Source organism: Papio anubis, chromosome 6 (genome assembly GCF_008728515.1).
Source record: "Papio anubis isolate 15944 chromosome 6, Panubis1.0, whole genome shotgun sequence".
In the NCBI taxonomy this organism is placed as follows: Eukaryota; Metazoa; Chordata; class Mammalia; order Primates; family Cercopithecidae; genus Papio; species Papio anubis.
This window is the reverse complement of record NC_044981.1, coordinates 48,268,393-48,340,481: the sequence shown is the minus strand read 5'-3', so window position 1 is coordinate 48,340,481 and position 72,089 is coordinate 48,268,393. Positions and strand designations below refer to the sequence as shown.

Here is a 72,089-nt window from a genome sequence, read left to right as displayed (position 1 = left end):
TTAACTTCAAATTTAATTTATTTAATAGACTTTGGGTTGTTGCAGTTTACCTGTTTTTTTTTTGTTGTTGTTGTTTGTTTTTTTTGAATGAGCTTCGGTAGTTTATATTTTTTTCAAAAAATAAGTCCGTTTCTTTTAAATATTTAAATTTATTATAAAGATATTCATAATATTTCTCATTATTTTTTCACTATTTGTAGAATCTGTAATGATGAAGCCTCTTATATTCTTAATATCGAGAATTTGGAATAGTTTTCTCTTTTGTGCCTGACTATTCTGGATAGAGGTTTATTGGATTTGTTAATCTTCTTAATGACTCTGTTTTATTTATTTTTCTCTATTTTGATTTTGTTTTATTGATTTCACCCATGTTATGTATAATTTCCTTTCTTCTGCTAAATTTGGTTTTTATTTGCGTTTCTTTCACTAATTTCTTGAAATGGAAGCTGACATTTATTTATGACTTTTTTTTTCTAATTAAGGCATTTAATGGCATATAATTTTCTCTAAGTACTGTTTAGCTGCATTACACATTTTTATATGCTGTATTTCATTTTTATTCATTTTCAAATGTTTTCTAATTTCCTTTTCATCTTTATTGACTCATGAGTTATTTATCAATGCACCATTTAGCTTTCAAGTATTTGAATTTTTCCACCCAGGTATGCACATTTTAAATATTTCTTTTCTTGATATTTATTGAATTCCATTATTATCAGAGAACACACTGACAGTTTTTTAAATTTATTAAGACATATTTTATTGTCCAAAATATGGTTTATCTAGGTAAATATTTTCTATTCTCTTGTGAATGTATTCTGCCTCTACTGGTTGGGACTATTTCAAAATTCAACGTAGGTTAACTTGTTGAGGGTTTTTAAGGTAAAACTGCTATGCGTTTCGTTAATTATTGATAATGCTATATTGAAATCACTAATTATAACTGAAATTTTTTATTTCTCTCTTTAGTCCTATTATTATTTGCTTCATGTATTTTGAGTCTCTGTGATAAGATGCATAAGTGTCTTGGACTTTTATTTCTTGTTAATGAATTGACTTTGTCACTATGAAATGACTTTTTTTATTCCCAGTGATATTCTTTGCTTGAAAATATACTTTGTCTCACATTAACATAGAGATTCTAACTTTAAAGCTGTTTTTCTCTATTTATTTTCTTTTTTTAGAGACAGGGTCTCGCCATATTGCCCAGGTTGGCCTCAAACTCCTGGTCTCAAATGATTGTCTTGCTTCAGCCTCCAAAGTAGCTGGGACTACAGGAGCATGCCATTATGTCCAGGTTTTTCTAACTTTCTTTTGATTACTGTTAGTATAGTATGACTTTTTCCATCATTTTGCTTATATTCTATTTTTATTTTGGTATCTAGTATTTATTTCTTACAGGTAGCATGTAGTTGGGAGTTTAGACCATGAACATTTAAAGTGATTTTTGACATTTTTTAAATATCTATTATTCTAGCAACTGGTTTTCTATTTACGCCTCCTGTTATTTGTTTCTATTGATCTGTTTTACTATGTTTTAATTATTTGTACACTTTTAGGTGAAATCATTAATGCTTTATGAAAGTTTATGGGGACAATATCCCAAAGAAATCAGCAGTTTACAAATGGATAAATCAGTGGTTATAAGAAGGGATGAGACAAAGTTAAGGATGAAATCTTCAGTAGGAGACTATCCACATTAATTTACAAGGAAAAAAATTTATTACGTCTGTGCCCTTATTGAAGAGGACCAATGATTAATAGCACAAATAGTAGTCAACACCGTAAACATCTAATTGTTTTAATATACACAATTCAGACTAAAAAATTACTGTTGAGTGAACTTTCCTCTCAATTTGTGTCAAAGCTGTTGCATCCAGCCAGGCAGGGTGGCTCATGCCTGTCATCCCAGCACTTTGGGAGGCTGAGGCAGATGGATCACTTGAGGCTAGAAATTTGAGACCAGTCAGGCCAACATGGCAATATCCTGTCTCTACTGAAAATACAAAAATTAGCTGGGTGTGATGGCTCGCACATATAATCTCAGCTACTTGGAAGGCCGAGGCACAAGAATTACTTGAACCTGGGAGACAGAAGTTGCAGTGAGTCGACATTGCACCTCTGTACTCCAGCCTGGGTGACAGAGTGAGACTCTGTCTCCAAACAAAAACAAAAAAACAACAACAAAAAAGATGTTTCATCAGAGTAGCTGCAGTCAAGAGCAGAATTTTCAATAGAAATTTTAAGAAAGTAGGATCAAGATTCCAGTAAATTTTTTGACAAGTTATAACATGAGGTTATTTTTACCTGTTTTACCAGTACAAGCAAAGAAATGACTGCCCAGAGGTGGAAATGGCCTAGTCAATGCAAAAGTGAACTGGTCAGAAGCAAAAGTCATGGCAACAGTTCCTTGGGGTGCTCAAGGCATTTTGGTTATTGCCTTTCTGGAGAATCAATGACAATAACATGCTTATTATATGAGTATTTTGAGAAACTTAGCCAAAGAAAAATGCCTGGGAAAACTTCACCAGAGAGTTCTTCTGCACCATGACAATGCTCCTGCTCATTCCTCTCATTAAGCAAGAGCAATTTAGAGAGTTTTAATGAGGAATGAGTAGGGATCCACCTATTGTACTGATTTTCATCCTTCCCCTTTTGGGGGGTTTGTTTGTTTCCAAATCGTAGAAAATCCTTAAAGGCACTCATTTTTCTTCAGTCAACAATATGAAAAAGACTGCTTTGATATGGTTAATTTCCCAGAATTCTTAGTTCTTTAGGGATGGACTAAATGGCTAGTATCAGTGCTTACAAAAGTGGCTTGCACTTGATGGAGCTTTTGTTGATAAATAAAGTTAATATTTTGTATTTTTATCTTTTAATTTCATTGTTCCATACAGTTTTTGACTCCTAATATTACTCATTCATAGTTAAGAAATGGCATGACTTATTTTGCAACACATATCTGTTGACCTAGAGTACATGCCCTTTGTACAATGGCTTGCTTTGTAATGGAAAACTTGTTCACTCTTTCAAAAAATAACTTAAATAATTAATTACAAATTAAACATAAAATACATTCATTCATTTTCCATTTCCATTTCCACTTTTGGTAAAGTAATATATCATCGATATTTTTCTTTTTTGAATCTGAGTTATCTAAAACAAAGTTTTGGCATATTGAGGAAAATTACACATTCCTTTTTGTCTTTTAAAGAACCTCACCACATAAAATAACACTAAATTTTAAATACACAAATTGAATTTATCTACGTTTTGCACTTTAACCAAATGTATCACTTAGGCATTATCTTATTTGTAACGAAAATAAATACACTAGCTCAAATACCTAAAACAATAGATTTAGAGAATGTTAAAAACAAACCTTGGTAGCATTGTGTAAACTTCTTTTACAAATGAGGAACCTTAGGCTCAGAAAATGTAATGAAATTTTCTAATGTTAAAAAATTTCTGAGCCTTGGTTAGGACAGGAACACATTCACTTAGTGGTTCCCAAATTATTATCCATTGACCAGCAACATCAGCATCCCCTGAGAACTTAAAAATGTACAGTCTCAGACTTCACCCCAGATATATAGAATAAGAAACTGTACAGGTAGGACACAGCACTCTGTGTTTTAATAAATCCTTCAAGTATTTCTTTTTTTTTTTTTTTTTTTTTTTTTTTTGAGACGGAGTCTCGCGCTGTGTCACCCAGGCTGGAGTGCAGTGGCGCGATCTCGGCTCACTGCAAGCTCCGCCTCCCAGGTTCAGGCCATTCTCCTGCCTCAGCCTCCGAGTAGCTGGGACTACAGGCGCCCGCCACCACGCCCGGCTAGTTTTTCGTATTTTTAGTAGAGACGGGGTTTCACCATGTTAGCCAGGATGGTCTCGATCTCCTGACCTCGTGATCCGCCCGCCTCGGCCTCCCAAAGTGCTGGGATTACAGGCTTGAGCCACCGCGCCCGGCAAGTATTTCTGATGTATGCTGATATATGGGAACGACTGCTGAAACTCAAATATGCTTTCCTTACATCATGTTGCCTCATGCAGCCTGAGAGCTCACAAGTAATGTGAAGGCCTTGGGCCTACAGTTAGTAATTTAAAAAAGCAATAAGAAACATACGTCCCCTCATAGAAGTGCTTGGACAACTTCTAAGTAGTTTAAGAAGTTTAGTTCATAAAATCATGAAATGAGATTGAATGACATTTCTATCATTTTTCATCTCAATTGCTAAATTTACTACATCCTATGGAAAAAAAAACCAATTTACTCATTTAGAGATTTTCAATTTAGAATATTTCTTTTTTTGATGAAAAATTCTGCAACACTGAGTAAAGGAGCTCAGTGAAGTTTGCAGCAAGGGAATCACAGGCATTTTGGCATTTTATTTAACCTTAGATTTTGAAGTCATGATTCCTGTATAAAGCTTCCTTCATGCCCGTCATTTAAGATACCCCAAACTAAGTGTTGAATCCTTTGCAAGATATAAAAATAAATTAAAAACAGTCCCTAATTTTATGCATTCCTTCCATTGTAAAATTTGCCTGAAGCCACTGACCTCAGTCATTTCCCATGGTACTTTCATTTCTCAGATGTATTTATTATGCAAGTATCCATTTAACTGAGAGAACAGAAAGATACAAAATGAAAATACAGTACAGAGATGGAACTCTGAAGCTAGAATTATTCTTTATATTTAAGAATATAAATATATTCTTTACATTTCCATTGCACCTCTAACAATTAAGGACTTCTCCTTTGACTTAATCTACATTCTGGTTCTCTCTGCCTACAAACAAATAATATGAAAATAAAGGAATGGATAGGAAATTATGTAACGTAATGCAATGGGCAAGCTGCATATTTTACATAAAAGTTAAACTTTCCCTTTTCCTGCAAAAGGAAAGTTTCTCACATATGGGAAGGTGAATGAGTATCATTTTTGCTTCTGTTCCGTTACATGAAAAATGAAGAGAAAGATTCCTTTTTACTAGAGTTAGACACAAATTTAATTGCCCACTATACGTATAAAAAGTTATCTAGTGCTATGTCCATGGTATACTTCTTCCTTTGGGAAATTTATCTTCTTATTCTAGCTTCAGGATTTAATTAGGGGACAACATTGTCTTAGAATTCTTGTTCTCTGACAACAAAAATGTTAAAAGTTGAACCCTTGGCCAGGCGCAGTGGCTCATGCCTGTAATCCCAGCACTTTGGGAGGCCGAGGTGGCCAGATCACCTGAGGTCAGGAGTTCGAGACCAGCTTGGCCAATATGGTGAAACCCCGTCTCCACTAAAAATACAAAATTAGCAGGGTGACATGGCGTGCGCCTATAATCCCAACTACACAGGAGACTGAGATAGGAGAATCACTTGAACCCAGGAAATGGGGGTTCATTTGTCTCAAGAAATTTTTCGATTTTCTCCTTAATTTTTTCATTGACCCACTGGTAATTCAGGAGTATATCATTTAATTTCCATGTATTTTTATGGTTTCTAAAATTCCCGTTCTTAATTTCTTGTTTTATTCTACTGTGGTCAGAGAAAATGCTTGATAGTATTTTGATTTTTAAGACTTGTTTTGTGACCTAATATGTAGTCTATCCTTGAGAATGATTCATGTGCTTATGAAAAGAAAGTGTATTCTGCCTCCACTGGATAAAATGTTCTGTTAATATCTATTATAACCACTTGGTCTATAGCGCAGATTGAGTCTGATGTTTCTTTGTTGATTTTCTATCTGGGATGATCTGTCCAATGCTGGAAGTGAAGTGTTGAAGTCTCCAGCTATTATTGTATCGAGACCTGTCTCTCTCTTTAGCTCTAATAACATTTCTTTATATATCTACGTGCTCCAGTTTGGGGTGCACAGGTATTTAAAATTGTTATGCTCCCTTGCAGAATTGACACTATTATTATTGTATAGTGACCTTGATTGTCTCTTCTTACAGTTTTTTTCTTGAAATCTACTCTGTCTCGTATAAGTATAGCTACTCCCATTCTTGTTTGGCTTCCATTGTCATGGAATATATTTTTCCATTCCTTTATTTTTAGTCTAAATGTGTATTTATAGCTGATGAGTGTTTCTTGTAAGCAGGAGATTAATGGGTCGTGTGTTTTCTTCCATTCTATCCAGTCTATGTCTTCGGATTGGAGAGTTTATTTCACTTATATTCAATGTTATTGACAAGTAAGGATTTACTCCTGTAATATTGTTTTCTGATAGTTTTGTGGTCTTCTTGTCCTTTTCTTTCCTTCCTGTCTTCCTTCAGAGAAGGTAATTTTCTCTGGTAACGTGATTAAGTTCCTGATTTTAATTTTTTTGTGCTTCCATTGTATGTTTTTTGACTTGAGATTAGCATGAGGCTTGCAAATATTATCTTATAACCCATTATTTTAACCTGATAACAATAGTGTTTGCATAAACAGACAAGCCAAAAAACAAAAACTAATAAAAACTCTGTCCCCTGCTTTTTAACTGTTTGCTGTTTCTATTTATGTCTTATTTTACTGTCTGTGTCTTAAAAAGTACAATTGGAGTTATTCTTTTTGATTGGTTCATCATTTAGTCTTTCTACTTAGGTTGAAGAGCTTAAACACAACAGTTACAGTGTTATAATATTCTGTGTTTTCCTGTGTATTTACTGTTACCTGTGAGTTTTATACCTTCAGGCGATTACTTATTGCTCATTAATATCTTTTTCTTTCTGATGAAGTGTTCTCTTTAGCGTTTCTTGTATGACAAGTCTGGTGTTTATGAAATCTCACAGTTTTGTTTATCTGGGAAAGACTTTAATTCTCCTTCATGTTTGAAAGATATTGTTGCCAGATATACTATTATAGAATAAACATTTTTTTCCTTAAGTACTTTAAATATACCATGCCACTCTCTCTTGACCTGTAAGGTTTCAACTGCAAAGTTTGCTACAAGATGTATTGACACTCTGTTGTATGTTTTTTGTTTGTTTTCTCTTGCTGCTTTTAAAATCCTTTATCCTTGATCTTTGGGAGTTTGATTTTTAAGTAGTTTGGGGCAGTCTTCTTTTGGTTAAATCTGCTTATTGTTCTGTTACATTCTTCTGCTTGGATATTGACACCTTTCTCTAGGTTTGGGAAGTTCTCTGTTATCCCTTTGAATAAACTTTCTACCCCTATCTATTTTGCTGCTTCCTTTGTAAGACAAATCACTCTTAGATTTAACTTTTACTTTATCTTCTAAATACTGTAGGCATGTGCTTCATTGTTTTTTATCTTTCTTTTCTGTTTCTTTTTTTTCTTTTTTTTTTTTTTTTTTTTTGAGACGGAGTTTCACTCTTGTTGCCCAGGCTGGAGTGCAATGGCACGATCTCCGCTCACCGCAACCTCTGCCTCCCAGGTTCAAGTGATTCTCCTGCCTCAGCCTCCCTAGTAGCTGGGATGATAGGCATGTGCCACCACGCTTGGCCAATTTTATATTTTTACTAAAGAGAGAGTTTGTCCATGTTGGTCAGGCTGGTCTTAAATTCCTGACCTCAGGTGATCAGCCCGCCTCCGCCTCCCAAAGTGCTGGGATTACAGGCGTGAGCCGCTGCGCCTGGCCTAAATTTTTTATCTTTTTTTTTTTTTTTTTTTTTTTTGTCTCCTCTGACACTGTATTTTCAAATAGCCTGTCTTCAAGCTCACTGATTTTTTTTTCTTCTGCTTGATTAATTCTTCTATTAAAGGACTCTGTTGTATTCTTCAGTATGCCAATTGCATTTTTTCACCTCCAGAATTTCTGCCTGATACTTTTCAATTATTTCAGTCTCTTTGTTAAATTTATCTAATAGAATTCTGAATTCCTTCTCTGTGTTATCTTGAATTTATTTGTTTCGTCAACACAGCTATTTTGAATGCTCTATCTGAAAGGTCACATATCTCTGTTTCTCTAAAAATGGTCCCTGGTGCCTTATTTAGTTCAATTGGTGAGGTCATGTTTTCCTGGATGGTGTTGATGGTAGCACTTATTCTTCATTATCTGAGTATGGAAGACTTAGGTATTTATTGTAGCCTTCACTGTCTGGTCTTATTTGTACCCATCCTTCCTGGAAAGGCTGTCCAGATATTTGAAAGGGCTTGGGTGTTGTGATTTAAGATTTTTTTTTATGGGGTCACTCCAAGCCCAGTAATGCTGTGGTTTTTGTAGACTCATAGAGATACCGCCTTGATGGTCTTGGACAAGATCCTTGAGAATTCTCTGGATTATCAAGCAGAGACTCTTACACTCTTGTTTTACTTTCTCCCAAAAAAAACACCAGCCTCGGTCAGGCATGGTGGCTCACGCCTGTAATACAAGCACTTTGGGAGGCCGAGGTAAATGGATCACCTGAGGTCAGGAGTTCTAGACCAGCCTGACCAACATGGTGAAGCCCCATCTCTACTAAAAATACAAAAATCAGCCGGGCATAGTGGCTGTAATCCCATCTACTTGGGAGGCTGAAGCAGGAGAATCACTTGATCCTGGGGGCCAGAGGTTGCAGTGAGCTGAGATCGTGCCATTGCACTCCAGCTTGGGTGACAGAGTGAGACTCCATCTCAAAAACAAACAAACAAACGAAAACAAACAAACAAACAAAAAACAGAGTCTCTCCATCTGTTCTAAGCTACCTAAAGCTGTGAATGGAGTGACACAAGGACCTCTGTGCCCACCACCCACCACTGTGACTGTGCTGGGTCAGACCTAAAGTAGGTACAGCACTAGGTGTAGCCCAAGGCCTGCCATAACCACTCCCTGGCTACTGCTTATGTTTGCTCAAGGCCCTGTGGCTCTAAAATCAGCCAGTGATGAAGCCACCCAGGCCTATGTCCTTCACTTCAGGGTGGCAAGTTTCCCCAGGCCTTAACGTGTCCAAAGGCATCATCCAGGAGCAAAGGACTAGAGTTTAAAACCTTAGAATTTGGGCCGGGCGCGGTGGCTCAAGCCTGTAATCCCAGCACTTTGGGAGGCCGAGACGGGTGGATCACGAGGTCAGGAGATCGAGACCATCCTGGCTAACACGGTGAAACCCCGTCTCTACTAAAAATACAAAAAAATAAGCCGGGCGAGGTGACGGGCGCCTGTAGTCCCAGCTGCTCGGGAGGCTGAGGCAGGAGAATTGCGCGAACCCGGGAGGCGGAGCTTGCAGTGAGCGGAGATCTGGCCACTGCACTCCAGCCTGGGCGACAGAGCGAGACTCCGTCTCAAAAAAAAAAAAAAAAAAAAAAAAAAAAAAAAAAAACCTTAGAATTTGATATGATGTTCTACTGTACTGCAGCTTAGCCAACACTCAAACCACACTATACTGTTCTTCTCACTCTTCCTTCCCCTTTCAAAGGCAAAAGAGCCTCACTTCATAGCCACTGCCAACCCAGGCCATAAGGAGTACTGCCAGACTATCGCTGATGTGCCCTTAAGGCCCAAGGGCTCTTAAGTCAGCTCATTGGGAATGCTACCTGGTCTGGGACTTCAGGGCAATGGATTCCCCTCTAGCCCAGGCCAGGATTAGAAATCCTATTCAAGAGTCAAGTCTGGGAATCAGGGACTCTAAGAGCCTGCTTATTGTTCTACCCCACTGTGGGCATGCTGGTACCTTGCATACTTTGCAAGACAAAGTCTCCTTTACTTTTCCCTCTGCTTTTCTCAAGCAGGAGTTTTGCCCCATAGCCACCACAGATAGTAATAAGCTGAGTCTCACCTGAAGCCTGCAAGTCTCAGAGGCTCATCCAAGGCCCTTGATGTAGAACCTGGGTATCACTGCTGATTACTCAGGGCCCAAGGGCTCTTCAGTTAGCAGTTGATTAATGCTGTCATGACTGGGTCTTTTCCTTCAAGGCAGCAAATTCTCTTCTGGCCCAGGGTATGTTTAGAAATGTCTTCTGGGAACAAGAGCCTAGAATTGGGACTTTATGACTCTGATTGGTGCCCTGTCTTGCTCTGTCTAGGCTGGTATCCAAGATGCAAGAGAAAGTCCTCCCCATTCTTTACTCTCCTATCCTCAAGCAGAAGGAAAGGGTCTCTTTTGGAGCCATGCGCTGTGTAGCCTGAGGGTAAGAAAGGGGTAATGCCAACCCTTCCTTAGCTGCCCTAGCTGGTGTCTCAGTACGTTACACACCCCACCTTCACCGCCTAGTCCACTGTTTCAGGTTCTAGTTCAGCACTAGGACTCACCCAAGATTTGCAGTCTATATAGCCTGCAGTGCCTTTGCATTTCATTTGGAGGCACGTAGCACTGTAGCCCTTGGTGTTAAGGTTTCTGGGAACTCAAGTTCTGACTGCTGGGATCAGCAATTCCTCCCTGGCTAGGGCTGGTTGAAACGCTCCCTCCATGGGTGGTCATCAGCTGAGTTTGGGCTGGTTTTCCTACATGCTCTAACAAGATAGCACTGAGCTCAATGCCTCACAATTGCTGTGTTCTCCCTCCTGCAGTGCCCAGAGTTGCTCTCCACACCATGATGCCACTGCTAGGTGTGGGGAGGTGTGGTGATGGCAATTCAAGACTGTTTTTTAATTTCTTTGGTGCCTCTTCAAGCAATATAAAGTTTAAACTAGGTACTATAAGTGCTCAGTTGATTTTTGGTTTTAATGGTGTTATTTTTTAATGGTTAGATAGTTGTTAAATAGGTATATTTGCTGGGGGAACAATAGATGGAGCCTTTTATTCTGCCATCTTGCTTCATCTCTCTATTGTTAATAATTTAATAATGGTAAATTGGAATTTTTTTAACTTCTCTGGGCTTTAGTTTTCTCATTTTTTAAAATAAAAAAGCTGAAATAAAACACTTTTTATCTGCGACTATAAATTATTTCAAGGAATATTTATTTGCTATTTCATTTCTTAAATATATATGTTATTTTCAGAGCAGTTTTATATTCACAGCAAACTTGATTGGAAAATACAGAGTGTTCCCATATACACCTTTCCCCCATGTAGGCATAAGCTCCTTACCATCAAAATCTCCTGAGAGAAAGGTATATTTGTTGAAATTGATGAACCTATATTGGCACATCATTATCAACCAAAGTTTATAGTTTATATTAGAGTGCAGTTTTGGTGCTGTGCATTCTTTGGATTTGGACAAATGTTTAATGACACGTATCTACCATTAAAGTATCATGCAGAATACTTTCACAGCCCTAAAGTCTCTTGTGCTTAGCCTTTGTCCCTGTCTCCCACAAACCTTTAGCAATCTCTGATCATTTCACTGTATCTCCAGTTTCACCTTTCCAGAATTGCAATTCCATTTTTAAAATCCCTTCTAAGGAAAAACTCTACGAGCTTACTTCTATGTTATCTAGCTCAGAGATTTGAACCTGTTAAAAGAAAAATAATAGAGAAATTAAATTTAGCAGAGTTCATTTGAGCAAAAAAGAATTCATGAATCAGGTAGCACCCTGAACAAGTAGAGGCACAGAAAGCTCTGCCCAGCAGTGTGAGGAGCAAGCTTGTATAGACTGAAACCCAAGCAAAGTAGAGAAATCACCTGACTGGCTACAACTAGGCATCTGCCTCATTTGGGCATGTTGTGATGAGTTAGATGCCTGTGATTGACTTCAGCCTGGCTGGTTGTGATTGGCTATAATCTGACATTTTTTAAAATAATCCTAATCTTACTTTTGGTTTGTTTATATACTGAGGTAGGTTTCAGTTCACTATGTAGGGACTTAAGGTACAGAGGCAGCTTCAGGGTAAATTTCAATGACAATTCTCCCCTTTTATCAGCCTCTCAATTTGGGAAGAATAACCAAAAGTTTGGGCATTGGCACCACTCTCTGTCACCATCAGAATGGACTTGTTTGTTCTCAGTATGAAATTCACAATTAATGACATTGGGGTAGTTGAATGATTCTTTATGTTCTCCTTATGTTTTTCTTATTTTAACCACAGTGAGACCATTTGACACACAACAGATGACTGCATATTAGCACTTATGAATTGTGAGAGAATATGACTTGTCAGGGAGACTGTTACGATGGCTATCAGGAAGAAAATATCAAGAGGTTAAAGTGCACTTCTTCATAGGAGCTCTCATGAACCAAATCAATTAAAATATGTCAAAAAAAATGAGTCAGAAGAGGAGTCTATTTGTTTTAAGCAAGTATCTTGCTTGTTCCTTTCTTACAGTTGAGTTTCTATCATATCAAACATATTTATCCAACTACAGCAAGAAATGTTAACTATCAACATATTTTCTAATGACCTTTATCTACTGTTATAGCATCAGTCTTTCTGTATGGGAAAGCTTCTACATAACCAGAAAACCAGCACTGAAAGTGGAAATAGAATGAAATACATCTGTAAGTGTCCAAATAATCCATCATATGCCAGAAACATACCACTTGATGTTTTTATTGTCTTACCAGAATTACGAGTTTGACAAACCAAACATTGGTTATAAATCATTTTAGTCATTTTAAACAGTAACTTTACCAATTGTTTTAATAATTTGAATAATTTTATCTCTTCCATAATGAGTCAGAGTCTGCAAAAATTTTAATGATATTAAAGAACTTGAGAAGGACCAGGCAGCCATCCAGATTCTCCATGAGTTCATGCTTCACACTGAATTTACTTTCTTTGAAATGACAGGTTTGTTCTCCAATTCAAGTGCAAAACACTGTTTATTGAATAGCTTATCATAAGTAAATTAACTTAGGTTAATCTTACAGAGTTTATTTAACTTGCATATCTTAACAATTTCAGTACCAGCTTACTTGGCATAAAACCGTGGCAAAGCATGTTCTTAGTATTTAATGAATTCTTGTTTTGCTTGAAGTTGAGTTGACAGTTTTATAAATGAATTCATTTTTTCATTAAAGTTCTGGAAATTCTTACCTAGTCCAATTATCAGAAAGTAAGGTTATCAGAAACATATACTTGTTAGAGACTTTTATAGAATCTTCTCAGAGATGAAACACTTTTAGGTTTATAGTTACTTGCAAAAACTTTCGAGAAAGTACCAGAGTAAAATAATTAGCTCTCTGTGAATGACAATATTTAAAATTTCCATGGTTAAAAATCTGATGAGAGTTTGCTAAAACACAATTGACAAGGAAATTCTGTTGTTTCTGTAACATACAATGTTCTAAGATAATAATTATAATTGTCACTGATAGCATTATACCAGAACTTTCAGATTTCTAAGAATTTCATACAATTTATGAAATACATATTAATAACATATCTATACAATTTAACTCAATATAGGTTCAGTATCAATTAGTATTTCACAATGCTTTCCATTCAATTTAACGTGCGAAATAAGCCTAATTAGTTTATCAACTCTCTGAAAGACAGAAGAAACTTTTGTGGTATTCCAGTGGCCCACTGGAACCTCCCAAAGTTATTTCAAGGTCAAAGATGTTAACTAAGTATTTGATTTTGAAAAGTCAAAAATGTCAAAAGATTTAAAGGACTTGGTTAAAATAGAATCACAGTTTACTCTGAAAAATAATCAGTTAACAAGAGTAAGAGTTAAAGACTTCAAAGGCAAATATGAAAATTTACACAGTTGTAGAAAAATAATAGATCTTTTAATAGACAAGACTCAGTCTTCTTAAGTAATCAAAAGCCTGAAAAAGACAACATGAAGTTGCAGCCATAAGAAAGAATGAGTTAATGGCCTTTGTAGGGACATGGATAAAGCTGGAAACCATCATTCTCAGCAAACTGACACAGGAACAGAAAACCAAACATTGCATGTTCTCACTTATAAGTGGGAGTTGAACAATGAGAACACATGGACACAGGGAGGGGAACATCACACACCAGGGTCTGCTGGGGCACAGGGGGCAAGGGGAGGGATAGCATTAGGACAAATACCTAATGCATGCGGGGCTTAAAACCTAGATGACGGGTTGATAGGTGCAGCAAACCACTATGGCACATGTATACCTATATAACAAACCTACACATTCTGCACATGTATCCTGGAACTTAAAGTAAAAGAAAAAGAAAAAAAGATAACATGAAGTATAGCAGATCATCTTGATAAATATTGAATTTTTTTCTGGGCCAATTACCTAAAAATGTAGAAAATATAACCTGCTACAATTTTATATTAAAAGCAGACCAATATTTCAATAAAACTGTGTTTTTTTCATGGAGAGAATCAAATTCTATTTTTATATTAGTGTGCTTTTGATATTAATGCTCAATTTTAGAAAAGGCTTACTAAAGTTCTCTTCTAATCTTAGCTTGTTCACATATAAAATTTATTTTCCAAAATTCCTGTGCTACAAATTTTCTGCAAGTTGCTTATGTCTATTCAGTTTAGTCTCACACTTTCTCTTTTTCACTGGAACAACCAGTTGTACTTTATGATAAACACTACTTTTTTTTTTCCTTAACACAACCAAACACTTTTCCATACCTTATAGCTTTGCTTGCCCAAAGCACATCTTGTCTTTTTCATATACTTGCATATAACGTTGTTTCCCTTTTCATTTCTAACAACATTATTTACATATATTCATTAGAATTCTTAGTCTTTAATGACCTTAATTTCTAGCAAACACTAGGAAGCAAGCAATTGTAAACTATATGTCACACTAGCATCTACAGAGTAGACTTTCAAATCTATGAACTGTAACTTCTAGGAGCATGTGCTTATTTGTAATATAATTTTTCAGTGTGGCACAAACTATGTTTACTAATAGTCCCACCTATCTTGAATTTATCTGTAATAAGAAACTGTATAGGAGGAAAAATTTTATCTGTATCCTCTTAGGTTTTTCAGCAAGAAGTGAGAATTAAATTTTTATTTACGCAGACTTCCCTCAGCCTTGACTTTCCATTCTTCATAATAAGAATATTAAAACCTTCTGGTATAAGAAGCACATCTTTCAAATAGGAATTTTATCTTACATGCATCTATTTAGTTCACTTGTTTTTAGCAATTATACTTGGAATTCTCGGGATGGTGAAATATTGAACAGCTAGCTTGCCATCAGTTGGAGTTGTTTTTTCTTACAGACAAATTTTAAAATGTAGAGGTAATATAAAATGATTTTACTAATAAACCTAGAAAACTGTACATGTGTATTATGTTTAACGCCAACAACTCTGAAGACATTCCTGTTTTAATCCAGCTGGCACACTTTTACTAGTTTTTATTTACCGAAATGTATGCCAGATCACGTGAACCTGAAACACATTATAGGTTACTTTCTATCTTTCTAAGTGTGTAAAAAATATTTTACGTAAGTGTTTCTTTTTTAAAGTCAATTAAATAAACATTTTTAGAATTTAATTTGTACCATGAAGAATATAGGGAATTATCACATACACATAATACAGACATATGTAAATATATAAACTCAAACAGATCCTATAGATTTTGTTTAAATATTTTAGCCATGTGACAAGCATAATAACACAAAGCTCACTAATGCATTAAAGAATATCTAGAGTTGAATTTTTTTTCTGGCCATGCCAATGAAGCAAGATTACTTACCCTGATGGTTAAAGCTTTTGACTACTATTTGTGGAAAATATTTTTAAGATTTTAAAAATTTATATTCTTGGGTGGGTGCAGTGGCTCACACCTGTAATCCCAGCACTTCGGGAGGCCAAAGTGGGCGGATCACAAGGTGAGGAGTTTGGGACCAGCCTGGCCAAAATGGTGAAACGTGTCTGCACTAAAAATAGAAAATTAGCTGGGCATCGTGGTGGGCGCTTGCAGTCCCTGCTACTCTGGTGGGGGCTGAGGCAGGAGAATCGCTTGAACCTGGGAGGCGGAGCTTGTAGATCGTGCCACTGCACTCCAGCCTGGGTGACAGAGTAAGACTCCATCTCAAAAACAAAAACAAACAAACAAGAAACAAACAAACAAAAAACTATATTCTTAAAGAGTCAAACTTTGATTTTTTAAATATTTTTGATACCTTTGAATATCAATTAGAGAATGTATCTCATTGCTTTTTTGACATTTTAGATATTTTTCTAATGTGCCTTACAAATGAATAATTTTTTCTAAAAGTTCCACACTGTGGACACTGTAATCCCAAGTTGTCCTTAGGAAGGTGTTAATCCATTTTTATGACACCACACAGGTTCTGGGTCCATAAATTTTTGTATCTCGAATTAGCTGTTACCCTAGAAAATAAATCCCAGATTCCTGGTATCCTAAACTTAGATTTAAAGAAACTTATTTTCAATTACCTATCTGAGGCCTCCAACTGGATCCATTTCAGCTAGTTATCAGGTCCAATCCAATCTTGGACCCAGTCCATTAAAATAATTGCTCAAATAAACTTCAGTAATTCAAAACACAAATGCATAGAGTTCAAATCTTACAGGGAACTCATTGACAACCTCTAGTTGCTCCAAGAGAACAGTAGGCACAATCGATGCTGGCAATCACCTTTGCTGGTCACTCAGTGCTCCCGGGGTCACCAGAGGTCTTCTTTGAATCCCTCTTTTGATACTAAACCATTAAAAATAAAAACTTTAGTCAAACTAAATATAGTAGAATTTATTTAAGGACATAATAGTTCATGAATTGGGCAGCACCCTGAACCACTGGAGTTGTAGAGAGCTCCACCCCAGCAATGTGAGTATTGAGTTTTAGAGGCCAGACAAAAAAAAATCGAAGTGGAGAAATTACCTATTTGGGCATAGTGTGATAAGGCATCTGCCTTATTTGGGCATAGTGTGATGACTTGGCTGAAACTTGCCTGGTTGTGATTGGCTGAAAAATCAGCTGTTTGTTATACTCAAGGTTGCTTTTGTTTGGCTTACGTACAAAGTTATATTGCAGTTCACTATGTAGGGACTCAACATATGGAGCTGCCTTAGGCCAAATTAAACTAATTTCACATGCCCACCATAAGAAGAGCAACAAGGTAAAGAAGAGAGTAAATTAGGTGCTCTAAATGTTGTAATACCAGCATCACCACAATCCCCCTGCACAAATTATTGCAGACAAAATAATAACATTCCCATTGTCTTAATAAGGGTTTAAGATGATAGAAAGCAGATATTTCTATCCTTTCCCTCATAAGACACACACACACACACACACACACACACACACACCCCACTATAAATATACAAGACTGCCTAGATTCAGGTCATAATTTGGCAAGTGTGAATTTTTGAACCTCTCTGTATTTTTATCTTCACTTTTCCTCTTTCTTTGCTCTGAGAGGCTGCACAGTAATAAAAGTGCTTCATTGCCACAAAGGCAATATGCAGGCCCACACTAAATACTTTAGTAATGCTTTTCCTTTGGTTGCTAAGCTAGAGCTATTGTCATGAAAGTCTGCACATTTATCCCATAGCATTCTTAAAAAGCAATTATTATCTTATGTAATTCCAACTCAGTTTCTGCTTTCCCAAAAAGTCTATCTTCTCAGTATCATAACATGTATCAGATTTAGGAAACTCATTGACAATTTGAGCCTAAATTATTTAATTCAGGGTGCCAATTTCATATCTATAGTAAGTTATATTCTTGGACATATTAATCATTTGTGTTGCTTACAATATATACATTTTCCTTGTAGGTGAATTGCATGGGAAGCCAAGTTACAAACGTTTTCTCAGTGAGAGTAGAGTAAGAAGAGCTGAAGTTAGAAGGGGATTAAATGCTAAATAAAATGAAAATGATGTCCTAATGATTTCATTTCCAAAATAAATTTACTGCTACCAGGTAGGTCTAGCATTTACATAAACATGCATATATTTTTCCTCAGGAAATCGTTTTCACCCATAAATTATCTGCCAGGCATGATTAGTCTTTGTCTCATATGGCTTTTTTTCTCTACAATTTCACCTGTAAGTGTTCACTTTTTGATTAACATTGTCTTGCTTTAGCTGTATTGCTACAGAGAGAAGCAGTGTTTGGAATACGGACATTGATGTCACACTGCATGAAGTCTGATGGCCTGTGGGCTAGTTGGGACCTATTCTTATGAATCATGTAATCTTGAGCAAGTTACTTAACTTGTCTATGTTTTGGTTTCCTATAAGTAAAATGGAAGTAGCAACAGCTAATTTCCAAATTTATAAAACATGCCTGGCACAATTACTTAGTATATGTGAATGGCAATATTTATGTTCATTCTGATTGTATTCACCTATTTGTCACCAGAAATAATTTTTATTTACTTAATACACTTCTGTATATTTTATTTGATTAAAGGTGTGTGATCTGTCTACTTTGTATTTCAAAGGAAAAGGGGATACGGCAATCAGTGTTGAACATGAGTTGAAAGTTGATGTCAATCATGTTCAATGATGTGATGATGGGATGATGTGATGGTGCTATATGTGCACTAAGGATGTAAGGGAATTAGTTGTGAGACTGATGATAATGGAACAGATGAGCCAGCGGAAGAAAGAGCAGACAGGAAAAGAAAGCAACTGAGATGATTCACATGTACACCATTCCAGCTCCCACTTCCCCAGGTCTGCTTGCTGAATTTGCATAATCTGCTTGCTGAATTTGCATCGGACTTGTTTTTAACCCTGAAATAAAATCTTTTTTTTTTTTTTTCTGAGCTATATTGAGTGGTTTTCTCTTACTTGCAAATGATAATTTTAAACAGAACAGAGAAATATTTTTGATGATTTATTTCTCAATGTGTGTGTGTGTGTGTGTGTGTGTGTGTGTATTGGCAGATAGGCTACACATATCAGATGCTATATTCAATTGCCACCTACAATATGATCAATCAACAGAATGCATCATATGCTCAAGAGGTGAAATACACTAGTTCGAAGGGCAAAGCATATAAACTTTCAAATTTTATTTGCAAATTATGGAAAGGATGACTCAGTTATCAAGAAAAAAACAGACTCAGGAAAGAATATTGATTTTATTGCTTGGGCTTCCTGTTGATGTAGTAGGCAGTAGGAAAATTGAGATCTTCTTTCTTTTCTCTTTTAGTATTGTTTTAGATATATGAGATAGATAGATAGATAGATAGATAGATAGATAGATAGATAGATGATAGATAGATAGATAGATAGATTTTAAGTTTCCTTCCAACACCATGCTTGAGACTTTATTTCACTGGGCAAAATTATAGCTCAAAAAAAAAAAAAACTTCAGAGATTTTCAAATCTAATAATATGGCAGAGAGAGGTAAGTTAGAGCTCTTACTGCTACGAATACACAGAAGTTTTAAATAGAATTAATTTTTAAAATAGTTAAAATTATGTAGAATTCTCTCTAGAATGAGACAGCTCTACATATTAGACAAAAGAAGAAAATGAAGCTAGAGTGATATGAGTAAGAAGGGAAGGAGAGAACGTACAACCAACCCCTGCAAGAGCCATAGAGTCACAGTCATGTAGTTCCATGCAAGACTGAGGATTGGAAGGAAACATTGCTTGGGATAGTGACATGAAAGATTATAGCTGTCACACTAAGGATGTGTATAAAAAGAAGAGTATATGTTGGATATGCCATCTGGAGACCATGAAAAATGAGTCATCAAATTGTTCAGGAGAGAGGGGCATAGACTTCAGCTGGAGAAGCAATGACAGCAACAGAAGCACGGAGCAGAAGTGATCCGCATTATGAGGTAACAAGTGCAAAATCATTAAAATAGCAGTGAACCTCAGAGACATGAGCAAACCACAAAGTTGTGAGTGAAGTCACAAGGTGGCGATGACCTACTAGCCACTTCAAAAGAGAATATAATGGCCATCAAGCAGAACACAAAAGCCACAGCAGACTCTGCAGGGGCCGTGGGAGACCTGTGGGCTGGGTGTCCAAAAGTAGAATGTCCATGGGTGGAAGACAAATTGTTCAATAAATTTCACCCACATTGTTTTACTATACTTCTACAAATAACTATGAAAGCTGGGGAGATACTTTAAAAACAGTTAATAAAGTTGTCTGCATAAAAACTAGAGTTTCAGGGTGAACTGCCATGAAATCACTGTGAAACTTAACAGTCTTGAAAAATACCAAGACTTGAATGATGGCATACAGATTCTCTAATTTGTTTAAGCCATGCTAGTGAAATTTTTTCAGCTATACTCCTCCTCGATAAGTGATAGATTCAATTAGCTTCTAAGATTTAGTGAATCAACTACAATTATAAAGAAATAACTCATTCAAACTCTAAAGAGTTTTATATATACAATCTCACAGTTTCCTGTTTTAAGAAAGTCCACCAACCTACCAGGAAATTGGTATTTCTAATGTTTTCCATCTTTTTGGTACACACTTCTTCAAATAAGTGTAACATATTTATCGGAATTTTTCTTGCAAACTATAGAAGGGTATTCTTGAAGTAATTTCCAGATTATTATGTATGATCCAAGTAAACATAGGGCTGGTAAAATAGTACTGACAAAAAGTTAATGATTAATTCAGCAGAACATTACCAAACTTGTGACTGAGAACATCAAGGTTGAAAGGGGTCATAAGGGGTGACTGGTAGCCCTAAGTTTATGGGTAAAATAGTAATTCTTTATTTTTTATATTTTTAACTCTAAACTGAAATCTGAACCTAAATTTAAATCATTCAGTTTTATTTATACTGGCTGTAACTCTTTTCTAACACATATTCTTGTTAAACATTTTAATTTGTATCTTATGGGAGGGAATAGCCTAAGACAGCTGCATCCTTCCCTAATTGATTTTTTTTTCTCTGAACTGCTACTCACTTCACTGATTGAAAGTGAAACTAACTGCAGAATTTCACTTTTTAAAAAACTGCATAACCAAAATGCATGCTTATATTTTTGCTTTCATCCCAACTTCCACCATAACAAAAACATACATTGAAGATGAATGAAAGTGCAACAATGCACTTCTAACATGTTCTAGTCACCACATTCTGGGGGTTTCTTCTCTGTATACGTACTGGTGAGAAGACCAATAGCACAACTGTGATAGTGTAAGTACCTGCTTAAATGATGTGCTCTAGGGCCTCACTACATACTCACTACATAAAGTGTGCTTCACAGACCAGGAGCATTTCTACTAAAAGGTTGCTTGTTAAAAAAAAATAAAAAATAAAAAATAAAAAAAAGGTTATTCTTGCCCTGCCCAAGGCTTATTGAACTGGAATCTGCATTTTAACAAGAACCCAGGTGATTTATGTGCACACCACAGTTCAGGAAACACTATTTTAGTGACATCAAAATTGCATCCTTTCACTAATCAATCTTTCTCTCTTCTTTCCTCCTTATCTTTTCCTCTCTTTTCTTCTCTCTTCTCTCTGTCTTTTTCCTCAAGTGTTTATTCTCATCATTTTACTGTTTAGTATTTACTCATCTCTCAGCTAACCAGAAATATTCGCCACCAGAGTTTCTGTTTCTTCCTCTGTATAAGATGGTAACATAGTTGGGGGATGCAAATGTACCTTAAAGTGCACATTTATTGTGAGATAAAAGAAAAACCCGTAGCTCTAAACTCCCACATAGCTCAGCATATCCTATTATAGAATTGTTCCATTAGAAGGCACAGAGAGTTCAACTCAAGGCCGACTGGAAAATGGGAGGAAACACCAGATACGTATCAATGATTAATGATCAGATAATAGGTCAGAACATTGAAACAGGCACTTCTCAATTGTGGTCAGATGTGAGAGACAAAAGTTTGGACAGCTTCACAGTGAGGAGAACCTAGCAAACCCATGGGGACAGTTAAGAGCAAAGGGAGAAATGGATAATCAGCTCAGATAAACAACCTATCCGAGCTACCATCTTTTCCCTCATAGAACCCTGCAGGAGTCTTCAAAATCACCTCCCTGCCTGACTCTACTTCTACTCCCCTCCTGATGGTTCCAGAATTTGTAAAACTCAAATGGCATCCACCAAACTTATAAAATCCATCACTTCATCATGGAGTGAAATGCCCTGTGGGATTCATTCCCTGACCTCACCCCTACCCCTTGCCCCTTTGCTCACTAAACATTATCTCACTGGCCTGATTTTTCTTCTTCACACACATTATGCTTTCAGAAACATTTAGCTTGATCTCTCTGCATGGAGACACTCTTTGCTGGACACCTTCTTCTTAGGATGGTAGAAATTATCTTTGATCACTTATGATAATGCCTTTCTTGATAATCACTCTCGTTCCTAACACACTGTTGAATTTTGTGCAGAGTAATTAATATCTGAAATAACTAATTTACTTAATTATTGTGTGACTCATGTCACTTGTGGTAAACCCTACAAGGGCTATGACCGTGTCTTTCTCGCTTACTGCTGTATTCTAGAGTGTCAAGTTGTGCCTACATAGAGTAAGAACTCAGTATTTTTTAAAAATTATTAATGACTGCTTTTTTATTAGGTTCATGCATAATCTTATTTAATATGCAATACAATTCAGTAAGTTTGATGTTACAATCACCATTTTATAGATGAGAAATAGAACTTTAAAAAGATCACTTGGGTAGTAAAAACATGCCTGAAATTCAAACCCAGACCTTTCTAATGTCAAAGAAAAGGCTCATTCTATAGTCTAAACAGTTCATTTAATCAAAAGGTACCAGATGAAGGTGACTTATCAAGGGTGTAGATGCTCATAAGTAGGGAATTGTATTAAAGGGTCCCTGGAAATACTTTATAAATCTTGTTCCTTCATTTATGAGAGTCTGTGGACCACTTTCAAAGTGATGCAAGCATGCAATTGAAGGCTCTGTTCTTTAGTTTTAGCTCTTAAAAGTAAGTTCTTACTTACAGGAGCTCATATTAGATGCTATTTTCTCAGATGTCATATGGCTTGTGGTCATTTTTAACAACGTAAGGTCCTCATATTATGGAAAAGTGAAGAAAAATTATGCTTCATATGTGGCATCAGCAAGGGACATATTTCTGTAAGGATTGTGGACAATATAGACAAACATTTTCAGATATTTTTAACTATTTTAGTTGTTTTATTCCTACTCTTTTTTTTTTTTGCGTTTTTTCCAACTGTAAATATAGTATACACTATTGTATACACGCACATGCGTAATTTCTTTCGTAAGTAGTTTTCTGACTCACAAAGCATAAGAAAATATCAAAGGAAGAAAGTTTCTGATAGAACTCTGGCTTAAGGCTCCTGGAGCTATTAGTACAGTCAAATGTAGAGGGTAAGAATTTAAAGGGAAGAAGCATTAGTTTAGGTACCAACTACTTACCTTACAAAATTTACTCTTCATCTCTTCTAGCTGACTAATTTTATTCCCAGTACCCCCAAGAAAGCTAATGCTTAGAAAGGGTATGTACCTTGCCCAATGCACACAGCCAGAGAGGAGTAAAAAGGACACTTTTACTTTTTTTACGTACTCAGGTGGTCTGTCCACAATCACATGCATATTCACGTTCTCTGGAGCTTGGTGGGATGAAGAAAATGCCACAGTCTGCATTCCAGGCATCACTTAATTAGAAGGGAAGTGAAGAGACTTAAGTGGAAGAAATGATGTAGATGAATTTATGCCCAACAAAAATAGAGTGTGACTAAATCTGTGCTGTTAGACTTGGGTAAATATCAGAATGATGGACGTGGTGGCATATATTTTAAAATGTAGTTTTCTAGACCACCCCTCCCAAATAATATAATGATACCATTCAGGGGTGTTGCTCAGGGTGTGTATTTTTTTAATCATTCCAAGTGATTTTAAAAATTGTCAAGTTCAGAGAACCACTGATTTAATTAATCTCTCTGCTATTTCCAGCATGAATTCATCTTTTATTTTTAGTTTCCATCAGTCATCTACCATTTACCAAAGTTTAAATAGCTGTAAGCTTTGCTATAAACAGGTCTATAAAGACATTAGAGAAGCTTCATTATTGCCTTCCAGAAATGTATTCATGCACAAATTCACTGATTATAGTGTGTTTGATAAGAACATGGATTCAAGAATCAGACTGCTTTGGAGTCTAATGTCAACAATGGTCATTACTAGTACAGTGACTTTGACCAAGTAATTAAATGAATGCCTCTAGGTTTCTTTCTTTCTTTTTTGAGACGGAGTCTCCCTCTGTCACCCAGGATGGAGTACAGTGGCATGATCTGGGCACACCGCAACCTCTCTCAGCCTCCAAAAATGTTGGGATTACAGTCTTGAGCCAATGTGCCCGGCTGCCTCTAAGTTTCAATCACACCACTGCAAAATGATGACAGTAAAACTAGTACCTGAATCATAAGGTTGCTATTATGTCTAAGATAATAGTTGTAGAATGTTAAAGCAATAACCAATATTTAGTTAATGCTAATTAAATATTCATCATTCCCTATTGGGAATCTAGCAAGAACCAAGCCTTATGTTAAATAAAAAATACAAAAAGAGAAAAGGTGGTTATAAAGATTGTCCTGTGGCTACAGTTTATATGCTCTTTTAGGATATTTATCTTATCATTCTCCCTTATACAAAACATATTTAAAGTAGTAAGTTACAATTACTTTTTTAAATTTTGGACAGCTGAGCATAAGTTCCCCCTCATTAACTTCTATACACCCCCAAAAAGGGAAAAGAATAGATAACAGCTCCTTATGAATTAGTCTCTGATCCGTTAGGATTAGAAACTGAATTAAATTTTATGAAATCCATTTTCTCTAAAGTATCACTTTCTTTGTTAAAAAACTTTTGTTTTAAGTTCAGAGGGACAGGTGCAGGTTTATCCCCTCTGAAGGAAAGGAAAGATTGCAGTTGAGTGAGATTTAAATAACACGGATTCTATGAGCAAATTAGTCTTCATCTGGGTAAAATTTGAATTGACACACAAAAGTAGATCATATGTAAAACATGTTAAATAAATATCTAATTACTATTGTGAATCTATGATCTATAACTTTAAAGCTAAGAAGTAGGAAGAGGAGGCAAATAGCAATTATTATTATAATAATGTGCACCAGAATAATCAACATTCTATTTTTAAAATTTAAATTTAAATCTACAATGACATTAGTTTCCTTAGTTTGATATTATTTACTGAGTACATGATGCACCAAAATATAATCATATTGTAACAGTTACAGAATGTCATCTTTCCTAAATTACCAACTCAGTGATAGCCTAACAAATGCAGACATTAAGAAGAGGTAATAAGTAATAACATATGAAGTACATTTTTATTAGACAGCATTGTTTAAATTTCTACTAAGCAGTGGTTACTGAAGACAATTTCAAATAAGTATTTTTGAAATCACTGTATAAATAACTAAAACTACAACAGGCTTTGCCTACTTTGCTATAGTTTTCTTTTATATTATCTTTCTCACCGTATATTAATCTGTACACTTAAAACTTCATGTCTTTACCCTTCCTTCCTCTTTCTTACCACCCACCCTTCACTAACACTGCAAATTTAAAGCCCTGAGCTTCAGGATATTTTTGGAATCATGGGAGACAGACATCTTCTTTCACATTGGAATAGATAATTACTGAAATGACATAACTGAAACATATCCACTGTACTAAGCTTTTATTGTTATTATTATTGATAAGGCAGCCAAATTTGATTCTGCAATAACTGTGTTGTATGACTGTGGGAAAATCACTCATGATCAATGCTTTCATGTGTGACTTCTTTTAAAAAAATGATTCAGGTTTAATAACATAATACAAAAAATGCATTTGATAAGCTGTAAAATTTATTCATCAAAATCAGGATGAAACACATAAGCTCACTGAACGATTTTTTTTTCACCAGATCATACGTTACAGTGGTTATTGTTAAAGCTGGTGAAATTCAAGGTTTATGTTATTGCCTTCAATGACCATTTATGGCTTAATATAGAGAAAGAACAACTGTTATACCCAGACCGTTTGTTCCCCAAAGAAGACCACCAGAGTCCAGTCAAAGCCAAGCGGCAAGGATCTTTTACTGCAAGTTCGAACTTGGTCCCTCCATTCTACAGCATACAAGAGGGCCCCAAACAATGCGAGTGCTTGCTTTTTATAGCCCGATGTAAATAAGATACGTAAAGTTACAGAGGAACAAGGGAATTCTTTTGGTTACAGCATTACAATTGGTTTACATTTTAAGTTATACATTTAGCAGTTTTCTATTGGTTCCCGCGCTTTCAGTAAAACCACAAAGGGCTGTGTCCTTATCGGGGACTTTTCCAGGTGGTGTTTGTACTGGGCTCAGGGAATTGAGAGATATATGGTGGGATGTGTTTGTACTGGGCTCAGGAAATTGAGAGAGATATGGTGGGATGTGTTTGTACTGGGCCTGTTTGTGTTGAGCCCGGGGCTGAGGAATGTGCTTTGTGTTGAGCCCGGGGCTGAGGAATGTGCCTGATTTCTTTCACAACCAGTCAGGCTAGAGTTCCACATGAGAAATTGTTTTTACTTGTCCTAAGTGAGAATACAGAACATGCAATAGTTCTTTCCATTACTTGGAGTGTCAGGGAAGACTCAACCCAGATTAGAAAACACTTGTTGGGATAAAAGGGAAGGTGAGGGGCTATTATTCTCCAAGGTTGTTCTAAATTGTCGTAAAAACAGAAACTCCCACCAGTGGTTTCTCTTCAAACTTTCTGCTTTCAGTAGTGTCCTTCAGCTGTAAAAATAAAAGGTGAGGCAATAGAATACCACCCGGCCATGAAAAAAGAATAAAATTTTGTTATTTGCATCAACAAGGATGGAACTAGAGGACATTATGTTAAGTGGAATAAGCCAAGGAAATAAAAACATTGCACTGCACGTCCTCACTCATATGTGAGAACTTAGGAAAAGTTAGACCAGAAGCTGGAAAGGACAGTAAAGAGGTGGGGAATAAAGGGAATGACTAATAAGTACAAAAATGCAGTTACATAGAAGGAATAACAACTAGTGTTTGGTAGCACAATAGACTTACTATAGTTAACAAAATTTATCATATATTTAAAAACAATGAAAAGAGTAGAATTGGAATGTTACTGACACACAAAAAAAGATCAATGGCTGAGGTGACGGATACCCCAGTTACCCTGATTTGATCATCACACATGGTATGTCTGTATAAAGGCAGCACATGTACACCATAAATATGTACAAATGTTATGTATTCATAATAATTGAAAATTAAAAATGAATGGAGAGGACAGATAAATTACAATATTCCTTTTGTCTTGGAATCCACATATTTCCATTATTATATAAGTTTCCTTGGAACTCCATAACAACTATCCCAAGTGATTTAGGTATGTAGTAATAATGGTTAAGCATGTGGGCTCTGAAAATGTAATGTGTTTAATTCCAGTTTCACCACTTACCAGTAAGCTGATTGACTTTGGATAAATAACTTACTCTCTTTGTGTCAGTTTCTTTGTATGTGAAAATGGGGCTAAACATTATACCTATGTCTTAGGGCTCCCATGAGTTTAAACATATTAGCATATGTAAATTGTATAAACTAGTACCTGCAGGCAACAAGCATTTAATAGTTGTTAGCAGCAGAATCAGGCATGACAGAAGTTTAGTCTTTCAGACTCAGGGATTCTGAATATATGAACCCTCCGCACTGGAGCTTACATAAGAGCTTTTGGAGTGGAAGGAAGTAAAAGTTGTGGCAGACGATCCAGCCTCTGGCATCTGCCTATGCCATCTTGTGTTTTCTTAGTAATTCTTATTAGCTTCATCTGTATAATAAATGTTGTATGATTCTTTCAGATTTGAAAACTTATCAAATTGCCAATCAATATCACTGTTATATAGAGTTAGTCACGTAACACATTATTTTACTTTAGTTTTAAAGTTTTGTGGCCCTCTGTTCATTGAAATATACTGTGTTTTGTGTTTGGGGGTGGGGAGGAGTTGGAATAATGCAGTGACTGGTAGTGAAGAGCAAAGAATGGGAACGGCATTATGGTTTTACTCTGCAAAGAGACCACATGTTGTTTTAGGCTGTTATTCCTAAAATGTGAAAGCTGAGACCCAGTGACTGACTGACAAACCAATACTTTATGCAGAAGACTTAAAGAAAGTATCAAAATTTTGATTGGCAACTCTTGTAAGAGAATAGCATTGCATTTGGTACATTCTTCTGATCATCTCTCTTCTCAGCATCATACCCTTTGCTTGTATTCCCAACATCCACCTCTTGGCCTGGAAAAGTTCCCCTCATAGGCATTTCTCAGCCAAACATCCGTAAAACCTAACCACCCTCTCTTTTACAAAGAACTTACCTCTCCAAAAATCCTTATCTGTAGTTCTAAACTATACAATTACTGCCTATGATTAACATCGTAAGAAGAAATATAAAACTTTAAAAAAATCTCAAACTCCTAAATTCTGATTCAATTAAGTAGAAATATGAGGGCTCATCCACCTTACTATTTAGTTCACACACTTCAGGTCAATTCTCTATTCTTAAAAATTTTCTCTGTACCTCCTCTTTTTTCCCTTAATCACAACACCGATCTCATTCTCACCCAACTTTCTTTATTTTTGCCTCTGTCTTTCTCCACTGAAAAAATTACAACCCCTTAATCACAACCTCAATCTCATTCTCACCCAATTTTCTCTGTTTTTGTCTCTTTCTCCCTAAAAAACAAAAAGAAACAAATAAAAATGATTTTGTAAATAGAAATCTAGAATCTGGATTTCTTCCCAATTATACCATAAGATGCCCATTATAATCAATAAACAACTCAATTAACTTGCTTTCTATGCATCTTGTTTGATTCTACTTATGTATCTTCCTGGGAGAAGTGAGACCCTTACCTTTGTTCAGTGTGATTCAGACATAATTTGACACACTTTCACATTTAAACAGATAGGGGAAAATATGCAATTTATGAGTTTAGCTGATGGTCCAGCTCAATGGAAGTGGCTTATTTTATACAGATAAATTGGATATGGTAGCACTCAAGCAAAAATGGGCCCTATTGTCCAAGGTCATTTTCTTATGCACGCTGTCACTATGATACTGCCTGCTTTTTAAAATTTGCCATTGCTATCTTTCTCTGCTTATATTCAATTAGTCTTATTAAATCTCCAACAGTTCAAAGTGTTCTTTTCAGCATTTTATAGGGAGAAAATATTGAGAAAATAGATTTTTTGTGGTCTGGCTATAAATACATAGGTACCTTTTGAGTGAAGAATGAAGTACACAAAAGACAAGAGGACCGGACTGCTGCTTTTAAAACTCAGATTACAGAATATATTTCTAGTTTGTTTCCCTCAATGACAGAGGGAGTTAGAATATAAATTAAGTATAAATATAAATATAAATTATGATCTCATCTAATGATAATATAATATCATTAAGTTGTAAGGATACATCTTTTTGAATTTAAAAACCCAGCTCTAGATTTATGAAAGTGGACCAAATTGTTTAAATTCATCTATCAGTTACTTATTAATTATTTTTTTACATGTTTTCTACTTATCCTTGCTATGAAAATTCGGAATATGATTGGTCCTACCAATCTGGCCATGAAGAAGAGAATCCTAAGGCTTAGATAGATGAATATTTATTCCAAATATACAGATGGTAAACTGAGAACCAGACCCCAAGATTGGTTTTCTCTATCTAAATCTAGTGTTCTTTAGATTCTTAACACACTGCTGTCTACTATTAATAAGGTAATCTCATGACTGAGTCATCATTACATGGCATGTAAATAATGATACTGATTACTCTTATAGTGCAACTATGATAATTGCTCATATAACAGTATTAAAACAGTGATACAGAAATATTTATTTTCTATTTGTCAAAAAATTGAGTCCCAGAAACAGTGTATGGTTCAGGCCATGTGTACAGAGAATACACATGATGGAAACCCATCACACAGTTGAGAGAATGAGGAGGGTGGAGGCTGAGAGAAAGAGCTCTGTCATCATATAACCTGATAATCAATCTCTGTTCCACCAATGACTACATATATAATTTGTGAGCCATTAGATAATCTGCGTCACAGTTTTCTCAATTGGAAATTAAGATGTTCCAATGTTATAGAATTTGTCATGAGAATTAATCCATATAAAGTACTAACAGCCCCAGTACATAATAAATACTCAAAAAAAGCATGTAGTTGAAAATGTAAATGATATTGATTATGTGCTTTTAATTATTTACTGACCAAGAATACTTTAACCCCCTTGTTACAAAGATGAAATGAATTCATGTTTGGCTCACCCAGGTTGTAGCAGCACTAAACTCTCTACTACACTTGTTTGCTATTTCACAATACTTACATGAATATGCACTCAATCAGGAAAGGCAGCATTAATCAGAATTGTAATCATGCCAAGAAGGCTATAAAAACAAGAGCCCACCTTTTTTTATCAAAGACTAGCTCAATTCGGAGACATTTTGAGCTCTGTCCCAACTTCTCTCAAGTGTAACTGCATCAACAATGAAGATGCTTTGTATTTTTCTGACCTTTGTCTTCACTGTGTCTTGTGGTCCATCAGGTAATATTTGTTATTATAGAAAAGATACAAAGGGCAAAATGTTCTTATAAATACTTTACTCTGAAAATAATAGAAACAAATACATTATTCTTAGGAGATTTCATATGACCTCCTTATAAGACAATTTATTTTTTCATGGAGGAAGAAATGAATAGAACTGGTAGTTGAGAAAATAATAAAAAAAAATTTCCCTGAGATGTAGAATTAAATTTATTTATTTTGTTGTTTTGTGTGATGACACTATAATTTTTTAGATACTTCCTACTGCCTTCTGTTTCAAAATCAATTTTACCAAGTGATATTGTAGCTACTGTCAAAATTAAGCTTTTTACAGCCAACCTAATGATTGGTAGGGGGAGAGAGAAAAGGGGTTAGAGGTGGATGATTATTTAGAAAACAAAACATGTAGACTATTTCTTCCATGTCTTTTTCTCTTTACTCTTGAGGAAGCATACAAAAATTAGATATTTAAAAATGTTCTAGTTACAAAATGATAATTTAAAAAGTTGGTGACAAAAGCAATATTGTTGCATAAATAAGTATATTATACCAGCTGATAGAGGGAAAAATTTAATAGAGTTGCTTGGGCATGATTTCAGGAACAAAATGGTTTAACTCTACATTTTAAAGAGTTTACTTTATTCATTTCTGTATCTAAGGATATTAAATCTAGACTTATGTTCATAGCTACTTTTTCTTAGTTCCACAGAAAAAAAACAAGAGAAGTTGCAGAGAGAAAAAGAGAATGTCAATTTGTTCGTGGTGCCTGCAAGTCGGAATGTAACACCTGGGAATATGTACATTATTACTGTGATGTTAAGCCCTGCTGTGTGGTACGGGACTACCAAAAGCCAATCATTAACAAAATCACTACTAAACTCTACCGAAAATAAACTACAATTATAACACACTGTATAACACTACATCATAGTAATATTATTAATACAAATTAATTTTTGCTATCTATCAATGTATATTTAAGTGATTGATCTCTGGCATTCTAGATTACGCAATTATATCATGTCTGGAGAGTTCAGTGTTGACTTAGTACAAGAGAAATAAAGAAAAAAAGAGTGGTAGCATCTTCTTCACTAAATTGGCAGAAGTTTATCTCCACCCACGTGACAGAGGACTTTTGATCTTTTTTGTCTTCATCTCTGACCTATTTATTTGCCTGGTACAGAAACATTTATTTCCATATGATGTTTGAGATACTAAACATAAATTATGGTTTATGTACCTTCTCATAGTTTCCATATAAATGTGTTTGTTTCTTGGACACAGAGTTATATAGATGCTAATCACATAATAACAGAAAATTGATAAAAATAATTTTAATAAAGAGCTAACCAAACTGAAAAGGGAGTAAAATGAAATACGTTAACACCTTACCCATGTAAAAATACATCAAAAAGGAAAAACAGCAGGAGGAAAAACACTAAACCCTAAGAGTAGTTATGTTGGAGAGATGGGTTCATGACTGATTTATTTACTCTTTATAATATTATATTGTTTTACATATACACTTATAATTTCATGATCAGGATAAAAGCAAATTAAAAACATATTAAGAGTTTTTAAAATTTTAAAATAATTTGAAAATTTAGAACAATACAGAAATGTTCAAAGATAACAGAAAAGTCACTTCTAATTCTAACATCCAGAGCTGACTATTATAATCAATCTTAAACATAGGCTACCAATCCAAGGGTCTTCTCTCTTGGTCCTCAAGAATTTTATTTAACTTCTTTCATCTTATACTTCAGTAATTAATGCTTCTGTTTTTGTCCTTGTCTTCAATGAATTCAATGGGTTTCCAAGCTTCCACATTCCATATTAATTTCTTTTATAATATTAAAATGACTTTAATATAAACTTTCTTATGAATTATAAAGCATCAGTAAAACTTGACATTCAGAAATTAAAGTATCCACCGAATGTATTTCTTACTTAAACCTGTAACAACAGTTTGGATGGTATAAAAATTTAGGACAGAGATCTGACTTAGAAGAAATCAAAGAGTTTCAGTGAATTTTAGGTTTAAGACAAACTGATAACTTGCAGTTTTCTTATTTGAAATATTGGCCTAACAATGTGATTACTCATTAGAAAATATAGTCAGAGGAGCAATCTTGGAAAGGAACATTTATGACATATTAAGTTTATACTTTTCTGCTATATTCATGTGTAAAGCTCAAGAAACAAAAATGTGCTTCCAATATAGATTTGTCGAGCCATTAACTAAAGCAATGAGATAAAATCACCCAATGAAAGACGACCGACTGAGGTGGTAAAGTCTGAAATCCCAACGAATAGGATTTAAATAATTCTATGTGAAGAACTGGAACCCACAAAGGAGGATAAGAAGGAGTTAGCCAATATGAAATCACTCCTAGGCTGTGTTTTCTCAGGTGAGTTTTCAGACATAAAGAAAATAAGTAGCCCCATACCCCATTATATCCTATGTTATTTTTTGTCACACACAATTCATGAGCATAATAAAATGTTGTGTTTTTCTTCTACTTTAAGCCAACAAGTTTTAGAGTGGTTTATTGCACAGGAATATAAACCAGAACACAGCTTAACTTTCAAACTACAGAAATTTTTGTTAAGTAGCAATAAGCAATAAATTATGGGTAGGACTTCTGGAAAAATGGAGCAAAAAATTTAGAAAATCTGCTTCTCCATAAAAGTAAGAAAAAGATTGTCACAAAATTGCCGAAATCCACTTTATAAAGAGCTCTGCAAATTAACTAGACTTGCAAAAAATCCAAGGAGCCTTTCTTTATTCGAGAAAAATTACAGAATCTCCACAATTCTTCCCTCATGAGGTTTTTAGTTTTGTTTAAATAAAATCACAATCTAATTGAATAATTAAAATCTTGTGGAGAGAGCTAAGATTTCTGGTATAGAAACTTCTGCCTCTGGAAAAATAGCAAGGTTTCTTCTTCAAGATATAGGGAGTCCTAAGGCATTCTACTTGTAGTAAGGAAGCCCATTCAGCCCACATTCATAGACTTTACCATGAGAATTCCATTGCAGAGAGGAAAAGATATGCATGACAATCAAGGAAATCCTACAATGTATTCAGTTATTCATCCAACATATAAGTAAAATCAGCAGCATGAATGTCTAAGATCACAATGGCAAACAGAATGCTAGACTCTGAGAAAACAGATCAAGGAAAAGAATATAATGTAAAACAAAACAAACAAACTAAACCTCTCTAAAATGTATTTACAGAGGTATTCAAGAAACCTTTACATCTATAATACAGGACTATTATTCTATGACATAAGAATGATCAGAGAACAGAAAAGGGCACTTATATTCCTTTTTTAGAAATGAAAAAAATGTTTGCCTAAAAATTGCAAAAGCTAAATATAAAAAGTAAAAAGTTTATTTAAAATCAAAAAATAACAAATAGACATAAAAGTCAGAGAGAAAATTATAGAGGGATAGCTAAATGTTTGACTTAAAAACAATCCCCAAAAGAGAGAAAATAAACAAACAAATAAGGAGGGAAGAACTTATCAGTAAAAAAAAAATAGAGAAAGAGAAGAAAATTTCCCAGATCCAGGGAAAGATATAAGCTCATCAATACCAGAAAGATAACTTATTCATAGGAAATTTACACCAAGAAATGTGTGAATCATAAAGTTTGGGAGATTGAATCAGAAAACCAATGTCCTAATGACGTCAAAAGAGAAAAAAATAAAAACATTTAAAAGGAGCTATCCCAGCATTAGAGTTTTCATCAGGAAGACTGGATGCCGGATGTTAGTGGAGTAACAGCTTCCAAGTTCTAAAGGAACATGATTTTGAACCTAGATTTAACATTCAAATAACTAAATGTGAGGGCAGAATAAAAATATTTTTTAGAAAGGAAATGAAATTCTGATTTTAAAAAAATCTTTTCTGAAAACAATTCTGGAGGGAGAAAAACAAGAACAACAACAACAAAAGACACGAGATCCAGATCACAGTAAATTTAACTCAGCAGGGCAGGTTTAGAAAATCTTAGAATGCAGCAGTCTCAGGAATCACCTATGCTACTGAGATAAACTTGAAGATAGGGAATGCCTATTATTTATATTTTGTCCATATGCACCAAGAAAATTGCAGGAAGAAATTCTTTTCAATAATGACTTAAATAAATATGAAACAATTAAAAGAAAAACACAAAAACACTTAAGAGAAAGATAGCAGAAAGAAGAAAAGAAAAATATAAATTATTGATAGTAATAATGTTAATAATGATGTCAATTTGACTTTGAAACCAAGAGCATTTCTCTTTGATTAACCTATGTGTTGTGATAATTGGCACATAGAAAAAGGCAAAATACTTGGTAATGCTTATTGTATTACAGTCTAAAAATAAAGCATATGTTTTAATTCTAATTATACACAGAGTACACATATTATCTTACACAACATAAAAGGAAATGTGCAACAAATGAATGGGATGTGAAAAATGGAGAGAATTGCTGGAGTAACGGGCAAGAAGGCAAATATTTTCATTTTAAATGAGTAAGGCTTAATATTGCAACTACAGTTGATAGGAAAAATGTAAGTGTTTTGTTGAAGACAACCTATAACATTTTTTAAAAATTAACATAACTTCAAAATATTTGATAAAGATAGCCTAGAAAAGAGTGCAAACAATCTAAATTTGTAGTTTTCTTAGCAGAAACCAAGAGATGTACTTTGGTTGGTAAACCAAGATAAGATATAAACTACATCCTTGTTCTTATGTTAGTAATCACTAGAAGGCCTAGTGGGCAGGAAGTTATTGCTATTCATTACAAAGTCTCTTCTCATTATTCATTATGTGCATGTAATAAAATATTTAAATGTTAAAAAAGGTGGAGAATTACTGAGCTTTAGTAAGAAAACAACAGTTTCGTGAATATGTAAGTTATGTCTGAAAAAAATGTAACAGAAATTAGTGACAAACGTGAGGCTTAATATTTGGGTCTTGTAAATGAAGAATTTGGGCAAAATTAATGGGATAACATGATATAATTAAAAATTTTTGATATGCAGGCATATTGATAAATTGACACACCAGATTAGTGACTACAGTAAATTTTGAAAAGTAATCAGCAGATTAATGGACAATGTTCTGTTGTTTTATTTCTGAAGTAGTAAATAAATATTTACCTTAAGTTTATTCCATGGATGCCCCTTTGTGTTGATCATTAATTAATTAGCAATGATATGAAGATGCCGTGTTTACAGCTATCATTCACAGAGGGATGCCTCCCAAAAGCTCCATTATTTTCAAGTGTTTTCAATTTGGGTAATTCTGCCCACAGCCATAGTCATTGGAGCAGAGACAGGCACACAAAATTAAAATAATTTCTGGATAATGAGAGTTTCTCTTCCACTAGAAAACTATAAATAGTAAATGTCTTTTGGGTTTTTGGAAAGTTCTCTAGTCTCTGCATTCTGTTACCAAATCTTTCAACAGCTTCTTTCTACAGAATGAGGATCTTTTACTATCTCTATTTTCTGTGTTATGTGACCTTCATTCTACCAGGTAAGATAGATGTCTCTGTTATATTTGTGTAAAACTTCTCATTAGAAATAGAAATAATAAATTATTAATTGTAGAATGCAGATTTTTAATGCAATCTTATCAATTAAAGAAGTATCTTGATTATATCAAATCTTGGTTTTCTCATTGATAATGTCATTACACTGGTGTACTTTACCTACCTCATTTTCCAAATTGATACGCAGATAAAATGAGATAATGAAGATAAGCTCTTTCAACTTTTTTGGGCTGCGTTTTCTTCTAGGTATTTAAATTCTTAAGAAAACTATAATATATTAAATTTATTTATAAGTCCCAGAAGTGAAGGCTTAAAATCAATTAGACCCTAGAGAAACTGAATGAACTGAGAATAGCAGTGTATATTTCTTGGAATATCAATAACAGAATCTATAAGATGATCAAGTGGATACTAGAAAATATTTTGAACTGAATGGTAATAAAAATGAGATAAATTAAAGTTCATAGTAGGGTTTACAAGGAAATTAATATAATTATATCCATATATATATAAAGAAAACTAAAATGTAAAATTTTAACTGATGAAGTTAAAAAAAGAAAATCAAATTAAAATGACAGTTATAAGCATGTAATGAGACATAATTAAATATAATAAGTAGAAGACAGAAACTAGAGAAAATAAAAAAGGCTACATTTTGGTTTTTGAAAAGACTAACAAAATTAATAAAGCTTTGATAAAACTGTAATGAAAAAGTGAAGGCAGAACTAAACTTTATCAGATATATTAGTATATATGCTACAGATATCAAAATGATCATGTGAGGATATTATGCACCAGAAATTTTTGCATCTGTGTTAATGAGTAAGGTTCACCTTTAATTTTCGTTCTTGTAATGTCCTGATCAGTTTTAATACCAGGTATTTTTGATCTCATAAAATAAGTTAGAAACATCATTTTATTTTCTATTATCTGGAAAAGTTTGTGTATAATTGGTGTTATTTCTTCTTTAAATGTTTAAAATTCAACAGTGAACCTATCTGGCCTGGGTATTTTCTCTATAGAAGCTTAATTATTATAGATTCTATTCCCTTATTGAATTTAGAAACATTTAGATTTTCTATTTCTTTTTGTTGCTGTTCAGATTCATTTTGATGTAATTTTTTCAAAAATTACCTAATACATATAAATTTTTGAATACATCAATGTAGAATAGAGAACCCAGAAACAGATAAAGATGGCACTACAGAACAATGTAATAAATAAGCTTTTCAATAAATAGGACTGGTTTCATTGCATAGTCATACGAAGAAAAAATGAAATTTGACTATTGCCTCTTACCACATGCAAAATCTCATTCCAAATAACCTGAGATGCAAGCATGGAAAAAGGCAAAACAATAAACCATACAAGTTAACGTAAAAGAATTTATTAACAATTTTGACATACAAGTAGTAGTATTTCTTAATCAGTAGAAAAAATAATATTGACTACATTAAAATTCGGAAACTTTTGTAAATCAAAAAACATCAAGTAAAAAAAAGCAGGCTCTATATAGAGAAAAATATGTACAATACATTTAGCATACAAAAGGAACACAACTAGAATATATAAATAACATACATAAAACAATATAAAAAAGACAGCCCAATAGAAAACCAAAGATGGATCACTTTCTAAACAACAGATATTTATTAGGTCAGTAAACATAAGAAAATATGTTGCCCTTTTTTGGTAATCAGAAAAATGGGTATTTTATTATGAAATATAAAATGGGTTAAGATATATGAGGTGTCATTACATTCACATCATAATTACTAAATTAAAAATATCAATCATTTCTTGGGTTTTAGATGTCTGAAAGTATTATGCAATGCTGCTGGAAGTTTAAGTTAGCACCAATGATTTGAAAATAGGGTTGGCGTTATCTATTAATGTTGAAGCTATGCAGACACATTGCCATTGCATTTCACCCTTAGGGATATGCCCAACAAAAATGCCTGAGCATATGCCCCAAGAGTCAAGTACAAAAGTATTCAAAAACTGGAAACAACCTGAATATTCATCAGCAGATAAGGCTAAATTTTAGTATATGCATATAACAGTCCACTATATGATAATGAAAATGGAAGAATTACAGTTATGCAAAATAAGAACAAATCTCCAAAAACAAAATTGTGAATAAATGAGATGTAAAAATATATGTGCTGTGCTGTTGCGTTCACATAAAGCTTTAACATGAGCAGACTTAAACAAAATATAAATCAAGACTTTTTTTTTTTTTTTGAAATGAAAGAGTGAAAGGAATAGTAATTGTAAGGGGGCACAAGTGTACCAGAAACATTCTATTTCTTAACTTGGGTAATGTTTACATAGGTCCCTAGTGTTTAATAACACTCCTAGCTGAGCATTTATGTTTAGGTACTCTTCTGCAAGTTTGTTTTATTTTATTTTTAAAGTTTATACATAAAGAAATAAAATATAATAAAGCACATGCTTTTTCTATTATACATTTTTGTAATCTAAGCTGTTCCTGTTTCAAAAATCCGTAGCTATATTCATAAAATGCCATTGATAGCTGAAAGAGATTTAGTTTGTGAGAATTTAGCATATAACAACATTAAGCATATAGTGAAAATCATTTAAAGAGATGGAGAAAATATTTTAATAAATAGTGTGGAACAATTATTTAATCGTTTAAAAGAAAGGAAGTTAGCTACATATCTGACAAGTACAGTTGATATGAAGAAAAAAATACTATAATAAATAATATACTACGATGAAAAATTCTATGCAAGAATTTCTTATTTTGAAAGTAAAATAACACATTAAAATAGATGATTTTTGTACATTACTGCATATAAAAATGCAAAATTGTTTACATTTTTAAATTGAATATTTATGTATCTTGTAATGAAAGTGTTATTGTTTAAAATCCATAACTAACAATACAGAAAATAACAACTAAGGAAGACCAACTGGTGACAAATATGACAGATAAAAGTTACTATCCACAATATATTTTTTAAATTTTTGTGAATGTATTTTTAAAAATTCCAATTATATGATCAACAAAGTATGTAAAAAATTTTATAAAAAGAAGGAAAAGTATTCAACATAAATAAGGACATAAAAATCAAAATTGCAATGGGGCAAAAATTGCATATATTTTTGTGGCAGTACTAAAACCCTAAAATTAAACTTTTTTACAACTATCATAAGGATATGTCATGTAAGTATTAAAATATGTAACCCACATTGTTTATCATAATCCTAAAATATTAAAAACTTTAGATATTGGCCAGGCGCGGTGGCTCACGCCGGTAATCCCAGCACTTTGGGAGGCCAAGGCAAGTGGATCACGAGGTCAGGAGATCGAGACCATCCTGGCTAACACAGTGAAACCCAGTTTCTACCAAAAATACAAAAAATTATCCGGGCGTGCTGGCGGGGGCCTGTAGTCCCAGCTACTCGGTGAGGCAGGAGAATGGCGTGAACCTGGGAGGTGGAGCTTGCAGTGAGCCGAGATCGCCGAGATCGCGCTACTGCACTCCAGCCTGGGAGACAGCGAGACTCCGTCTCAAAACAAACAAACAAGCAACAACAACAAAAATTTAGATATTATATGATTGTCCAAAAACAGCTGAAAGATTATATACATTGTCATGTAGCTCTAAAAGTATCTTGAATCTTTTTGAGAAGAATAATATATGTCACGAAGTTTTAAATCATATATTAATTTTAAAACAAGTTTTAATTTTGCATATACATGGGGGTATAAGATAGTTTTTGTGTATTTTTTTTGGTATCTTCTAAACTTGGTACAATGTACATATCATACTCTATGAAATCAGAAGTAATATATGCTTAAATAAAAGATTAGTAATTTCTGTTACTCTTCTTTTACCGTAGCAACATGTACCTTGGTGGATGCCGATCGTTGCACCAAACGTTACGGTCGTTGTAAAAGAGACTGTCTTGAGAGTGAAAAGCAAATAGACATATGTTCCTCAGCAAGAAAAATTTGCTGCATTGAGAGGTTGTATGAAGAAGATGGTATGTTTTGAAAAGGAAGACATACCTCTGAACAAAGAAGTTACATGGGCATCAGGGCAGAGAGGTATGGGAATATAATTAGGACTTCTGAAATAAATAATTAAATATATAAGCCAATAGTGCTATCCTCCTTTGTGGGTGTTAATTTCATATACAATGGAATGAGATAGAAATTCTCTTATTTTTCTGAATTAACAGTTTTAACATAAGCATATCTGGAACTATGTTTTCTCTAATTTAGGTTCAGTTTTAATCTGTCTTGGGCCACAAAAACATATACCATTGAATGCTTCCCAATTTAGCCAAGATCTCATTAGAAACTTGATTCATGAAAATCAATGGACTTATCAGTTGTCTAAATATCACCATCAGGTTATTGGAGTCAAGACACAAAAAGCCTAAGCAACAGCTAAAAGTATAAGTTCAGGAAAATACGGATAAACTCACTAGCCCTTCCTCTATCACCTCGCAAGAATCTCATTCAGAAAGGGATAATAAATCCGGTTTTGATTCATTAAGAATTGAGTTTAAATACAATCTAAACATTGATCCATTAAGCACTGATTCATTAAGAAGTGGGTTTAAACACAATGTGAACTTTGGATAAAGAATTTAGACTCACAAAACATTGCCTGAGCTTATTAGCATTTTCTTACTTAGCTCTGGATGGAATAGGAAAATGCATTAAGGTCTGTATTTAAACCTTAATAAAAGTATTAGACAGTACCAGTAGTTTGTCTAATATTAAAACACGATGAAAAATATGAAGATTAGAATTAGTTTTCTATCTAAAAACAAAGGTTAAATTCACCATGTGTCAAATTTTACCAGGTAACCAAATATTTGTTTTTAAAAACTAACTAGTGGTTCAGGATTATTGTTTTGCTTTTGTTGTTTTTGTTACTATTTTTAATCAGAAATTTTGTGAACCTAGTGGGAATGTCTACCATATTAACTAAAATTAATGATCAAAACAGGAATCCTATACTAGTGATAGTGAAACACCATTGGTAGGGTCTATATCCTGTTGCTCACTGCACAGAAAGCCAATCACTGAGACAATAAATACAGCCAAAGAAGAAGGCTTTAATCAGGGACTGCAGCAGAGGAGTTGGGAGCTTAGTCTCAAATCCATCTCCCTGGTGGACTAAAACTAGGGGTTTATATAGCAAGGAAGAAATGTAACAATGTGTAAAAAAACAGTAACCAGGGAGAGGTACCGAAGAAGTCATGATGAATGAGGGGTCAGGCATCTCATTGTCAGGCTATGGTGATCTGGTGAGTTTCAGTTCTTTGATACTTTTTTTGAGAAGGTCCTTTCCTGAGGAAGGAACTCAGATAAAACAAATGTAAGCTTCAAGTTTTAAGATCAGAAAGGTCAATTTTTATGTTTATCCAAAAGAACAGTCTATGAGACTACTGGGTTGGTTTCACTAGGACAAAGATCAAATACCCACTGGGGATGTGAGTGATTTGTACAGTGGCCCCCTTTTATGTGTGATTTCAGTTTCCACAGTTTTAATTACCTGCAGTCAACCACAGTCTGAAAATATTAATTGGAAAATTCTAGAAATAAACCACTCTTAAGTTTTCAATATTTTGCTGTTCTGAGTAGCGTGATAAAATCTTGCACCTTCTTGCTTCATCCTTCCTGAGACATGAATTATCCTTTTGTCCAGTGTATCCATGCTGTCTGTGCTACCCACCTGTTAGTCACTTTGTACCCATCTCAGTTATCAGAACAGCTATCACAGTATAGCAGTGCTTGTATTGAAATAACATTTATTTTATTCAATAAGGCTGCAAAACTCAAGATGGCAATTCAGATATGTCAAAGAGAAGCTGTAAAGTGCTTTAAGTGAAAATGTAAAAATTCCTGACTTAATAAAGAAAAAAAACATATGCTGAGCTTGCTAAAACCCATGGTAAGAACAGATCTATCCGTGTAATTGTGAGAAAGAAAAATAAATTTATGCTAATTTGACTGTCATACCTCAAACTGCAAAAGTTATGGCCATAGTGCATAATAAGTACTTAGTTAAAACAAAAAAGGCATTACATTTGTGGGTAGAAGACATGAACAGAAAATGTGTTTCAATGGATGGCAGTGTCTTGTGCCACAAAGCACTGACCTTAAAGAAGACTTCAGCAAAGGATCCCCTCAAACTAATTGTGCCAAGCCATTTACTGCAAGTAAGGGACGGTTACACCGATTCCAGAATATACAGTCCAATAGTAGTGGAAGGCTATGTCCCAATGACTGTGTCATTCAGGTGACTTCATCTCATCATGTAGGCATCGTGTCTTCTCTCATCATCACAAAAAGAAAGGTGAGTAGAGTACAATAAGATATTTTGAGAGTAAGAGCCAGAGACTCCATTCACCAACTTTTATTACAGTATATTGTTATAATTTTTCTATTTTATTTTTAGTTTATCGTAAGTATAAATATATAGCAAAAAAACACTATATATAGGGTTTGGTACTATTTGAGGTTTAAGGCATTCACTAGAGGTCTTGGAATCTATCTTTTGCTGAAAAGGTGACACTGCTGTTTTTCAAAAAACAAGTTTAAGTTAGTAGAATGCACAAGTTAGAGACAAGAAGATAGCTAATGTCTGTGTCAGTGTCTCTCGGGAGCCAGATATAAGGATCAGATTCCAAGATTTGAGAAGAGAAGACACAAATGTGTAAAGCACTCCAGGGATGAGAATTGAGTTTAAGAAATTGAATATAATGATAAGTAAAGAAATAATTAAAAATTTACAATAAAACTTTGAGGAATGGAATTCTAAGAAGATTGTGGCAACAACATAGTTGTCTCATCTCAAACCTAGGTCAGACTTATAATATAGTAGGTGTTAATCAATAAATGTTGAAAAATAGTAAAACATCCTAGACATTCCTACTTACTTCCTATTAAGCAGGCATGATTTCATTTAAGTTGTTATGGTTTTTAATTTAATTTGAAAGCTGATCTGGAAAACTCTGAAAATCCTGGAAGAAGCCATTTCTAATTTTAATTCTAGAGTACCTATTGTTCACTCATGTAATCTTAGACAAATTATTAAACTAGCTTTCAGTTTGCCCATTCATAAATAACAATGAATACAATATGGAAATACAAATAAAGCTGTAGTCTACGTTATTCAGTCCTACAAATGGGAATTTCAATCTTAGTTCATATATTTCTAAACTATTTAAAGTGGTTCTTATGTGTAATATGTAATAATACTCATTAAAATATCTTTCCTCCTCTTAATTTCTATTATTCTGACACTCCTAGAAGACTTTCCTCTTCATAATGGCAAGAGTGGGTATGTGAGAAGTAATCACATTCTTGATACATTTTGAAGGTAGAGCCAAAAGAATTGCTGGCGACAAACAATGAGGATGTGACTTACATCCTTGCAGACTATGAATGACGCTAAAATTTTTGTTTGAGTAGTTATAAAACAGAGTTGCCAAGAAATGGGATTGAAAACTGTGAGAGGTACAAGGATATGCCTCTCTGTCAAGAGCTCGATTTGGCCACATGAGGTCAAATATTTAATTGGAAAGGTCTAACAGTAAGTTGGATATTTGTATAAAATTCGAGAGAAAGGTCAGGCTAGAGCTTTTTAAAAATGGAATCACCAACTTTTAAATGACATTTGAAATCATCAGATAGAATGAGATCATGAGATTTTCTCAGGAATGAGTATTGGTAAAGTTTCTAGGATTAAGCCTTGGGGTATTTCAAAATTTAAAGACAACTGAGTTGAAGAATTAATATAAGAGACTAATGAGAAATGGCCAATATATTAGGAGACAACCAGGTAAGTGTGATATAAACCGACTTAAGAGCATGTGTCAACTATTGCCATAAGCCAAGGAATATAAAGACAAATAAATGATCAGTGAATTTAGCATGTGAAAATCTTTGAAGATCATGATTAAAGCAATTTCAAAAGTGAAGAAGAAGCAAAAAACCTGGTTCAAGAGAGAATTAGAAGATGGAAATTGGTGAGAAAATGTAGAACATTATTTTTAAAAGTTTGTCAGTAAATGGAACAAAGCAAATGGTTCAGTAATTAAAGGTCAGATGAGGTCAAGATATTGTTATTTCAATATTTATCCTTGAAAATTTTAAAACACTTTTAAGCAATGAAAAAAATTATTGGCAAAGAAAATTGATGATGAAAGAGAAAAGGAGAGTTGCTAGAGTGACATCATTGAGTAGATAAGAAGTATGCATCTAAAGCAAAAGTGGAGATGTCGTCATTAGCTAGGATCACAACAGCATAGAGAATTCACTCAGAGTAGTATTGGAGAGAACTGAGGTAATTCCTGCCTGTGAAATAGAGGAATAGCAACTGTCGTGAAAATTGATAAAGTTCCCTACTTATTGCCCCAATTTTTTTAGTGAAGTATAAAGGTCATCACTTAAGATTTTAAAAAATGGGAAAAGGTTGTGTTGATGTCAGAATTGAGGAGAGGGCATGAAATAATTCACTAACAGAGTGAAAGAGTGATGGAACCAGGAAATGTGATAGGATTGCCAGGCAGCACTAAGAATTAGGCTCCTGCTCCCATGAAATTAGTGACGGGGAATTTATGTGAGAACAGTATGTTTTTGTAGTTTGCTCCAACCAAGTTCATTTGTGGTTGCAGTCATGATTTAGGCTGAGATGAGATTTGTTCATTGTCAGATCTAGAAGTCAAGTCACTGATCGATGAATCTTTAGGCTCAGAGCATAAATAAAGTTATATTGATATTAGGGGATAGGTAACTGGAGAGGTCTCTCAAATGGTAGTTATGCTGTAAATATTCACCTACAGTAATTTTATTAGCTATTCAATCTTTTATTGATTCATTTTTTACTCATTCACTCATTCAAACATTATTAAGTATCTACTCTGTTTCACTATACAAAATGTTGGCGATTGAGTAGCAAGCAAGATCACTGATATCATCAGGAAGATACTCAAGTGAGTGTGAATGAGGAGGGAATGAAAATACATCAAATTAAGAATCATGCAATGAATTACACTTGATCTCAGCCAAAAGGCCAGGAAGTGATAGAATCATGCAATTAATTATTGAATTTTAATTGTACTAAATAACATTTAGGTGAATTTGCTGGCATGATGAGAAAATATGATGTGAAGAAACAGTATTAGCCCATAAGAGCTGCCATAACAAAATACCACAGATTAGATAGCTTAAAAAACAGAAGTTTATTTGTCTCAGTTCTGGCATCTGAAAGTTTGAGATCAAGATGTTGGCAGGCTTAACTTCTCCTGAAACCTTTCTCCTTGACTTGCAAGGCTTTTCTTCTTGCTTTGCCCTCACATGGACATCTGAGATGTGCATCCCCAGTGTCTCTTTCTCTTCTTATATGGACACGATCCTATTGGATTAGAGCCCCACACTTACAAGCTCACTTAACTTTGATTACCTTTTTAAACATCCTGTCTCCAAGTGCAATCACATTGAGAAGCAGGACTTCAACATAAGAATGACGTTTGTCTACTCTTCAGTCAGTGCATACTAAGAACTGATACACTATTAAATGGAAAAAAAAGTGCCCTTGGAGTCAGAAAATAATTTTCTGATAAAGTGAAGTTTAAGCTGTGCTCTGAAGGATGAGTAGAAGAAGGTGCATTTCTCACTCCTGGTGCAAATTTAGGGGGCAGTCTCTAAAACCAACTTCACATCTGATCCCAAATTGCAAGTCCAGGGCTCTCTAAGACCACCCTCAGTTTTGATAATTCACTAGAAGGGTGAAATGAATTAAATGAAAGTTATTATACACATGATTATGGTTTATTATAGTAAAAAATATACTTAAAATCAGTAAATAGAAGAGACACATAAGGCAGAGCTCCAGGAAGTTTCAAGAGTAGAGCTTCCAGTTGTCCTTTCCCAGGGCAGTCAGGGACAATGCTACTTTTCCCAGCAATGTGTGGCAATACATATGAGATATCACCCTAGTCAGCCCACTTCAGTGTTCAGGAATTTGATTTGGTACTTCATGACCTGAAGTCCCCACCCTAGATCACATTGTTTGAGTATCCAGTGTGACCCTAGATGCTCAGGCACACAGAGACGCTTTATCAGGCATGACATCTTAAGAGTTTAGAAATTATCTCTCAGAAGTAGACAGTAAAGACCAGATCTTTCTTTAAGCAAGGTTAAATTATTTACAACACACCTAGCAAAACATGACTGAGTTACAAAGCCGTTACTTTACATTAAGGTAACTGAGAAACAGAGAGCGACAAAACAATAAAACAGCTGTGGTAGAGTCTGGAAAAGAAAATGCACCCTTGGGCCATTCTCCTCTGCTAGTCCTTCATTGTATCTCCATCATTCCAGAGAAATAAAAAAGGTATACTAAAAAGAAGGAATCCACCAAGGGGAAACAGAGCTAGCTGCAAATTATATATATATGCATATATATGTGTTTGTGTGTGTGTATGGGTGTCTGTGATATATGCATACATATATAATTATTATGTATAGATGAATATTTTGAAAGAGAAGTCAGGAAAATTAGAGAGAACATTACTAAATAGTCGTTTCTCCTAGCTTCAAAACAGTAAAAATAAAAAATCTTCATTGCTTTTCTTAGATTATTAATTGGGTGAAAAAGCAAGCTAGACATTTCGTTTCTAGCATACCAGCGTATTTCATTTTGAGGTCATGATTATGAGAAACTAGAAAATGACTTTTATGGATCAAAAGGGTTGGCATTGGTTTTGGATTTGGTTGGAATTGGTTTGGAATTTGGTTTATGGATTAAAAGGGTTGGAAAAGGTTTGGAATTGGTGTTTATCTGAGATTCATTTAGCCAAAAATATATGCCTGTTAGCAGTAGAATAGAAGAGGAAAAATTTTATAGGTAATAATGCATAATTTGATTTTTGTTTTTGGAAATACTTGTTTCCTGTATGGTAAATCTTGGTATCTAATTTTAAGAAAAAAACATCTTAAGTGCAGAAATAGCATTCTAGCAGAATTTATTTTTGGGTGTACACCATCACAATTTTTTTTTTTTTTTTACAGAATGCCTGTTTACACGCATAATTTAATTTAAAATGCAACACAAAATTTTGGGGTCCATGTGAGGAATCATTATGTGTCAGCAAAGATTTAGAATGAGTATGGAAGGGGTATATTACATATTAGTTTGTTGTTCAGTCAGTGCATGTTAAGATTTTTCATAGAGCCTGGAAACATTTCTTTATGTCTTTTATTGCCAAATGCCTGATCCTCAAAAATTTCAGGTCTTGTCACTATTTTAAAAAGTCGGGAATGCTTTTATTACTCATAAGCTCATGGTTCTTCAGAACCTGGTTTTATTGAAATAATATATATTTTGCCTCTGCAGTTTTAGCCATTTTCTTTATTGCTGATTTTGTCATTACTACTGATGCTGCACCATCGTGCTGCCTGTGAAGGAAGGTTTTAATAATTTTCTCGATTGTTACTGTGAGTTGTTGGTGATGACCACAAATATAAGTCTTATCCAGAATATGAAGGAAAATGTGAATAATAATTTGTTTCTGCTCATGTCAAATTTATGGCTAGGAATTTTACAGCATAAAGGTGGAACAACACATCCAATCACTTATTGAACTCTCAGGTATTAATCACCACCTTCCTAGAATGTGAGCTATTTTAGTTGAACTATTCTCCCATCTATGCGCTACTACAAGATGCAAGGGCAGAAGAGGAGCCTACAGTTTGAGCAAGAAGAGTAGTCTCATTCAAAGACTGTCATCCAACCAAAGATAGTATAAAATCACTACATCCATTAAAGGCAAGAGAAGACAATGACTAATCTAAAGGCTCCATTAGCATTTCAAAATGAGGAGCAAGAATCTGGAAAATTCCCAGAAGATAAGTTCACTCATCCTTAGGACCCCTTGACAAATGGAGGAAGGTAGGGAGTGGAATAGAATGAGTGGAGAAAGGTATATTACATACTTGTTTACAGTCCAGTCACTGCATGTGACAGTTCTTCATAGAGCCTAAGTACCAGCAGGTGGAGAAGGAATGTGGTTCTCTCGAGTGTTGTAGGCTGGAGTTGACAATGCTATGGAAATACAGATGTGCTAGAAGTCCCCCTTCCATGGTACCAAACATGCAGCTCAAGTCAGTGAACCATAAGTAGCTCTAAGCTCTGAACTCTCTCTCTGTCAGATTTAGGTGAAAATTGCCCAATATCAGATTGTCAGTACCATTTTGGCAGCCTTATCTTTCATTATCTTGCACAAGAAATTCTGTGGCAACCAGGAAGCATGATCTACCCATCTTACCTTTTGCCCAACCGGGGGCCTTGGTCTAGGGTCCCTTTAAGCATGAATCCCAGAACTTCCCGAGACATCTGGTTAACAGTAGGCATTGTGTGGAAGGCTAGAGGGTCAGAAGATTGCCTAAAAGAAAGAAACCACATCAGCACCTACTCAGGTCCAGTCAGAAACTGGGATTCTTCACTCCATAGCCCTCCCAGCCCAGACAAGTACAAGGCAGCAGATGAGAACTTTGAAAAAATTCTACAAAAGCACTCCAAAATACAGAGGTAGTCAGGAAACACGGTGTGGAGCAGGATCCAGGATACCTAATCCCTGTACATACATCTTTGTATGCAGTTTTATGCAAACTATCTGCAGAAAAAATGAGAATATGTAAAACTGCTGGGTCAAAGTATATGTGGATTTTTAATGTTTATACACTGCTAGGCTATACTACCTGTTTCCCACAATGGGTCTACAACTCATCATTGCTCTATAATTGAAAAAAGGCAACATGTAATTATAAAAAAAAAATCATAGGGAAATTTATTTATATCTTCGTCATTCCCAGAATGTTAAATATTTTTGATAAGTTTATTGTATTTTTGTATTTTCTCTCCTGTGATTTAATTTTTATAACCATCATTTAACTTTCTTTAGGATTATTCATATCTGTAAATAATTTTACACAGTCTTTATGTATATTTTTATGTCTACTCTTGGCTGTTATATGTTGCAAATGTTTTATTCAAACTGCTTGTTTGGGGATCATAAAAAATTATATATTTGTACATAGTTAAATTGTAATCTGTTATATGGCTTCTAAAGCATTTTTCTTGCTTAAAAAGGACTTTTCTGTGAGAAGATCATAAAATGTTTCTCTATATATTTTTCAATATATTTTATATAAATATGTGTATATATGTGTATGCATATATTTTTCTGCATTAGATAATTTTCATGTTTAGGTATATAAATAGTTCTGAGGACCAAATTCCACCTTTGCAAACCTGTTCCAGAGACTGGTGCTTGGAATTCAACAGTGTCTTACATAAACAGCCATTGAATAATTTGCAATGTTCCAAGTTGCTTGATTTGTCAACTAAATTTAATGAGCTTTATTAAATTTATCTTTAATTAAAAAACCATCAAAATCAGAGACATTTAATGTCTGTGAATAGGGCATTTTATTTTGACTTCTCTTTAGTGGGCCCTGGTAACCACTACTCCTAAGTACTTCCATTCATATTTTGCTTTGCTTTGCTTGGGTATTCTTTTTTAAGACCTGGAAGTAACAAAATATGACTTGGATCTCTTGCTAAACATACTCTTTTTTTAATAACTATAGCTAAAATATCTTCTTAAAGAACATCCAAATAATCAATTTTTTTATTAAAATGACTTACTACTTATTGCGTGTATCATCATTTAGCATTTTGGAAACACAGAATTTTTATCTGCCTGTATATGTGTGTGAATGTGTGTTTGTGTGCTTATTGTGAAATTATCTTATACCTCAGTGTCCCTAATATCTACATTGCATGTAAGAGACAACAAAGAATTATTTATTTCAGTAATGATGAGGGAGGTTTTCTCAATAACAACAGATCGGGGGAGAAATATGTTCTAGTAACTAAAGTCACAAATTAGGAGACAAGAATTTATATTACTTCTTCTTTTTTTTTTTTTTGAGTCATAGTCTCGCCCTGACACCCAGACTGGAGTGTAGTGGTGCAGTCTCAGCTCACTGCAAGCTCCGCCTCCCGGGTTCTTGCCATTCTCCTGCCTCAGTCTCCCGAGTAGCTGGGACTACAGGCGCCCGTCACCCTGCCCGGCTAATTTTTTTGTATTTTTTAGTAGAGATGGGGTTTCACCGTGTTAGCTAGGATGGTATCGATCTCCTGACCTTGTGATCTGCCCATCTCAGCCTCCCAGAGTGCTGGGATTATGGGCATGAGTATATTGCTTTTTAAATTCACTAGTTTATGCATTATGCATAACTATATTAAATAGAGAAAAACTGAAGCAAAAGCAAAGATTAAATTCTCATGCTTCTACTCCTCAGACCTCCAATAGGAGATTCTCAGTGGCATGCACTTCCTAGACAACTAGTTATTGAAAAGATAATTATATGCTATGGATATCATATCCCTTTTTATCCCAAGATAAAAGAAAAGGAATGTTCAGCACTTATGCCCCAGACACTGCTAAACAGGAGTGTTAATTTTTTATAAACCCCAGTGACTAAATTCATACAACTGCATGGAGAGAAGTATAAAAAGATACACTCTCCACCTTTCTCTTATGCAAACATTGCAGAGCTGCTGATTCAGCTGTCTTCAATCATGAAGATTCCTGTCTTTGTCTTTGTTTTATTTTTCTTTCTGGCCCCATTGCCACACGGTAAAATGTAAATACTAATTGAGAGGGTAAAACATCTTTCTGGAGAGTTGCATCTTGGTCAATGTCAACTGGAGACAAAAGAGTGACCAGATTGTTAAGAAAGTGGTTGGTTGTCGTCCCAAGGGTAAATCACAAATAAAGGACTGTGATCTTACTAAATAAAGCTCCTGGCGAGTCATATTATTGTAGGAGACAATTTAAAAGCCTTGATTAAATGACTACAGGCTGGTTGTCCAGACTGACTACTTAGATAGAATATTAAAGTACAACCATCTGGATCCTTGAGACATGATGGGCACTGTGCAGTAGAGTAATAGTTGGTTTTCAGTAACCTAATGATGCGTTTGGTTATATTATGTCACATGGTTTACTTTCAGAAAAACACAAAATGGTGTTTTCAACTGATTAAGAATTGAGAACTTTAGTGGTTGTATTACCTCAGGTCCAATTACATAACAATTAATACTAACCAGATAATTAAATGAATATAAACTTTGGAATTATTGATACCTGGGTTCAGATTTGGCTTTTGCTGTGTATTGGATTGGCTATATAAATCTATCAGATTATTTAAACTCATTCTTCATTTGTGAAGTAAATTTAGTAATCAATTTCCTCATTGTGAAGTAAATATAGTAATTAAGTCTACCTTGTAGCATTATGAAGATTAATGACATTTAAATACACAAAGTGCCTAACATAAAGTATAATACCTATCAGATTCTTCTTAAATAGTATTATAATTACTTTTACATTGTATTAAAACACCTTAAAAAGCAAGTAACTTCTAGAAATCTCATCGAGAAACTCTTTTTTGACAACTATTGCAGTAAACAGGGGAGATAATATTTACCATGTTGGATTTCACATACTTAAATTGTGTACCCTCATTTATAAACTTTCATTGTACACACTACTCTACTATTAGATTGAATCAATAGCCAAGGAAAGTATCTTGATGGAGATCATTGAAAGAGCTGTTTTAACACATTTCAAGGTACTTGAGATAGGAAAAGTATTTTTCTTATGTGTGTAAAGACCCTGTAAACAATCATTTTACACATACCCAAGAAAATAATTCCACTCACCTTAAGAAAATAAAACAAAAAAATCATAACTCTAGGGTGTTCTGATTTATGAGTGGTCTAGAACTGCAATAGTTTCCTCTTTGAAGTCCAACTTCATTCCTTAGCAGCACAGATGAGACCAAAGAAGTCTAGCTCTAACAATAAGTCTGGCTGTGAGTAAACTCAAGTCTAAGTATTTTGGATAAAAGACACAAATCATTTGAATTGCTTCATAATTCAAATAAAATATGTCAGATGACAATTATGAGAGTTGTTATTTTATTACATCATTCTAAACTCAAGACTAATGGAATTACAATCAGGGTTTGTTTTACTAAAACCATACAGGGGTGATCTTAAAATAAAGAAGACTGTTATTTAGTGCAACCACAGTTGGATAATAAAATTAGCTCCAGTTATGTTATCATGATTTACATGTGTGCCTCATGTCACTTGCTTTGGGAGAAAAGGTGAAAATTTTCATGACATTTTCAGTTTCATTATAAACCCAAGAGACAATGTGAATGTATGTGCATAGATTCATCTAAAAATTGAAAAATTTGTGATTCCTTCTTGTGCATAAATATACATTTTTATGTTATACATAGCTATTATCTAGAGAGAAGCTATTTGTTGTTTTGTCACTAGTGGAAAAATGCTAATTTACAATTCCCACTTAAATAATGCTATTCTTTTTTTAATACTAGTGCTTGACAGCTGTCATCTTCTATTATTTGTAAATTCCAATTAAGTCAACATACACGCTTCACACCCCTCATGTAGGACAGTGTAATCTGAGGATGCATTTTTAAGTTGGCAAGATAATGCTTTTTCCCTCTGGCATCAAAGGCAATAAATAGCATCTCTCTAGATAATACAAATAAGGAGATATCTATCATTAATTTAAATAGTGAAAAAGCATATCTCATTACCTAAAACATTTGGCAAAAAATTCAAAATCATATGTTCAATTTTTTCCTAAAATGTCTAATTACTCAAATAATAGTAAGACTGTATGCTAACATAACTTCACTGAAAGCAGATGGCGTGAACTGGATTATCAGTACCTTTGACTCCATCTCAGTTGGATCCTATATGTTGAGAACCTAGGGAAAGAGCGCTGTTGACATACCTTCATCACTGATATTTGATAATTTACCATTACATTTAATGCTATTACTTTGGGCATCTTCCTCCTTATGTGACCTTTCTAAAAATTTAAACGTTTCTTGAAGAGATGAAACATTAAGTCTTATGGCCAGATGTGGATTAGTTCATCAGTTGGTATATGCTCTGATGATGCAATACTGAGGACTTTATAAAGGAGAAGACTCTGAAGCAAGGAAACATAAGGAGATGCTAAGAGATGTTACTTCTTTCTCTTTGAACTTAAGGCTTGTCATTCATAACAACACTCATCCCCTCAGCAAACCAGTTTCCTGCCTAGGCTCAAATCTTTGTGACTATTCAAAGAACCTCTCTTATCCCAGTATCTGCTGGGTTTTTTTCACTCTTCTAATAAAGGAGATTTATACAAAATATTCAAGCAAGATAGCAATTTAAGGAACATTAACGAATCTTCCCATTTTAAATCCTAAAACTAAAAATGTTTAAATGATTAATTTTTTTTTAATTGGAGAAAAAAGCCTTTGGGAGGTGATGGGATCATAGATATTTGTATATGCCCAAATTCATCAATATGTACACATTAAATATGTGCAGTTCTTTTTATAGCAACTATACCTCAATAAAATTGTTGTTTAAAAAAATCATGTTAGGTGGGTAGTAGGTAAGTAGCCATAGAAATATGTGGTGTTCATTGCAGAACTACTTGGAACCTAACAATTTTTATTTAGAAATTCTCAGGGAAAACTAAGCTTTAACAACTAGTGGATAAAGCCAGAATTTGGAGAGGAAACTGAGAATGAAACAAAAAGTGTCACAAAACAATCATCACCAGAAAAATAGCAAAACAAATGACTTCCCAAATCCCTGCCCCAGAATGCAAGTGATAGACTTCTTTTCACATCGACAACTGATTTATCCCAAGGTAGGACCTTAAGGCACTTATAATGACTCAATGGTTTACGTGCTTTTTCCCCCCCTTTTAACAGTGAAATGTGCCATGAAAGACACCTATAGTTGCTTTATCATTAGAGGCAAATGTAGACATGAGTGCCGTGATTTTGCAAAACCAATTGATTTCTGCACAAAACTAAATGCCATCTGTTATATGTAGAAGTTTGAAATAAAAATCAGCATCCCTGAAAAGTAAAGCACAGTGAGTGCAAGGATTAGTAATAAATAAAACTAAATTACCAACCACTGTCCAGTCTGTGATGTTTCTTCGTTATATATCATCATTTGAGGAGCTATGTTTTCTCCTAGGGGTCAGAGAGTAGTGGGAGACATGCAGTATATAAAGCAGCTCTGTGGAAACATTTCATCATTTTGAATAACAATTTTCTACTAATTAGCAGAAAAAAAGCTAAATGACACAAAGAAGGCTAAATGGCACACATAATTATTATCAAGAGTCCTCAAATCAAAGGCATCCAAACTAATAGGAGTTTAGAGAGTTCAAAGAGAAGGAACAAATAGTACTTTCATCAGGTCATGGATCAAGAGATCTGATTCACTGCAAGCAGGAAGCCATAGCATCAGTTCAGTCCTTCATGTTTTTTTTGTTTTTTTTTTTGTATTTGTTCTCTTGAACAAGAAATTTTAAAACATAGGCCATAGATGAAAGTAAGGTATACGTGTATTGCAACTGAAACAGGAAACTGTAGAGGTTTGATGAAAAATGGAGATGTCTCATAACTAGTGTCTACTGAATAGGAAATGCAGAATTCAGTATGATTAGTACAAAAAAAATTAAATCACAGAAATCATTAGGAACTTTACTGATAGTAATATCATCTTTATAACTAAGACTAACGTAAAGCTTCAAAACACACTTTGAGATACAGAAATGTTTTTGATGATCACAAAATGTCTATGAGGTAATGCAATGTCCATGAGACATGTAAGATAACTTCAGGACACAGATCCTGGGACCAAATTTCCAGAGTTCTAGTTTTGACAGCAAACACTGTGTAAATGTTTATTAGATTAACCTGATTTGTTAAATCATGTTTAGAAAGTTTGTGAGGTCATACAGCTATTTAATAAACCATACTGATTGATAATCTCTATCTTACAATGAACACAAGTCTAAACAACAAATTATACACATTGATAACTTAAGCTCTATCTTACGATGGACACAAATCTGAACACTCCCTTACTTCGAAATCATCACAGGGAGCTTGAGGAAAAGGGTGAAGTAAATACTGAGTTGAAAACAGAGGCCGCATGTGAAACTAAAGAACAGACTTAAGAAACGGGAAATAGGCAACCAGGGGTGGTTTGATTGCCTAAATGTCCACATTTGACAACTAGCACAGGTTAATAAACTGCTGAGATAATCTTCTAATTAGATTGATCTGACGGTCAAGTAATAGATGCTTACAGTTTCATTCCTTTTCTCTTTTATCACTTTTTATTACACACAAAACTTTCCAGATTAATTATAGCAACTGAGAATTTTATAAGAAAATAGAAAGGATGTAACTCCTCAAGCTTGTATAATTAGCTTTCAAATCAATTTTTTAACTGAGTTTATAATCCATAGAAGCAAAAACTCACTCTGTAGCCTACAGCATTAATTTCTAAATCTTTTAGAATAAAGACCACTTTTACAGTCAAGAAACAACGGATGCTAGTGAGATTGCAGAGAAAAAGGAACACTTTTACACTGTTGGTGGGAGTGTGAGTTCGACCCTTGTGGAAGACAGTGTGCTGACTCCTCAAAGATCTAGAAAAAGAAACACCATTTGACCCAGCAGTCTCATTACTGGGTATATACCCAAAGGAATATAAATCATTCTATTATAAAGATACATGCACACATATGTTCATTGCAGCACTATTTACAATGACAAACACATGGAATCAACCCAAATGACCATCGATGATAGACTGGATAAAGAAAATGTGGTACATACACACCATGGAATACTATGCAGCTATAAAAAGAATGAGATCATGTTCTTTGCAGTGACATGAATGGATGTGGAAGACTTATCCTCAGCAAACTAATACAGAAACAGAAAACCCAACTGCATATTCTCCCTTATAAGTGGGAACTGAATGATGAGAACACATGGACACATGTCGGGGAACAACACACACCGAGGCCTCTTGGAAGCTGGAGGGAGCGATAGTATCAGGAAGAATAGCTAATGGATGCTACGCTTAATACCTGGATGATGGGTTGATTTGTGCAGCAAACCACCATAGCACATGTTTACCTATGTAATAAAACTGCACCTCCTGCACATGTACTCTGGAACTTAAAATACAAGTTGAAGACAAGAAAAAAAAAAAAAAATGACCACTTTTACACAAAATGTCATGGTTCTTCCAGAGAAGAGTAATTGCAATTGTAGGATCTAAAAAGTTTAAGGAACTAGAGAATGACCAGAAAAATAATCTACATGTGAACATAAATACACATGTGTGTGCATATAGATATGCCAGGTATGTAAGTAGGTAGATAGATATACATAAGTTTTTATTCATTTACTCTATGGGTAATGTTTTTGTGCATTCGCACTCACCAATCACTTCCAGTCAGCTCCCTGCTAGATCTTAGCAAACAAATTGGGTGCCATTGGCATAGATAGTTTTAGAAAATGTCCATAAACTAGTTATCTCTCAATAAGAGTCATTCGGGCACATGAGAATCTAAAATGTTGTTTTCTTAATCTGTATTATAAAATAAGTCATTTTCACTAAAGTTTATCAACACTATCAGTCTTATTGAAGTAGTCAGCCAAGCTGACTCTATTCTAGTTCTGAAGTCAGAACCCAAGCACATTACCATGAGGCTGAAAAAACCCATCACTTAACTGAGAAACTGGCCACTTTACTGTGAAATGTTTATTACTGATATCTGATTAATAGATTATCTACAGAACCCAATGACAGCTACTAAAGAATATTATCAATGCCAGTTGTGACAAAAGTTATATAAGTGGTGGTGACCTTCCACTTAAGTCAAATGGTCACATTTCTCTCTATCTCAATCGACATTTTATTTTCTGGGTATCTTGTTTTGTCTATTGCTAGCAGAAACTTTGACAGGTTTCAATAAATTTTAGTCTCAAATTAGAAGGTATTAGAATTTAGTCGCTTCTCTCTCAGAAAGTCACAAAGATCCTTTTGCTGTCTTTGGCTGTACTGTGTTGATCAGCATTCAATGTCAATTATTCTAAAGAAAAAATAAAAGAGAAAAAATAATAAAATTGCCCTTTTATCACCCAGAAAAAAACTCATTAAATAGGCCACCAGTAAGGTCATAAGATAAATAAATGAAATAGGGTAAGATACATTGGCCTTGTCAATTTGTCAATTTATTAAATTATCAAATGACCAGGCTGACAAGCCACAATTTGAGAAAACAGAAACCTTATAGATCAACAACTACTATTTTTAGCAGATGAGAAGACCAAAATAAACGCAAAATATTTGCCACATTTAGAGACAGGAGGAGCCAGAAGTTAACTAAGTCCTTCTTTAACATAAATACCAATTAAATAATTTCTTACTTTTAACTAGTTAGTAAGCATATAAACTCAAATTACCTTCACTTTTCATGTCTCCCAGTTTCCATTTAATTACATTTCAACTTTCATTTAAAGATGTAAAACTGCAATGGAACTTCACAGTGTAATATTAAACTTTCTGCTAGCCAAGTTAAAAAGAAAAAAAAAATAGCTGGATAGCTTCTACTTTCTAAATTTAAAAATAAGCTTTAAATTTTTCTCATGCTAAAGTTACATGCAATTTTATAAAAATGAGAAATTGAAATGCTGGCAACTACCAGAGAAATTAAGAGCATGTTGCAAAATTCTCCACTTGAGAACTGAGGCAGTGATGAATCAAAGACTTTCTCAAGGTTCAGAAATATATATGACCAGAGCCTCAATTCATAGGCTCTGAGAACAAAGAAGGAGGTTTGACTTTCATTTCCACCTAGGTATTTTGGTGTCCCCCTGACCAGGGGGGTATTTTCTATCTGACAACACCTTGAGTCATAAAGAATCTTATTGTGGATGTTTTCTTCTTAGATCTTTTGTACAGGAGAGGCAGAAAAGAAGTAGGAGGGAAATCCTGGCAAGCATTAAAGACTTTCGTGGACTCCAGCTCTCAGAGCTGGGACATGAAGAAAAAATACAACTGGGTCATCCTTCTTGGTAATTTTGGGGATTAAATTAACTCCAGCAGCTCAATGTTAGTTGTTCTTAAGTCTGAAAATAATTTATATTAAATAGTGAATATATAAGCCTCTTATCTAATGCAAAAGGTGGAAAAGGAGATTTAATTCACTTCCTATTGTCCACAGGGTAATGAAGAAAACCAGCATATAGGCAAATAAATCAATCAGGGGCCACAACATGGGATGGAGAATGCTTAGCTGATGTGGACACAGGGAGAAGTTGCTGGAAGGCTATTGCAATGATCCAGGTACAGGGATAAGTACCTGATTTAAGAAGATCAGAAGGCCAGATTTGAGATATTTTAGCAAATGTTTTATTCTCAAATCATACTTTAGATTTTGAGTAACACAAACACTAGTACAACTCCAAGAGAAATTCACATTACATTATGTTTCCACTTTTCAGTTTTAACTTATTCAGTATAAATAAGTAGATGCCCCTCTTTATAGAATGGGAGAGAAAAGAGCTTATTCTTCTAGTTAACCTTATCAGTACTTTCAAGTTTCCAAGGATGAAGGTGAAATCACCGAGTATTTGATTTTTATGAAGGCTTGGCCAATTTTAGAATTAACAGGATATAAAAGAAGCTCTAAAATCTTCCTTGAAATCTTTCACAAGTTTTCTATTGTCCTCAGGATGTAATGCAGGCCTTTTAACCAGTCTGAAAAATCTACTCTTCACCTTACACGTGATAGTTCAATTATACCCAATTTGTTTTATAGCTACAACTTTTCACTTCTCTCCAACCTTTTACACATGCAATTCTCTTTTCCTAGAGCATCCTTCATCTTTCCTTAACTGGCTAACTAGTCTTTCAAGTCATATCTTAGAAACCATCACCTATGAGAAAACTTTATGTATCTTTCTCCCCACTCCAAGTAATCCACCTAATTATTCTATAACATCACTATAGCTCAAAACTGTAGTTGCCTATTTAAGAATTTTATATTTGTGTGACACATTAGGCTATAAGCTTCATAAATGTGAAAACTCAGCTTCTTATTTATTATGGTATTCTCGATAGCCAGTGTCTCTTCTAAAATAATTTTTCAGTAAAAATGTATGGAATAAATAAATGAATAAAAGAGAGAATGGACATACTGTGAGAGGGAAGAAGAATGGAAGAAAATATAAATTTAACATTTACACCAAACCCAAAAGCCAGATCAATACCCAGGTCCAAAGTCACTAACAATGATTCAACTGTCTTGTGCAGCCCGTTTCTATCTGCAAGGAATACAGTTGCTTCCTTAGCAAGGATATAAACAGACTTTGGTGTCTAACTGAGATAGGCGATCCACAGGACTTGTTTTTTAGACCAGTTACAACCAGGTCTAACCCCGCTGATCAAAATAGGATGCAACGAAGTAACTGGCCAAAACCAGCTAGAACCAAAATGGCAACAAAAATGTCCTCTAATTACTCTCACAGTTTATTTTCATTTGCACGCTGTAAGATACTACCATCAGCGCCATGACAGTTTACATATGTTGCCATGGCAACAATCTGGCAGTTACCTTACCTGGTTCCAGGAGTGCCTTACATCTTTTCCAAGAAGTTCATGAATAACTCACCACTTACTTAGCAAGTAATTAAGAATGGGTATATATATAGCTACCTAGCAAACCACAAGTGCTACTCTGGGCCACTTTGCCTATGGGAAAGCCCTGCTCTGTCTGTGGAGCAACCATTTTGCTGTACACTGTTGTTCTAATAAACTTGTTTTCTTTCACTGTCTGCTCGTTCTTAAATGCTTTACTGAGCAAAGTCAAGAACCCCTCCGGGATAAGCCCCAGTTTTGGGGTTCACCTTCATCATAATCAAGACACGAATATTACTGTCCTGTCTCCTGGCATGTCTTTTTCTACCTACATACTACAACCACACCTGGAAGTGAACAAGCTTACTGTGAAAGGCAGAAGAAAAAGTTTAGCATTTTTCTGATCCTGGCTCATGTACATACTCAGTATTACAATGAACAAAATAACACCACTAGTGAACGTGCACTGCCCCTGTGCATATGCGTTGATGACTTAGGCATTGATTGAGGAATCAGTACTTTCATTGTGTTTCTAAAAGTAGTAGAAAGTAGCGACTAAGAAGCTAAAAGTTTCTCTGGGGTAAGAGATTTCTGTTGGAGTAGATAAGGCGAGAAAAGATTCATATTAATTCTTTATGCTTTAAAATTTGATTGCCTGGGTTTTAATCCTCGTTTCACTATATTCTTAGCTATGGAATTTGAACAAAATCGCAAGCTCTCCAAACCTCAGTGTCCTCATCTATAAAACAGAAATAGCACTTACTGCATATTTGACATGTTTAATATGAAGGTCAAATGAAATGATCCAAGTACAATTTATATGCAGTGTCTAGTGTGTTAATAATGTTAAAATAATAATCATTATCATAATTATATCAATAATACTATAAGTGTTTAATGTTTCAAATATGCATAGTGTATATGTGTGCAGAGGTCACCTGGTAATAATAAAAAACCAATTCACCTGTAGAAATATGAAAATGAGTAAAATCTTCAAATATGGATACGACTGAAAAATCTCAAGGAAGATTTCCTAAGGCAAAAAAAAAAAAAAAAAAAAAATCATCCCGGGATAATTCAACCTTTTAGTTTCTACTTTGTTTCTTGTCTATGCTCTGAGTAAGGAGGTAAGCTAGTACTAGTACAATTTGCTCAGATGACCTAGAAGCATTAGAAAATTTAACATAGTAAAAAAAGTTTATGGATTCTATAAGAAGGCCAGGATAACTTAGTTGCAAAGGTCAAGGCCACACAACTTTAGCCATAAGGTACAAGGTGGTTCACAAGTCATAATCTATCTGCTGCTTCTTGGAGAAGGAAGAAAAAGCAGCAAGTCAAAATAATAAATTACTACAGTAACTGTGTTTATATAAATAAATATTTAAATTTATAATGCTTCTACAGGGTTAAATCTTTTGGCAAATGCAGTGATAATGATAAAACTCATTACAGATAGGAGAAAAAAGCTTTAGTGTTCTACACCACTGTAGGATGACTATAGTTAACAATAATGTATTATGTAGTTTCAAATAGCTAGAAGTACATTCTCGACACAAAGAAATAATAAATGTTTTAGATGATGGATATGCTAATTACTTTGATCTGATGACTACATTATACGTATTGAAACATTACTATGAACCCTATGAATATGTACAATTATTAATCATCAAATAAAAAATATAGTTTCAAAAACAAATTACTACTTATTTCCTACCCATTTTATTTCCAAACATAATTAACTGTGTAGGTCTGGTGTGTCATAATAGAATCATAAACACATCTGTGGTTCCCAGGAGTACATGGTTGATTGACTTTTTCCAAACATTTTCTTAAGTAATTATATCTAGTACCACTAATTAAATCGAATGAAATGAATCCAAAATCTGTAGCTCTAACCTTCATTTTCTTTTTTTAACACAAGATGCAACTATGCTTATTGGATATCTCTTATGAAAATTCTGTAGATTCTTTAAACTGAACACTACCAGAATAATTCTTTTCTCTCTTCTCACCTCTCATAAACTGACTTGTCCTATATTGCCTGTGAGTATTGCAGGCATCACATCCCACCTAAAGGACAGGAATGCTCTCTCATTCTCTTCTATAAGTATATTTATTCCAGTTCCGAAATAGTTATTGAAAAATGCTCTTTCCATTCTTGCTGACACTGCATTGATCAAGCTCCCACTGTTCCCTCTGCCTGCCCCATACTCATGAAAAATGCTTAGAATAATGTCTGCCTTTCAGGCAAGTCCCTACTCAAGTTTTAGAAAATGTCAATAAGAACCAAATCCATCACCACATGTCAGTGTCTGTGCTAGGCACTAAGTGGCAATCCAATGCTGAATGGAAGAGGCTATAGGTTTCAAGAAGTCTGTAACCATTAAACATGTGTTTATTATGATCAGTGTTAAAATCACATAAATCCAGGTTTTAAACTTTCCTTGTGGTGAAGTATTCATGGAAAACTGTATTGAGAAAATGACATTTAAATTAGGATGTGAGGAATAAGGAAAAGATACGTAGAATATGTGTATGTAGTAGGGGAGTAGGGAAGGTTCGGGGGTGGGGGGTAATTTTGAGATGTTTCCAGTAAACGGAGCAAGTAAATATGTAAAAGCCTTAAGGCAGAAAAGAGCAAAGGCATATTATGTATAATAGAGAAAGTTTAGTATGGTTGGAAAGGAAAATAAAGGTGGTACAGGAAGAAGCTAAAGATGGAAGTTTAGGTGAGCCAAGGTAATGAAGGATCGTGCTAAGTATATGGGAAATGTATACTGAAGGGGGAAAAAAAGGAAGTCAAAATGGGAGGCTCCCTTATTATAGCCTCATTCTATTTTTGTCCCATAATTTCTGCCATGGCTGTATTTCAGCCTTAAGCTTCCTTTTTGCTATTTTTAAATTATCTTGACTATTAACTACCAGTCCTCACTTATTTCCTAAAATTACTGCTGAGTTGTTGTTTCATGACCTGGAATTTTCCAACAAATATTTCTCTCCCTCATGCCAAACTTAGTCACTGATTTTTAAATCCAGATGAAATCTGGATATATCATATTTCCTTGTCATGATATTTGGACCACAGAGATCCACATGCTCTTAATGGGGAGGTGAATTGTCTGGACTCCTCATTCCCTCTAGTGCCACATGACTAGCGCTTCTGAATACAAGTCATTTGTTCTCCCTGCTTGGCTGTCAGGGATTAGTTTTAATAGTCTGTTGTTATAGCCTGTTATTCACTTCTTACTCCAGTAAATTACTGTGTATTGTAATTTCACACCTTCACCAGAATAACATTTAGAAAATGTAAAATTTTGTAAAATCGTCCTAATTTTTAAACATGCTGATGATTCCTCATGCTTATAGAATATTGAGTCTGCCATTCTCACCATGTTCTCTTCTTCCTAATCCTCTTGTCCACTTTCCACATTCAGTGACACTCGTAACTCCAAGACTTTGCTTACTGAGTTATATTTTAATAACTTTCTTTATTTTTCGACTATAAAATTGCTCATTCTTCAAAACGCATGACTGTTGTCCTCTATAAAGCCTTTCCTACTTTTTTATCTTTGGGTTAAATCATATCCATAATATATCATGATACCTATAAACCACTTAAAAATATTTTCATGATGCAGCAATGGTTGTGTTACACTCTTTCTAGTTACAGAAACTTATTCCTCATTCTGTTTTACATGCTGAAATTAAAATTTCTAATTTAGACATCCAAAATAGTACACTGACAAGAGAAATATTAAAATAAAACACTTAGTGGTTAAAAAGTTGATATTTATGGGGATCCTAAAGGAATCTTGATTAACTGGAATTTTATTATACAAAACCTCAGTGAACATTTATACTTGTATATTTACTTTGAAATATACTACTTTCTACGTGCTACCCTAGCCACATGGACAGACATTTTCACACACATACATGCATGCACTTTTTCTGAATTGTCTCCTTATGAGTTTTTCTCTGGAACAAGATTAAAATTTAAAATAGAAATATAGAAATTGTGTTTGAGTGATTTCACTGTTCTTCCATATTTGACTAGTAAGTAGTTATTGAATAAAGTAATAGAGCCGCTACAATATGCATTATAAGGCCATAATCCAAATAAAAGATACATTATATACACATATATATTCACTTTATAATGACTCTTTAGTTGGAATACTCCTAATAAGTATATCAAGCTATATATTTAGATCAAATTTTGAAAAATTACCTCTGCAAAGTCTACTGTGGATATAGTTGAGAGATATCACCCTTCCTATATTTAGATTGAGGAGAGTTGTAGAGGAAAAAATAACATCTCTAGAACATATTCCTTTCTCAGCCAACAAATTTCATCTCTTTTGACAGAAAATATATCATTTTTAGACTATCACTTCAGAATATCTTTATAAGGAAATTATATGACGCTGCTGTAGGTTCTTAATCTTACCAGTATGGGTCAAATAGAAATAAACTATATTTGCCAGTCTTCTTATACTCACTATCACTCCTAGATTGTGGCTAAGTCCACAGAGAGCCATTGGAATTTCCTCTCCTGACAAAAATCGAGAAAAATGCTGATGACACAAGTGTCATGTGCATTCTTTAAAAAAAAAAAAAAAAAAAGAATCTTCCTCTGTTGCACAGGCTGGAGTACAGTGACACGATCTTGGCTTACTGCAATCTCTGCCTCCCAGATTCAAGTGATTCTCCTGCCTCAGTCTCCCGAGTAGCTAGGATTACAGGTGTGTGCCACAATGTCCGGCTAATTTTTGTATTTTTATTAGAGACAGGGTTTCCTCATGTTGACCAGGCTGGTCTCAAACACCTGACTTCAGATGATTCTCCTGCTTCAGCCTCTCAAAGTGCTGGGATTATAGGTGTGAGCCACCACACCCGTCCCATCCCATGCATTCTTATTGGTATTCCAGGAATTGCAACCCTTCCTCTTTAGAATTTCCTCTTTCATCCATTTACTTTTCATTAAAGGTGAGGTGAAGATCCAATAAAAATAATTAGAACTTTACCAGATTATGGGTATATTTGTGAGCATATTAACATTAATATTACCATTGCTAAATGCCACTGGCTCAGGTCCCGAATTTGCTTTAGAGTAGAACCTCAATGGCCACATCCAAGACTCCATGGAGATATGTGGAGATTTTGGAAGTGTCAGATTTACACATGCAACCAATATTCTCTTATCCTTCTCACAAGGCAGACTGTCACTGTTTCTATTTATATCTTTGCTGTTTATGCTCTCTAAGAATGCTGAACACCAAGTATAGCCATCTCCTGCTACAGGCTTTCTTGAGCCCTCAAGGAACTAAAGTTATCATCTGTCCTGGAGGGAATTAATTTAAATATTTTGTTCTCTTGCTCTCACTCTCACTCTCACCTAAACCCTTTCTTGTGTGTTGGCTTTAAGAAGTGTTAATTTAGGCCCCAGGTAACATAGGTGAATATTAGTCTATAATCAATACGTTTCCACAGCTACTTGAACTCTCTTTTCACTAAAGTATTAAAAACAACCAGTCCATGAGGCTGATTGGCCAATTGAAATCGCCAAGCCATTCCTCTCTGGTGGCGCGGCTGAATTCTTACTTAAGCCTGAATATAAAGCTCCTATATATATAACTTACATACAAATGTATAACCACAAGGATTATAGTATACTAGTCCTTCAATTGCCCAAAGTCAAAATTGCATCTTCATCTAGTTATTATAGAATGTCCCTATTTAATACTTCTTAGAAAATAGGTGGCGTCTATATTTTCTAAGATTGCATTTTCCTTCCATTCAAGTACTGGCATTCCTTGAATTCTATCAATTCTCTGCACCCAGGATTTAAAAATCTCTTATATAATGTCTCTGAAGAGCTAACACCTGGTTCTTGCCAGAGGATGTGAGATAAATATTCTTTATTCCAGAGACTCTGAGGAGCCCAGGAGCTATGTGGAGGTAGGCAGGTTAGTGCAGTGGTGGGGAAAAAGGGAGAAGATTAATTGCAATAAGTACTACTAGTTAGTCTGCATTAATGGAATATTTTGAGCACCAACAGTGGAATAATAATAAATTGAATTATAGGCATACAATGAAATTCTATATAGCTATGAGAATAAATGATTTTCAACTACCCAACAACATTGTTTACTGTTTATATTGTCTATACAATATATTTATATAGTATTTATTGATATATTTATTAACAAATCTCACAAAAATATTGCATGAAAGAAGTCTGACACAATGGAATGAATGATATATAAAAAGGTTCATTATATCATTATCAATAATGAATAATTTAATCATTATTATTAATTAAAATTAATATTATCATTGAATATTTGGGTGAGGTGGTTACCATAATATATATGCTGTACCATTTTTGTAAATTACAAAAATCAAGCAAAGCTGATGTGTGCTTTTAGAAATCAGAATAATAGTTGTTCCTGGGGGGTTGAGGAATAATGACTGACAGAGATAAGAGTGGGTATGATAATGTTGTATTTCTAAATGTGGGTAGTTATTTAGGTGTGTACAGTTTGTAAAAACAGAACTACTCTTTTATTATATGTGTACTTTTTCATGTACATGTCATACTGCAAAAAAGTTTTTTAAGACATAAAAATATAAAGAATAAAACGGAAAAGTTATTTTTCATTAGGCATATCTTAAACCCACTCGACTCTAGAGCAAACCACTATAAATATTTTTAAGAGTATTCTTCCAGGTGTTCTTTTTGTATGTATACCTATATGTGTATGCATAGATAACTTGTACTTGACTCACAGAAAAACATATGTTCATATCTCTTTCAACTTTGTGATCAGCAAATTCATGTTGATAGCTTGAAATTAGCTGTGTTAGGAGTATTTACACCACGGAAATTAAAGACTGCTACAAACCAGAATTTTTTTTCTCTGAGAGCAGGTTAATGATTTATAAATTTTTCTATTACAAAACAATGTTGCACTAAGCATAAGTAACATATAGCTTGAATATGAATATATTGCACCAGTGTTTTTTATTATTCAAACTTTCTAATGAAAAGTCTGATATCCAAACAATTATTGATATTTATAGAAAGAGTTCCCTTACTCTCTCACACTCCGATTTTGATTGCTTCTCTATATTCTTGGGATTTTGAGATTTTACCACCATCTCTCCAAGTAAGATCCAATTTCTTGTGGAATAATCTCAGGAATAAGCATATTGGTGATGAGTTGTAGAAATCAGACATCCCAACATTCAGGAATGACTACAGGCAGTAGTCCATATAGGCAATTTCTATAACCAGCTCTTCTCCCAAGAGCAATGTGACCCTAAACATTTTGAACTTTCCTAGGAGAAGTGGTCTTAGATGCTTGAGGCAACGAGAATTATACAGAGGCCAGGATTGGAAAGGGTGAGTATCTACATAAAAACAGTAAAACAGTAGAGATTCACAGTCATAGAAACATGAATTAAAATTGTAGCACTACTATTTATTAGCTGCATAATTAACTTTTACCAAATAATAAAATCTCTCTGAGTCTCAATTTCCTCAATTGGGAAATAAAGATAATAGTTTTTATACATTTTTATTTTGTTACTGAAGACTAAATAGCCTGGTACATGTATATAAAGAAATTATTTCAGTGTTTGGAACATAATAGGCACCCAAAATATATTAGCTTCTTCCTTGATTTTTTTTTTAACCCAAGCCATTGTCCTATACTCCACTGACGACTATAGGTCAAATTCTGGCTTTTTCCATTTTTCTGTACATACTGTAACTGTACATACTCTATCTCACTGGTAACTGTTTGAGCTAGAGGCATGTGATACTGTATAGCAGAAAGAGCACTCTATTATGCTATTATCTTGCTCCTATTAAGTAATTGTTATATCATCATAGTAAAGAGGTCAAACCCTGTCTCTGTATGCCAAAATAAGAGCCTTTATCCAGGCTCCTCATCTCCAAAATAAGTAGGTTGCCTGGATAAAGCCTTTACCAGACCCAAGTGTTTACCACACCTAAAACTCTATAAGATTATAGAACAGCTTCTTCCATCTCCCTGTGTAAGAGTAAGAAGTGACAGTGAGGGCAAGGATGTAGAGGTTCAAACTGAAGTGGAAAGCCCATCTTTTCTCAATAAAAGTAGGACAACTGCAGAACAAGATGGATAATGGCAATGTGGTAGAGAGTAGTGATCTGTCAGGGGTTTCAATAAACCTACAATAGAAAGGATTTAATCAGAGACTCTAAGTGTAGAAATGAGAGTGAGTTTGAGAACTAACAAAATAACTAATATTGGATGAACACTTACTATATGCCAATAGCTATGTCCATAATCTCACTTAGTCCTCACTATGCAGTTGGTTCTACTGTTAACTTTCAAATATGGAAGCTAAATCTTGATGAGATTAGTAATTTGACCAAGATCCTCCAACTAGTAAGTGGTAAAACTTGTACTGAAATCTGTGCCTAGATGTTTGGAGTAAAGCAATAGAGAGAGGAAAGAGAAATGACAAGAAAAAAAAGGGCTAAAGGGTACCATAAACCCACTGGGTTAAGAAACCATGCCTATAAACCTTTGAAAACACATAATACACAGTAAAATGTGCCGTTGATTAAACACTCAAGAAATCATTGTAGATCAGCTGTTTCAAACACACACACACACACACACACACACACACAAAGTTTAAAAAGAATAGCCAAACAATATTTAAGTTTGTTCATAATTAATGACTCTAAAAGTAACCACATAATTTATTTCAGAGATTCAGGTGTTCCTCTATGCATAGTTCAATGGCTGTACAAAATGCATCTTTTATGTTATTTGGACTGTGGCATATAAATAGACTAATCAGGAACAAACAATTCTTTGTAGGGAGTTAATGGTCCAGCTCTCATGCTCATGCATTTTCGAAATAGCATTTAAGATTAAAAGATATTGTACTTCTTTTTTAGTCCTTATCCCCATTTGATGCTTGAATTCTTTCTAACATATTCCCACCAAGTAGTTATCCAACTTGCTCTTGAATAACCACAGTAAAAGTAAATTTACAGCTTCCCAGAGCAACTAATTCCAGTTTTACATAGCTTATTTGTGGATCATCTTCTTCATGTTCAGCAGCAATCACTCTCCCTGTTACTTTCATATCCTGGTTCTACACTTTGAGGTTATATTTAACTAGTTTAATTCCATTTCCCACATCCAACCTTCAACTTTCTGAAGACATCTTTCTATTCTCTCATTATATTTTATGTTCCTTTTGCTAAACATTCCCATTTTCTTTCCCACATGATATGGTTTTACATTCTCATTCCATTCTGGCACTGCCATATAGAAATATCTCCAGGATTATCAGTGTTTCATTTTCTTTCCTAGAGCCAAATGCAAGATTCCAAGTGGTGTTTGACTAGTAACAAAACATCCCTCTTGTTTGGAATTTTTTTTCTTCACTCATGCAATCTAACCTAATTATAACAATCAAAAGCGTATCTGTTTCTAGGGACAACTACCTACCTTAATTTCACCAGAGTAGCAAAACTAACATTTTCTCATTTTTCTTCTATACACTACAAAGCACAGAGCTAAAGCAAACTAATAGTATCTTTTCTTAAAACATCTGTTTCAGACATAAATTCTGCTCATCCATATTCTGTGACTGATTTTCTTGAAATCAAATATATGCATATATATATGTGTGTATATATGTATGTAGTATTGCAGTGTCACAGTTTGGCATATTTGGGAACTTTGCATGTTTCATACTATCCTATTATTCTGGATATTGCGTAAAGCTTAACTCAGGTTCTTGCCACCTGCGACTACCTGGAAATTAAATCACTCTAAGAGGTTCAAAGTGTTTTTCCTCTCCACTGATGTGATTTATTTAATGCTAATGATTTGTTAACCCAGGTCATATTACTCAAGTATCTTTCTTCTATCCAATTTTAGCTTTTTTCCTTTATCACTTTCTACTTTATCTCTTCCTTTCTGGCTTGCTGGAATTTTTGATAGCTATCAATATTGCTCAATACAGAAGGAAGTGATGGCTGCTGTGTATCAGATGGGCTTTGTATGTGTAACTCACTTACTTCAGGGAAAGCTGCAGGGAAACTTAACTCGCATTGGCTGAACTTGGTAAATAACTGGAATGAGTGTGTTTTGGGGAGTCGTCCCCAATCTATATCAAAGTCTTAACTGTCTTTGAATAGAGTTAAACTGTGTTTATACACTACATTGTACTCCAGTACACATAAGACCATAGATTTTTCAGTGACTTTAAAGTAGTCTTAACATATTTTTGAATTTCTATATCAGGATAATTTAAGACTCAATCTCTAGAGAAGTTATCTTTGTCCTTTTCCTTGTGTATTATTCTCATGCCTACCAGAATCATATTTGCTTAGCTCTCTGAAGAAGCAAACTAGTCTTAGCTTCAAGGTTACACTAAAACTGAATCATATTGAAGTATAATCTCAGGAAAAATAAATAAAACTCAACTAGTGCAAGGCGTCACACAAGGAAAAACAAGGAAAGTAGAAAAGTTCAAAAGCTAATTGTATAATCTCGTGTATTTGCAAAAGAAAGAATGGCAAAAGCTTTAAACTTCTTCCAAGGTGATTTTTGTGTGCTTTCCACATTGCTACAGAGGGAAATGAAGCAGAATAGAAAGAGTAAGGAGTATCTTGATCAAATCAGAACAAGAGCTTTAAGGAATTCTCTCTCAAACCATATGGGTAACCATATGTAAGTGGCAAGCCATTTAACCATTTGGCTCTGTTTTACCATGTGGGAAACAAAGAGTTAAGTCAAGTGACGTGAATAGTTCTTTCAATTCTAAAATAAATAATTCTAAGAGTGCCAGTCCAAAACACAATTCCAGAACAACCCTGACATATGCGTTTTAATCTGAAGATTTTGAGATGTGTGTTTTTATGAATGTCTGAGGATTTACATGTATTATTGCAAATGGGGTATTGTTTATGCATGTAAAAATAAGTAGGTTTTATTTTTTGGTAATTGAACTACTCAGTCTTCCAAATAATCAAAGACTTTCAAAATAATCACTAAGGGATTTTATTCACACATTTTTAAAGTTAAAATTGTTTTGCCCCAGTGAGGTAGTCTCTAAATTACTTGAGGCCGTGGACTCTATTATTCACCTTATTGTTATTCACCTTATTATGTGCCAAGCACCTTCCCTATAGTAGGCACGTCTAAAAGGCTGCTATATTTAATCTTACAAAGATTTATCATTCTAAAATCCAAGACCTCTTTACTAAAAGCCAAAGTAGAAAAAAGTCATTTTCTACATCTGATACTGCAACTGAGATCAAATGTATACACGTATCTGAATTTTCTCCTTTAGACATTAATTCCTTCAAGACTAGTGAACCAATAATGAGCTATCTACCAATTTCAAAGTACTAAGGTAAAATAAAAATAAAATAACACAAACAGTGTTTTCCCCTGAGAAGTTCACAAAGGAGAATTATTGATTTTTAAATATTGAGAAACTGATTATAGCAAAAAGTTACATTTTCAAAAAAATATCCAAAGGACCTAGAAGAATGGCAGCAAGTCATGTCTGCTATAACACTCACATTTTCTGCAGCATTATTATTGTGGAGTTATATGTCTCAACTCTAATATCTAGAAACTAAGGAGAGGATGTAACTCAATTTTCCAAGCTTATTAGGGATATAGCATGAAATTTTGCAAGTATGTTATAAGAATGAAAAAGTAGCCTAGCATTTGGGAATAATTGAACTAGAGCGAATTACCCTAAATATAATTTAGAAAGTCAATTCTGCGTGTAGAAAATAAGTTAATATTGCCCAAAGATTGAATAGTATCGTATGAATAGTGTAAGTTGTAGGTCTTAGAGTTTGCCATAAATCAACATTACTGGGCAAGACTGTGTAGGAAATCTGTGGATAGAAAAACAAGTGGTTTTGCTGCTCCTCATGGCTTGAACTAGATGTAGTTATAAAGTAACTAAGGAATTCCATGAAATACAGAACTCATGCATCCTACTTAACAACTTCAGTTATAGCAAGATTCAGTTGTCTGACAGAAAATATAAGGCAAGTAATAACTGGAAAGGGGTATGACGAGTCTCCTAGATTGGTTGTTAACATCCAGTTCCTTACCTTGGTGTCATGGGACATGACCCAATATGGGTATGTTCAACTCATGATAGTTCATTGAGGTCAACCCTTGATTTGTGCATATTTCTGTGTACATGTTATACTTGGAAAAACTTTTTTCTAAACAAGATTTCCTCATCAGTTCTTTGTCTAAAACCTTCTTTGAAGTTCTAGATCACATTACAAATAAAAGCCTACTTCTTATAATGGCCTCCAAGGCCTTCCACAATACAGCCTCCCACCACACAATCTCCCACTGCTCTCCTCTTTGCTACCTTTTCCAACTATGCAGACTTCTTGCTAATCCTTGAACCACTCCAACACAATTTGTATTAGTATATTTTTTCCTAACTGTTCATTCTGGCTGGATAGCTCCTCTCTCAGACAGATGTTTGGCTAACACCCTCATTTCCTCAGATCATTGCTCAAATTTCTGCTTCTCAGT

The 72,089-nt window shown here is 34.4% G+C and overlaps 3 protein-coding genes across 3 annotated transcripts; all 3 read left to right on the top strand.

Moving 5' to 3' along the window:
• Positions 1-30,244: 30,244 nt before the first annotated feature.
• On the top strand, positions 30,245-38,121 carry DEFB113 (defensin beta 113). Its single transcript, XM_031667120.1, has 2 exons — positions 30,245-30,307; positions 31,010-38,121. The coding sequence occupies exons 1-2, from the start codon at positions 30,245-30,247 to the stop codon at positions 31,193-31,195; spliced, it is 249 nt and encodes an 82-aa protein (XP_031522980.1). The 3' UTR covers positions 31,196-38,121.
• Positions 35,790-49,870, top strand: DEFB114 (defensin beta 114). The gene is made up of 2 exons (XM_021937362.2): positions 35,790-35,844; positions 39,731-49,870. The coding sequence occupies exons 1-2, from the start codon at positions 35,790-35,792 to the stop codon at positions 39,883-39,885; spliced, it is 210 nt and encodes a 69-aa protein (XP_021793054.1). The 3' UTR covers positions 39,886-49,870.
• Positions 49,871-50,038: 168 nt separating this feature from the next.
• LOC108585304 (beta-defensin 133) lies at positions 50,039-55,476 on the top strand. The gene is made up of 2 exons (XM_017957514.2): positions 50,039-50,560; positions 53,742-55,476. The coding sequence occupies exons 1-2, from the start codon at positions 50,503-50,505 to the stop codon at positions 53,864-53,866; spliced, it is 183 nt and encodes a 60-aa protein (XP_017813003.1). The 5' UTR covers positions 50,039-50,502; the 3' UTR covers positions 53,867-55,476.
• The last annotated feature ends 16,613 nt before the right edge of the window (positions 55,477-72,089 follow it).

Coding starts and splice junctions, on each gene's coding strand:
- DEFB113 (XM_031667120.1), top strand. CDS start 30,245: ATGAAGATGCTTTGTATTTTTCTGACCTTTGTCTTCACTGTGTCTTGT. Junction 30,308..31,009: donor CTTGTGGTCCATCAGGTAAT/ATTTGTTATTAT, acceptor TCTTAGTTCCAC/AGAAAAAAAACAAGAGAAGT.
- DEFB114 (XM_021937362.2), top strand. CDS start 35,790: ATGAGGATCTTTTACTATCTCTATTTTCTGTGTTATGTGACCTTCATT. Junction 35,845..39,730: donor TGTGACCTTCATTCTACCAG/GTAAGATAGATG, acceptor CTTTTACCGTAG/CAACATGTACCTTGGTGGAT.
- LOC108585304 (XM_017957514.2), top strand. CDS start 50,503: ATGAAGATTCCTGTCTTTGTCTTTGTTTTATTTTTCTTTCTGGCCCCA. Junction 50,561..53,741: donor TCTGGCCCCATTGCCACACG/GTAAAATGTAAA, acceptor CCCTTTTAACAG/TGAAATGTGCCATGAAAGAC.